The following is a 72,089-nucleotide window of genomic DNA, read 5'->3' as shown; positions in this document are numbered from 1 at the left end:
GGCTCCTCTCCCTCAACGTCCTGGATGGAGGGGAGGAGGGAGAGGAGGCGAGAGGGGGGGTATAGAGAGATGCGGCAGGCAAGAAGAAAGGAGCTGATAGTAGACTATGGGAAACGAAGAGGCGAGCACCCCCCCCCCCACACATCGATGAGGTTGTAGTGCAGTGGGTCGAGAGCTTCGAGAGTGTCCACATCATTAAGGAATCAACATGGTCCACCACACACCCCCACACAGTTCTGAAAAGGGCACAGCAATGCCTTTTCCCCCCTCAGGAAGTTGAAAAGACAGCATTGGCCCTCGGATCCTCAAAATGTTCTACAGCTGCACCGTTGAGAGCATCTTGACTGGCTGCATCACTGCCTGGTACGGCAACTCTACCCCCCGAGCCATGTGACTGCTAAACAAGACTGCTAAATAGCTAATCAAATGGCTACCTGGACGATCTGCATTGACCCTTTCTTGCACTAACTCTCTATGACTCTATGTACACACACTCAACTCTACCCACACACTCACACGACAAAAGTATGTGGACACCTGCTCGTCAAACAGCTCATTCCAAAATCATGGGCATTAATATGGAGTTGGTCCCCCCTTTGCAGCTATAATAGCCTCCACTCTTCTGGGAAGGCTTTCGACTAGATGTTGGAACATTGCTGCTGGGACTTGCTTCCATTCAGCCACAAACATTAGTGAGGTCGGCACTGATGTTGGGCGATAAGGCCTGGCTCGCAGTCGGCGTTCCAATTCATCCCAAAGGTGTTTGATGGGGTTGAGGTCAGGGCTCTGTGCAGGACAGTCAAGTTCTTCCACACAGATCTCGACAAAACATTTCAACCTCACTTTGTGCACGAGGGCATTGTCATGATGAAACAGGAAAGGGCCTGTCTAGAATGTCATTGTATGCTGTAGCATTAAGATTTCCCTTCACTGGAACTAAAGGGCCCGAACCATGAAAAACAGCCCCAGACCATTATTCCTCCTCCACCAAACATTACAGTTGGCACTATGTATTCGAACAGGTAGCGTTCTCCTGGCATCCACCAAACCCAGATTCATCCTTCGGACTGCCAGATGGTGAAGCGTGATTCAACACTCCAGAGAATGTATTTCTACTGCTCCGGAGTCCAAGCGTGACGAGCTTTACACCACTCCAGCCGACGCTTGGCATTGCACTTGGTGATCTTAGGATTGTATGCAGCTGCTCTGCCATGAAAACCCATTTCATCAAGGTCCCGACTAACAGTTATTTTGCTTCCAGAGGCAGTCTGGAACTCGGTAGTGAGTGTTGCAACCGAGGACAGACAATGTTTACGCACTACAGCACTTGGCCATCACGTTCTGTGAACTTATGTGGCCTACCAGTTTAAACTGAAAGTCACTGAGCTCTTCATTAAGGCCATTCTACTGTGAATGTTTGTCTATGGAGATTGCATGGGTGTGTGCTGGATTTTATACACTTGTCAGTAGTGGGTGTGGCTGAAATAGAATTCACTAATTTGAAGGGGTGTCCACATACTGCTGTATATATGGTGTACTTACACTGTCACCTATGTCTAGTCACTTTATCCCTACTTATATGTACATAGCTACCTCCATTACCTCCATTACCTCTTCCCCCTTCACATTGACTTGGTACTGGTACTTCCTGTATATAGCCATGTTATTTTCTACTTCCTGTATATAGCCATGTTATTTTCTACTCCCTGTATATAGCCATGTTATTTTCTACTCCCTGTATATAGCCATGTTATTTTCTTCTCCCTGTATATAGCCGTGTTATCATCTACTTCCGGTATATAGCCATGTTATTTTCTACTTCCTGTATATAGCCATGTTATTTTCTACTCCCTGTATATAGCCATGTTATTTTCTACTTCTTGTATATAGCCATGTTATTTTCTACTTCTTGTATATAGCCATGTTATTTTCTACTCCCTGTATATAGCCATGTTATTTTCTTCTCCCTGTATATAGCCGTGTTATCATCTACTTCCGGTATATAGCCATGTTATTTTCTACTTCCTGTATATAGCCATGTTATTTTCTACTCCCTGTATATAGCCATGTTATTTACTACTCCCTGTATATAGCCATGTTATTTACTGCTCCCTGTATATAGCCATGTTATTTTCTACTTCCTGTATATAACCATGTTATTTTCTACTTCCTGTATATTTATTCCTTGTGTTACTATTTTTGCATTTTTGCATAAATGTTTAAAGGACCCGTCAGTCAGCATTTCACCTGTTGTTTACAAAGTATGTGACAAATAAAATGTTATTTGATTTTATTCAACACTCCCTTCAGCAAATCAACAAATAATTGTGTTATGTGGAAACATGCACGTGATAAACTAGCTAAGCTTTACCAATAAAAACTAAACCAAGCTTTATAATTTCCACGGGCATCAATACATTGTGTAGGCAGCAAGCAGCAGCACCGTTTCTTTGGGGCCACAAGCTTAGCCAGAACACAGTGTTCCAATGTTCCACAGGCAGTACCCTCACTATATCACTTTCCAAGGTCTCAGCCAATCCCTGGCCACCTCACAGAACTCTGAATGCGGTTGCCTAGCAACCGTTGCCGTGATGGGAGGGAGGGAGGGAGGAGAGCTGAAATAAACAACAGATAAAATGCTCATCGGGAGGCTGATTCCCCAAAACACTGTTGTCATAGCGATGACGATAGTGATGATAGTGCATCTGTTAAACAACCCCTTAGCAACAGTTTATTTGCATGATAAATGGATAAAGTACCTAATATAGTGAGATACAGTGCCTTCAGAAAGTAGTCATACCCTTCACTCAATCCACATTTTGTTGTGTTACAGCGTGAATTCAAAATTAATTCAAAATATTTTTTTCAGAGAAAATGACCAAGTGAAATTATATTTATTTCGTTTTTTTTTCTCAAATGTATTAAAAATGAAATACAGAAATATCTCATTTACGTAAGTATCCACACCCCTGAGACAATACATGTTAGAATCCGCTTTGGCAGTGATTACAGAGTCTTTCTGGGTAAGTCTCTAAGAGCTTTGCAAACCTGAGCTGTGTTGAATACCCATACTAACATACTGTATACTACATACTAAATGAATATATACTACACACTATATACTGTTAGTTCATTTGAATATACTGTAAACTAACAGTATCCTTTCACTTTCAGTTGAGTGTACTAGCGCTTCACCTCTTTACCGGAAGTTGATGCTGTTGCTATGCAACCTCTTGGTAGCTTGTTAGCAAAACATATTACTAGCTAGACATTTTACGATTTGTGAATTCAATCTGGAGTGCCAGGGTGTACTTGACATGGAGGGGGAGGGGGGGGTACTTGACATGGAGGGGGAGGGGGTGTACTTGAGATGGAGGGGGGGGTACTTGACATGGAGTGGGAGGGGGTGTACTTGAGATGGAGGGGGAGGGGGTGTACTTGAGATGGAGGGGGAGGGGGTGTACTTGAGATGGAGGGGGAGGGGGTGTACTTGGCATGGAGGGGGAGGGGGTGTACTTGAGATGGAGGGGGAAGGGGTGTACTTGAGATGGAGGGGGAAGGGGTGTACTTGAGATGGAGGGGGAGGGGGTGTACTTGACATGGAGGGGGAGGGGGTGTACTTGGCATGGAGGGGGAGGGGGTGTACTTGACATGGAGGGGGAGGGGGTGTACTTGAGATGGAGGGGGAGGGGGTGTACTTGAGATGGAGGGGGAGGGGGTGTACTTGACATGGAGGGGGAGGGGTTGTACTTGAGATGGAGGTATCTAGAATTGACATGGTAAAGCTCATATTATTAAAATATGGAGTTTAAAGTATAACTCTGACTTGTGTGTGGTTTGTAAACTCTCCTTTCACTTAGTAATACAGGAAATTACCACGACAAGCGTGATCTGGGTTCCACATCTTTTTATTTCTAGGTGAAACTCACAGCCAAACAACAACAATAAATCTCAAAACAAAATGTGAAGCTAACAATAGTGCTAATAGGCAACTATCCATAGTCAAGATCCCACAAAACACAAAGGGGAAATGGCTGCCTAAATATGATCCCCAAATCAGAGACAACGATATACAGCTGCCTCTGATTGGGAACCATACCAGGCCAACATAGAAATATCTTCACCTAGATGACCCACCCTAGTCACACCCCGACCCAACCAACATAGAGAATAAAAAGCTCTCTATGGTCAGGGCGTGACACACGACAAAATTTTCTGATGTCGTGATCTTTGTGTCCACGCGTTCGTGTGTGTGTGTGTGTGTGTGTGTACGTGTGTGTGTGTGTGTGTGTGTGTGTGTGTACTGTACCCATGTTGGTTGTTTCCTTGGAGGATAAGCCTGGACAGCATCACATTAACTATGTAGTAGACACATACTTCTGTTATGACGATGTTACGACACATTATGTCAGCTGTCATATCATGGTTTATGCTTCAAATAGTGTTACCCAACATTCTCCTTCAACAAGACTGAAGATTAGCTAAGGGTTTAGTGAATCTTTTAAAATTCTTTCCACTGAAAATAGATTTTCACAGACTGCTGTATGAATTAGGATTTTCTGGCACAGGAGGACTGATATTCAAAAGAAATCCAGGCCAACTTCACAGATTATAATAATGATTATTTCAACACTTTATAAAGCACTTATAATGTAACATTTGTATTCACTGACTTGAGACACAGATAATAAACTTTACAGGTAGGATATAACTTTACAGGTAGGGTCATGGATATTATCTAAGCTGTTGAACTTTACAGGTAGGGTCATGGGTATTATCTAAGCTGTTGAACTTTACAGGTAGGGTCATAGATATTATCTAAGCTGTTGAACTTTACAGGTAGGGTCATAGATATTATCTAAGCTGTTGAACTTTACAGGTAGGGTCATGGGTATTATCTAAGCTGTTGAACTTTACAGGTAGGGTCATGGATATTATCAAAGCTGTTGAACTTTACAGGTAGGGTCATAGATATTATCTAAGCTGTTGAACTTTACAGGTAGGGTCATGGGTATTATCTAAGCTGATGAACTTTACAGGTAGGGTCATGGGTATCATCTAAGCTGTTGAACTTTACAGGTAGGGTCATGGATATTATCTAAGCTGTTGAACTTTACAGGTAGGGTCATGGATATTATCTAAGCTGATGAACTTTACAGGTAGGGTCATGGATATTATCTAAGCTGATGAACTTTACAGGTAGGGTCATAGATATTATCTAAGCTGTTGAACTTTACAGGTAGTGTCATGGGTATTATCTAAGCTGTTGAACTTTACAGGTAGGGTCATGGATATTATCTAAGCTGATGAACTTTACAGGTAGGGTCATGGATATTATCTAAGCTGATGAACTTTACAGGTAGGGTCATGGGTATTATCTAAGCTGTTGAACTTTACAGGTAGGGTCATGGATATTATCAAAGCTGTTGAACTTTACAGGTAGGGTCATGGGTATTATCTAAGCTGTTGAACTTTACAGGTAGGGTCATAGATATTATCTAAGCTGTTGAACTTTACAGGTAGGGTCATAGATATTATCTAAGCTGTTGAACTTTACAGGTAGGGTCATGGGTATTATCTAAGCTGTTGAACTTTACAGGTAGGGTCATGGATATTATCTAAGCTGATGAACTTTACAGGTAGGGTCATGGATATTATCTAAGCTGATGAACTTTACAGGTAGGGTCATGGGTATTATCTAAGCTGTTGAACTTTACAGGTAGGGTCATGGATATTATCAAAGCTGTTGAACTTTACAGGTAGGGTCATGGATATTATCTAAGCTGTTGAACTTTACAGGTAGGGTCATGGATATTATCTAAGCTGCTGAACTTTACAGGTAGGGTCATGGATATTATCTAAGCTGTTGAACTTTACAGGTAGGGTCATGGATATTATCTAAGCTGTTGAACTTTACAGGTAGGGTCATGGGTATTATCTAAGCTGTTGAACTTTACAAGTAGGGTCATGGATATTATCTAAGCTGTTGAACTTTACAGGTAGGGTCATGGATATTATCTAAGCTGTTGAACTTTACAGGTAGGGTCATGGGTATTATCTAAGCTGTTGAACTTTACAGGTAGGGTCATGGATATTATCTAAGCTGCTGAACTTTACAGGTAGGGTCATGGGTATTATCTAAGCTGTTGAACTTTACAGGTAGGGTCATGGATATTATCTAAGCTGCTGAACTTTACAGGTAGGGTCATGGATATTATCAAAGCTGTTGAACTTTACAGGTAGGGTCATAGATATTATCTAAGTTGTTGAACTTTACAGGTAGGGTCATGGATATTATCAAAGCTGTTGAACTTTACAGGTAGGGTCATGGATATTATCTAAGCTGTTGAACTTTACAGGTAGGGTCATGGATATTATCAAAGCTGTTGAACTTTACAGGTAGGGTCATGGAGTGAGTACTATTTCCAGAGTGCAGACCATGTGTTTTTGTTTTGAATGATCCTCCAGTTTGAAACATCAACTAAAAACATCAAGCAAATAATGAGATGGGTGTGCAATGGTAATTATCTAAATAGTAATTATCTAATGATCTAATTAGTAATTATATAATTGGTAATTATCTCAATGTAATTATATCATGGTAATTATATCATTGTTATTATCTCATTATCTAATTAGTAATTATCTAATTGGTAAATATCTAATTGGCAGTTATCTAATTAGTAATTATCTCAATGTAATTATATCATTGTAATTATATCATTGTAATTATCAAATTTTCTAATTAGTAATTATCTAAATGTTAATTATCTAATTAGTAATGAACTAATTGGTAATTATCTAATTGATAATTATATCATTGTAATTATTTAATGTTCTAATTAGTAATTATCTCATTTGTAGTTATCTCATTGTAATCAGTTAATGATCTAATTATTAATTATCTAATTGGTAATTACCTAATTGGTAATTATCCCATTGGTAATTATCTCAATGTAATTATTTAATGATCTAATTATTAATTATCTCATTGGTAATGATCTAATTATTAATGATCTAATTGGTAATTATCTCATTGCATGCACAGCAGAATTAGTTGACATCCCTTCTGTCCGGTCCTCTGGCAGTCTCTATGGGGGTGCCACGGGGTTAAATTCTCGGGCCGTCTCTTTTCTCTGTATATATCAATGATGTTGCTCTTGCTGCGGGCGATTCCCTGATTCACCTCTATGCAGACGACACCATTCTGTATACTTCCGGCCCGTCCTTGGACACTGTGCTATCTAACCTCCAAACGAGCTTCATTGCCATACAACACTCCTTCCGTGGCCTCCAACTGCTCTTAAACGCTAGTAAAACCAAATGCATGCTTTTCAACCGTTCGCTGCCTGCACCCGCACGCCCGACTAGCATCACCACCCTGGATGGTTCCGACCTAGAATATGTGGACATCTATAAGTACCTAGGTGTCTGGCTAGACTGTAAACTCTCCTTCCAGACTCATATCAAACATCTCCAATCTAAAATCAAATCTAGAGTCTGCTTTCTATTCCGCAACAAAGCCTCCTTCACTCACGCCGCCAAACTTACCCTAGTAAAACTGACTATCCTACCGATCCTCGACTTCGGCGATGTCATCTACAAAATAGCTTCCAATACTCTACTCAGCAAACTGGATGTAGTTTATCACAGTGCCATCCGTTTTGTCACTAAAGCACCTTATACCACCCACCACTGCGACCTGTATGCTCTAGTCGGCTGGCCCTCGCTACATATTCGTCGCCAGACCCACTGGCTCCAGGTCATCTACAAGTCCATGCTAGGTAAAGCTCCGGCTTATCTCAGTTCACTGGTCACGATGGCAACACCCATCCGTAGCACGCGCTCCAGCAGGTGTATCTCACTGATCATCCCTAAAGCCAACACCTCACTTTCCTTGCAGTTCTCTGCTGCCTGTGACTGGAACGAATTGCAAAAATCGCTGAAGTTGGAGACTTTTATCTCCCTCACCAACTTCAAACATGAGCTATCTGAGCAGCAAACCGATCGCTGCAGCTGTACATAGTCTTATCGGTAAATAGCCCACCCAATTTTACCTACCTCATCTCCATACTGTTTTTAATTTACTTTTCTGCTCTTTTGCACACCAATATCTCTACCTGTACATGACCATCTGATCATTTATCACTCCAGTGTTAATCTGCAAAATTGTAATTATTTGCCTACCTCCTCATGCCTTTTGCACACAATGTATATAGACTCTTTTTTTTATTTTTTCTACTGTGTTATTGACTTGTTTATTGTTTACTCCATGTGTAACTCTGTGTTGTCTGTTCACACTGCTATGCTTTATCTTGGCCAGGTCACAGTTGTAAATGAGAACTTGTTCTCAACTAGCCTATAAAGGTGAAATAAAACAATTAAAAAAATGGATACGACTAAAGTTTTAATGATCTAATTATTAATTATCTCATTGGTAATTATCTCATTGGTAATTATCTAATTGGTAATTATCTCATTGGTAATTATCTAATTATTAATTATCTCATTGGTAATTATCTCATTGGTAATTATCTCATTGGTAATTATCTAATTGGTAATTATCTCATTGGTAATTATCTAATTATTAATTATCTCATTGGTAATTATCTCGTTGTAATTATGTAATGATCTAATTATTAATGATCTAATTGGTAATTATCTCATTGCATGCACAGCAGAATTAGTTGACATCCCTTCTACATGGATACGACTAAAGTTGAGTTCTCTGACACTGTACTGTAGGTCTAATGTCGTTAACAGCTGTAGCGCCACACCATTACCTGCATGCTGTGTGACTCCTTGGCTGCTGATTGAGTGGAGCTATTCAGCCCTTCAAATGACTTCTAAAAAGAGGCCACAATGTTTTCTATCTCTGTCTCTCTGGTCCTCTGTCCTCATGTCACTGTGGTTTCTATCTCTGTCCTCATGTCACTGTGGTTTCTATCTCTCTGTCTCTCTGGTCCTCTGTCCTCATGTCACTGTGGTTTCTATATCTCTGTCTCTCTGGTCCTCTGTCCTCATGTCACTGTGGTTTCTATATCTCTGTCTCTCTAGTCCTCTGTCCTCATGTCACTGTGGTTTCTATATCTCTGTCTCTCTGGTCCTCTGTCCTCATGTCACTGTGGTTTCTATATCTCTGTCTCTCTGGTCCTCTGTCCTCATGTCACTGTGGTTTCTATATCTCTGTCTCTCTGGTCCTCTGTCCTCATGTCACTGTGGTTTCTATATCTGTCTCTCTAGTCCTCTGTCCTCATGTCACTGTGGTTTCTATATCTCTGTCTCTCTGGTCCTCTGTCCTCATGTCACTGTGGTTTCTATCTCTGTCCTCATGTCACTGTGGTTTCTATCTCTGTCTCTCTGGTCCTCTGTCCTCATGTCACTGTGGTTTCTATCTCTGTCTCTCTGGTCCTCTGTCCTCATGTCACTGTGGTTTCTATCTCTCTGTCCTCATGTCACTGTGGTTTCTATATCTCTGTCTCTCTGGTCCTCTGTCCTCATGTCACTGTGGTTTCTATATCTCTGTCTCTCTGGTCCTCTGTCCTCATGTCACTGTGGTTTCTACCTCTGTCCTCATGTCACTGTGGTTTCTATCTCTGTCTCTCTGGTCCTCTGTCCTCATGTCACTGTGGTTTCTATCTCTGTCTCTCTGGTCCTCTGTCCTCATGTCACTGTGGTTTCTATCTCTCTGTCCTCATGTCACTGTGGTTTCTATATCTCTGTCTCTCTGGTCCTCTGTCCTCATGTCACTGTGGTTTCTATATCTCTGTCTCTCTGGTCCTCTGTCCTCATGTCACTGTGGTTTCTACCTCTGTCCTCATGTCACTGTGGTTTCTATATCTCTGTCCTCATGTCACTGTGGTTTCTATATCTCTGTCTCTCTGGTCCTCTGTCCTCATGTCACTATGGTTTCTATATCTCTGTCTCTCTGGTCCTCTGTCCTCATGTCACTGTGGTTTCTACCTCTGTCCTCATGTCACTGTGGTATCTATCTCTGTCTCTCTGGTCCTCTGTCCTCATGTCACTGTGGTTTCTATCTCTGTCCTCATGTCACTGTGGTTTCTATATCTCTGTCTCTCTGGTCCTCTGTCCTCATGTCACTATGGTTTCTATATCTCTGTCTCTCTGGTCCTCTGTCCCCATGTCACTGTGGTTTCTATCTCTGTCTCTCTGGTCCTCTGTCCTCATGTCACTGTGGTTTCTATATCTCTGTCTCTCTGGTCCTCTGTCCTCATGTCACTGTGGTTTCTATATCTCTGTCTCTCTGGTCCTCTGTCCTCATGTCACTGTGGTTTCTATCTCTGTCCCCATGTCACTGTGGTGTCTATCTCTGTCTCTCTGGTCCTCTGTCCTCATGTCACTGTGGTTTCTATCTCTGTCCTCATGTCACTGTGGTTTCTATCTCTGTCTCTCTGGTCCTCTGTCCTCATGTCACTGTGGTTTCTATCTCTGTCCTCATGTCACTGTGGTTTCTATCTCTGTCTCTCTGGTCCTCTGTCCTCATGTCACTGTGGTTTCTATCTCTGTCTCTGGTCCTCTGTCCTCATGTCACTGTGGTTTCTATATCTCTGTCTCTCTGGTCCTCTGTCCTCATGTCACTATGGTTTCTATATATCTGTCTCTCTGGTCCTCTGTTCTCATGTCACTGTGGTTTCTATATCTCTGTCTCTCTGGTCCTCTGTCCTCATGTCACTGTGGTTTCTATATCTCTGTCTCTCTGGTCCTCTGTCCTCATGTCACTATGGTTTCTATATCTCTGTCTCTCTGGTCCTCTGTCCTCATGTCACTGTGGTTTCTATCTCTGTCTCTCTGGTCCTCTGTCCTCATGTCACTGTGGTTTCTATATCTCTGTCTCTCTGGTCCTCTGATCCTCTGTCTCCTTGGAGGCGCTGGTCCCCTGGTTCTGGTCCGGACAGCAGCAGTGGGACAGTAGAGCGGGTTCGAGAGGGGCAGTACAGAGAGTGCAGAGAGGGGGAGGTTTAATACCCTCTGTTAGTCGCCCGGGAATACTGGATGTTCCAGATGGATTAACCAGACTAAACCTCACTACACAGCCTAGATTACAGAGACATCTCATCTATAACAGGGCCCACCTCACTACACAGCCGAGATTACACAGACATCTCAGCTATAACAGGGCCCACCTCAGCGGATTCTAAACAGTCTGCATGTCTGGCAGACATATCAGTGTGGATGACGGATCACCACCTCAAGCTGAACCTCGGCAAGACGGAGCTGCTCTTCCTCCCGGGGAAGGACTGCCCGTTCCATGATCTCGCCATCACGGTTGACAACTCCATTGTGTCCTCCTCCCAGAGCGCTAAGAACCTTGGCGTGATCCTGGACAACACCCTGTCGTTCTCAACCAACATCATGGCGGTGGCCCGTTCCTGTAGGTTCATGCTCTACAACATCCGCAGAGTACGACCCTGCCTCACACAGGAAGCGGCGCAGGTCCTAATCCAGGCACTTGTCATCTCCCGTCTGGATTACTGCAACTCGCTGTTGGCTGGGCTCCCTGCCTGTGCCATTAAACCCCTACAACTCATCCAGAACGCCGCAGCCCGTCTGGTGTTCAACCTTCCCAAGTTCTCTCACGTCACCCCGCTCCTCCGCTCTCTCCACTGGCTTCCAGTTGAAGCTCGCATCCGCTACAAGACCATGGTGCTTGCCTACGGAGCTGTGAGGGGAACGGCACCGCAGTACCTCCAGGCTCTGATCAGGCCCTACACCCAAGCAAGGGCACTGCGTTCATCCACCTCTGGCCTGCTCGCCTCCCTACCATTGAGGAAGTACAGTTCCCGCTCAGCCCAGTCAAAACTGTTCGCTGCTCTGGCCCCCCAATGGTGGAACAAACTCCCTCACGACGCCAGGACAGCGGAGTCAATCACCACCTTCCGGAGACACCTGAAACCCCACCTCTTCAAGGAATACCTAGGATAGGATAAGTAATCCTTCTCACCACCCCCCCCTTAATGATTTAGATGCACTATTGTAAAGTGGCTGTTCCACTGGATGTCAGAAGGTGAATTCACCAATTTGTAAGTCGCTCTGGATAAGAGCGTCTGCTAAATGACTTAAATGTAAATGTAAATGTCTGTTATCACAGACAGACAGACAGACAGACAGACAGACAGACAGACAGACAGACAGACAGACAGACAGACAGATAGACAGATAGACAGATAGACAGATAGATAGAGTGTGTGTGAAGAGGTCTGTACTTCCTGGTTTGAACATTCTAATAAACAACCCACACTTGGTTTATTTTTTCTCACGTGTTTATTTACAGGTGTGTTAGTTTGTCTGCGTTGACACATAAACCTTTATATTGATAAGTCCTGCACTTTAAATCACATATTGATCTGACAACCATTGTGATTTCAAGACATAATATATTTACTTCAACTTGTTAAAATCTTCAGTACACACAAACACAAACACACACAAACAAACACACACACACATACAAACACACACAAACACACACACACACAAACAAACACACACACATACATACAAACACACACACACACACATACACACAAACACACACACACACACACATACATACAAACACACACACACACATACACACAAACACACACACACACACAAACACACACACACAAACACACACACACACAAACACACACATACAAACAAACACACACACACAAACTCATACAAACACACACACACACACACACACACACACACACACACACACACACACACACACACACACACACACACACACACACACACACACACACACACACACACACACACACACACACACGTAGTTTATCCATTTCTAACAGATAGTTCCACCAGAATGATTTCACAAGCAACTATAAAGATACAATGTATAAAACTCTTACTTAAAAATACATTAAATAAATAAAAACTTGCTCCAAAAGTAAATTCAAAAGAGAGAACCCACAAACAGGCATTGAACACACTTATAGAATAATATTGGTAGTAGTCATTTCTGTATCTGCAACCGGATTTATAATTTTCTTTCGCTCCCAACGTCGTTGTTGGAAGATGAGAAAAATACACCTATTATTATCTCACATTTATAAATACAGAAACACACAAAGAATCACACGCATAGAAATAGAGTCCAGTATTGAATGGGGAGGCCTGTTCTATGGATTGTATTTCTATGGTCACAAGCCATTGTCCTGGTCCGGGGGTCTCGTTCCATTGGGAGGGAATCAAGGAAACGAGACCCGAGACAGCGGGCGGCTCTTCTACACCTCAAGAAACAACCATTACAACAACCATTACAACAACCATTACCGACCCAACACATTACAGCAGTAGCAGGACATTTACAATATAGCATCGATTATCATAAAAGATTCGTCTTCAAGACGAAGGAAGAACATATTTTCTCAGGTGGAATTCTTGTTTGTGTTTTTTTGTGTTTTTTTTTGTGTTTTTTTGCAACAGGATTAGATTTGTATTATTGTGGTACTTTCAGCGTTTGTCCTTTTTGTTGTAATAAATTGTGCTGCTGGTTGGATGGAGATTTGCAGTGATGGTTTTTATGCTTCTTGTTCGTAGTCCTGGCCCTGCTCCTTGGAGAGAAGAGAGAGACACAGAGCTCAGAGAGAGGGACAGTATTAAAATAGAGAGAGAGAGAGAGACAGAGCTCAGAGAGAGGGAGACATTTAAATGGAGAGAGAGAGACAGAGCTCAGAGAGGGCGACAGTATTTAAATAGAGAGAGAGACAGAGCTCAGAGAGGGAGACAGTATTTAAATAGAGAGAGAGAGACAGAGCTCAGAGAGAGAGGGACAGTATTTAAATAGAGAAAGAGACAGCTCAGAGAGAGACAGAGCTCAGAGAGAGGGAGACAGTATTTAAATAGAGAGGAGAGAGAGACAGAGCTCAGAGAGAGGGAAACAGAGCTCAGAGAGAGGGAGACAGTATTTAAATAGAGAGAGAGAGACAGAGCTCAGAGAGGGAGACAGTATTTAAATAGAGAGGAGAGAGAGACAGAGCTCAGAGAGAGGGAAACAGAGCTCAGAGAGAGGGAGACAGTATTTAAATAGAGAGAGAGAGACAGAGCTCAGAGAGGGAGACAGTATTTAAATAGAGAGGAGAGAGAGACAGAGCTCAGAGAGGGAGACAGTATTTAAATAGAGAGGAGAGAGAGAAAGACACAGTTTCTGTGTCCCTATTCCCTTTACAGGGTTCTATTTGGGACAGATACAGAGTTCACATAAGCAGAATTATGGAAGAAACAGACATAAGTGGAGTTGTTGGATCTCATCAGAAAAGTTCTCGCCCAGAGGGATCTAACGAGACAAATCACATGAAGACAACCTGGCAATAAGGACACAATGTCCTCTCTTTAACCTGACAGGAAAAAAGGATCATCACACTACAGTATAACGAGTACAACGTTAGAGCGACCTCAAACACAACATCTAGCAACCTCCTCAAGATCTTCAGATCTCTTTGACCGGAGTCGGGTTTCCCTACCGACCGCGACTCCCGACCGACCGCAACTCCCGACCGACCGCGACTCCCGACCGACCGCGACTCCCGACCGACCGCGACTCCCGACCGACCGCGACTCCCGACCGACCGCTGACAATATTATCAGCTTCAGTCCAGTGTCAATACTTCAATTTATCCACCAGAGGGCAGCACTAGCTAACGTAAACTATAAGAGCTGCTCCAAGGAAACAGCAGAGAACAGACGTATTCGTAGCTTCCTCTCATTAGTATACCAGCTCTAACATCGTATTCGTAGCTTCCTCTCATTAGTATACCAGCTCTAACATCGTATTCGTAGCATCCTCTCATTAGTATACCAGCTCTAACATCTTCATGTTACTAACAGACACTGATACTCATATAATGATGCCTTGAAGTCATTTATCTATGGAAAAGAATGTGTGGTTATTGATGGGACGCATGTTACATCCACATCCTCACTGTGTCTGCTGTGTTTAGATCAGGGGTGGGCGACTCCAGTCCTCGACTGCCTGATTGGTGTTACCATTTTTCTCCATCTCTAGCAAACACAGCTGATTAATCAAGTCTTATTCTAAACTGAAGATCGCGATTAGGTGATTATTGGAGTCAGGTGTGTTAGCTGGGGACCTGGGGGTAAATCTGTGACACCAATCAGGCTCACGAGGACTGGAGTCGCCCACCCCCTCAGGCAGATCAGCTGTACAGAAAGGCTCCATGATGTTTACAGCAACGCAGGGAATCCTCTGACACTACCCATAATGCATTGCAACTCTGATGTCATCACCACCACACCCCGTTCAGCTAAAAAGAGTGAGAGAGACAGAGAGAGTGACAGAGAGAGAGAGAGAGAGAGAGAGAGAGACAGAGAGAGACAGAGAGAGAGAGAGAGAGAGACAGAGAGACAGAGAGACAGAGAGAGAGAGAGAGAGAGAGAGAGAGAGAGAGAGACGTGGAGACGGAGGAGAAGGGGGAGGAGGCGAGAGCAATAGGGGGATGGTGGAGGTTGAGAGAGAAAGAAAGAGGAGAGAGAGACAAGGATGGAGATAAAGAATGAGCTGGAAAAGGGAGAAATAGAGAGATGAGGAAGGATGAGGAAGAGGATAGGGAGGAATACGGAATACATACCTCCTTCATGATATTTTACAGTGTAATATTACAGGAGTCATTTGCGTTAAACAGAAAGGAGTTTAATGGAGTCAAATATTCATGTAGGGCAGGAGAACATCACAGTTAATAAACCACTGAATTGGTTCCCGAACCGTTCGTTTAAGATTACTCCATTGAGATTATTTGAATCGTCATTGGTTCCCTGCTGATTCTCAGGTTCCAGATGAATTGATTCGGTACTCTGTGTTTTGCCCTTGAGAAATGAATCTGTTCAGGACAGTTTGTTTTACCCTTGAGAGCTGCCTTCCCAAAATAACCATCTGTCTCAACCACTGAGACACACACACACACACACACACACACACACACACACACACACACACACACACACACACACACACACACACACACACACACACACACACACACACACCATATTGGAGGGACTGTGCCCGCCTGTCTATCTGGCATTTGACAGAGTGTGTAAAGCTGTCATCAAGGCAAGGGGTGGCTATTTTGAAGAATCTCAAATATAAAAATATATTTTGATATGTTTAACACATTTTTGTTTACTACATGATTCCATACGTGTAGTTTCATAGTTTGTTTTCACAACTATTCTACAATGTAGAAAATAGTAAAAAAAATAAAGATAAACCCTGGAATAAATACTATACCTTAGGTCCAAACTTTGACTGTTACTGAATACGAAATATAAAAATATGTCTCAACCTATTGAGAGAGAGACCAAGCGCCAACTCACAGAGTTTCGTTTCCCCGGTACAATAGCAACAAATGGAATAGTTCCAAAAGTCCCAAAACCCTAAGACAAACCAAGTGCAAGTATTTTACACGAATTTGACCTAGACCTAGTGTGTGTGTGTGGTTTGGATTCGTTGCTTGATAAAGTAGTTTATTCCATATTGCATTACATGGAAATAAAGTTGTTTTAAAAAACTCGAAACGGTTTTGTTTGACTGTTGGAGGGAGTGAAGGCTGTGTGCTCTCTGCCAAATGTGGGCACCATATGTCACTAAATTAATTTGAAAATAATCTTCAACCAAATCAGAAATATCTTGGTCACAACGTTTATTACCTAAATGGTGTAGTCTGATGTGCTGTATTTAATTCAGAATTTTGGAGTAGGCTGCATTTGCGGGAAAGATTAGCCTATACGAGAATCCGCACGTAGCCACTCCACGAAACAACACAACTTCATATGCGCTCATGAAATGTAGACTTACAAGCGCTGTTTTTTCATCCACGCTGTTTTTTCATTACGAGTAAATATCGGCCGGCCTACCTTTCTGTTATGTCAACCATCGAAATACAACAATTCCCTTTCTGTCTCTATACAATATGTTGTGAAAATGGATCACCTGGAGGAATAAGTCTTCGCTATAACAGAAGCAACCAACGGCAAAGATAAGAGTTGCGCCGTTTTTCCATTTGTATGGACATACTGTCATCACAGTTTTTTTCTCTCTGCTCTCGCTTGATAACTAAATGAGGAAACAAGTGGAGATTGGATCAGGGAAACACCGAGCCTGGAAAGGAAATGCTTTCTGAAAGTAGCGGGTACGTTACTAGAAGATGTCCTGTGTGGCTCAGTCGGTAGAGCATGGCGCTTGCAACGCCAAGCGTCGTGGGTTCGATTCCCGCTGGGGCCACCCATATGTAAAAGTAGTGGCCCCAGCCGACTTGTAAGTCGCTTTGGACAAAAGCGTCTGCCAAATGGGATATATTATTATATTATGTAGCGGTAATAATATGGTAATATTTAAAGGCAGTAACACGTTATAATACTACATTACGCATAAAAGTAATATCATTACGTAACGATTTTCTGTTGTAACACATTACCCCTGACACTGTGTGTGTGTGTGTGTGTGTGTGTGTGTGTGTGTGTGTGTGTGTGTGTATTAGAGCTCTGCTTACCCGACCCAAGCCCGACAGGACCCAGATATTATACATTGGGTTAGGGCTCTGCTTACCTGACCCAAGCCCGACAGGACCCAGATATTATACATTGGGTTAGGGCTCTGCTTACCTGACTCAAGCCCGACAGGACTCAGATATTATACATTGGGTTAGGGCTCTGCTTACCTGACCCAAGCCCGACAGGACCCAGATATTATACATTGGGTTAGGGCTCTGCTTACCCGACCCAAGCCCGACAGGACTCAGATATTATACATTGGGTTAGGGCTCTGCTTACCTGACCCAAGCCCGACAGGACCCAGATATTATACATTGGGTTAGGGCTCTGCTTACCTGACTCAAGCCCGACAGGACCCAGATATTATACATTGGGTTAGGGCTCTGCTTACCTGACCCAAGCCCGACAGGACCCAGATATTATACATTGGGTTAGGGCTCTGCTTACCTGACTCAAGCCCGACAGGACCCAGATATTATACATTGGGTTAGGGCTCTGCTTACCTGACCCAAGCCCGACAGGACCCAGATATTATACATTGGGTTAGGGCTCTGCTTACCTGACTCAAGCCCGACAGGACTCAGATATTATACATTGGGTTAGGGCTCTGCTTACCTGACCCAAGCCCGACAGGACCCAGATATTATACATTGGGTTAGGGCTCGGGTATCACTAACTTCGACACTAACATTTTGAAGCTCATTTGCTCGTGCTCTGCTGCTCAGCACAGTCAAATCGTTTCTGACTAAGATCAGATCATAGCATGGTGTCAGAAGTGCTTCGCAGAGAGAAGATTATTTCACAGAAAAGCATCATGTTCCTTGATTTTTAGAGTGATGAAATGTAGCTTCCAGCTCACTGCTTGCTCCTGCCTCTTCATTGAGGAGCCGTTGCTATGGATACTCACAGACTGAGAGCGCCATGAGCAGAGAGCACACAGAGCGAGGTGAGCGCAGGGAGCGAATGGATTTACTCAAATATTTCGGGTTTTGGGCAGGGCCGGGCCTTAAAATTGGCAGAAGCAATCACGCCTGGGTAGGGCTCGGGCTTAATATTCACGGCTCTAGTGTGCGTGTGTGTGTGTGTGTGAATGTGTGTGTGTGTGTGTGTCCCACTTACCTGCTGGTTCTCGTCATATGTCTCTCCCTCCTGCTGATCTCCCTGTGGCTCTCCTTCCATGGCCTCCTGCCCATACTCCTCAGGCTGTGGACACACACACACACACACACACACACACACACACACACACACACACACACACACACACACACACACACACACACACACACACACACACACACACACACACACACACACACACACACACACACACACACACACACACAGACAATTGAAAAAACAGAACGAACACACGTCCTATTTCACCACAACACATTTTACAGACAAGGAAATCAATGAATAGTAAGCTGTTAGGGAGAGATAGTGATTATAATGGGATAATACGGACTACAAAGGGAAGCACATCCGAGAGCTGCCAGACGAGCTAAACTACTTCTATGCTTGTTTCGAGGCAAGCAACGCTGAAGCATGCATGAGAGCATCAGCTGTTCCGGACGACTGTGTGATCACACTCTCCGTAGGTCGATGTGAGTAAGACCTTTACTTAGGTCAACATTCACAAGGCCTCAGGGTCAGACGGATTACCAGGGCGTGTACTCTGATCATGCGCTGACCAATTGGCACGTGTCTTCACTGACATGTTCAAACTCACCCTGACCGAGTCTGTAATACCTGCATGTTTTAAGCAGCAGACCATCATAGTCCCTGTGCCCAAGAACACCTACAGTGAGGGGAAAAAAGTATTTGATCCCCTGCTGATTTTGTACGTTTGCCCACTGACAAAGAAATGATCCGTCTATAATTGTAATGGTAGGTTTACTTGAACAGTGAAAGACAGAATAACAACAATATAATCCAGAAAAAAACGCATGTCAAAAATGTTATAAATTGATTTGCATTTTAATGAGGGAAATAAGTATTTGACTCCTCCACAAAACATGACTTAGTACTTGGTGGCAAAACCCTTGTTGGCAATCACAGAGGTCAGACGTTTCTTGTTGTTGGCCACCAGGTTTGCACACGTCTCAGGAGGGATTTTGTCCCACTCCTCTTTGCAGATCTTCTCCAAGTCATTAAGGTTTCGAGGGTGACGTTTGGCAACTCGAACCTTCAGCTCCCTACACAGATTTTCTATGTGATTAAGGTCTGGAGACTGGCTAGGCCACTCCAGGACCTTAATGTGCTTCTTTATTGAGCCTCTCCTTTATTGCCTTGGCTGTGTGTTCTGGGTCATTGTCATGCTGGAATACCCATCCACGACCCATTGTCTGAGGGAAGGGGGTTTTCACCCAAGATTTGACGGTAAATGGCCTCTTTCATGTAATAATAATTATATAATTATAATAATAATGTCATAAATGTACATTTTTCATAAGAATATCAACCCCTTTGGTTTGATACTCGAAATTGAACTCAGGTGCAACCAATTTCCTTTGATCATCCTTGAGATGTCACTACAACTTGATTGGAGTCCACCTGTGGCTAATTACATTTTTTTGGACATGATTTAGTAAGAAACACACCTGTATATATAAAGGTCCCACAGTTGACAGAGCAGGAACTATACCATGAAGTCCAAGGAAGTGGCCGTAAATCTCTGAGATATAATTGTGACGAACCATATATCTGGGGAAGGGTATTAAACCATTTCTAGAGTGTTGAAAGTTTCCAAGAACACAGTGGTCTTCATCATTAGGAAATGGAAGAAATATGGAACTACACATACTCTGCCAAGACCTGGCTGTCCAACCAAACCGAGCAGCCTGGCAACAAAGACCTTGGTCAGGGAGATGACCAAGAACCCAATGACCACACTGACGGAACAACAGAGTTCCTCGGCTGAGCTGGGAGAACCTGCCAGAAGGAGAACAGTATCTGCAGCACTTCACCAACCTGGGCTTTATGGGAGAGTGGCCAGATGGACACTACTCCTGAGACAAAGATACACGACAACATGTCTGGAGTTTGCAAAAAGGCACCTGAAAGACTCTGAGAGCATAAGGCAAAATATTATGTGGTTTGATAAGACACAAATTGAACTCTTTGGCCCGAATGCAAATCGCTATATCTGGAAGAAAAAAAAACTTTCACAGCTCATCACCTGTCTAACACCATCCCTACCATGAAGCATGGTGATGGCAGCATCATGATATGGGGATGCTTTTCAGCAGTAGGGACTGGGAGACTGGTAAGGATGGAGGGAACAATGAATAGAGCCAAATACAGGCAAAGCCTTAATGAGAACCTGCTTCAGAGAGCAAACGTCCTTAGACTGGGGTGAAGATTTACTTTCCAACAGGACAATGACCCCAACCATACAGCTAAAGCAATGCTGGAATGGCTTCAGAACAAGAGTGAGTGGCCCTGCCAAATCCTAGACATCAATCCCATTGAAAATCTGTGGAAGGACTTGAAGATTGCTGTTCATTGCCACTCCCCATCTAATTTAACGGAGAATGAGAAAATCTGCAAGGAAGAATGGGAGAAAATTCCCAAATCCAGATGTGCCAAGACAACTCAAAGCTGATACAGTCATACCCAAGATGACTCAAAGCTGATTCAGACATACCCAAGAAGACTCAAAGCTGAACAGACATACCCAAGATGACTCAAAGCTGATTCAGACATACCCAAGACGACTCAAAGCTGATCCAGACATACCCAAGACGACTCAAAGCTGATCCAGACATACCCAAGACGACTCAAAGCTGATCCAGACATACCCAAGATGACTCAAAGCTAATACAGATGTACCCAAGACGACTCAAAGCTGATACAGACATACCCCAGACGACTCAAAGGTGTAATCACCACCAAAGGTGCTTCTACAAAGTATTGACTCAGTTGTGTGAAAATCTATGTAAATAAGATAATTTTGCAAAAAATCGAAAAAAAAAACATGTTTTCACTTCATCATTATGGGTTGCCGCCCTCTACACTCTAACCACTAGACTACCTTGCCCCCCTCTACACTCTAACCACTAGGCTACCCTTCCCCCTCTACACTCTAACCACTAGGCTACCCTGCCGCCTCTACACTCTAACCACTAGGCTACCCTGCCGCCTCTACATTCTAACCACTAGGCTACCCTGCCGCCTCTACACTCTAACCACTAGGCTACATTGCCGCCTCTACACTCTAACCACTAGGCTACCCTGCCGCCTCTACACTCTAACCACTAGGCTACCCTGCCGCCTCTACACTCTAACCACTAGGCTACCCTGCCCCCCTCTACACTCTAACCACTAGGCTACCCTGCCTCCTCTACACTCTAACCACTAGGCTACCCTGCCCCCTATACACTCTAACCACTAGGCTACCCTCCCCCCTCTACACTCTAACCACTAGGCTACCCTGCCTCCTCTACACTCTAACCACTAGGCTACCCTGCCGCCTCTACACTCTAACCACTAGGCTACCCTGCCGCCCTCTACACTCTAACCACTAGGCTACCCTGCCGCCTCTACACTCTAACCACTAGGCTACCCTGCCCCCCTCTACACTCTAACCACTAGGCTACCTACCTCCTCTACACTCTAACCACTAGGCTACCCTGCCGCCCTCTACACTCTAACCACTAGGCTACCCTGCCGCCTCTACACTCTAACCACTAGGATACCCTGCCGCCTCTACACTCTAACCACTAGGCTACCCTGCCGCCTCTACACTCTAACCACTAGGCTACCCTGCCACCTCTACATTACATTTACATTTAAGTCATTTAGCAGACGCTCTTCTCCAGAGCGACTTACAAATTGGTGAATTCACCTTCTGACATCCAGTGGAACAGCCACTTTACAATAGTGCATCTAAATCATTAAGGGGGGGGGGGGTGAGAAGGATTACTTATCCTATCCTAGGTATTCCTTGAAGAGGTGGTTACACCTCTTCAAGGAATAGGCTACCCTGCCACCTCTACACTCTAACCACTAGGCTACCCTGCCACCTCTACACTCTAACCACTAGGCTACCCTGCCACCTCTACACTCTAACCACTAGGCTACCCTGCCGCCTCTACACTCTAACCACTAGGCTACCCTGCCGCCTCTACACTCTAACCACTAGGCTACCCTGCCACCTCTACACTCTAACCACTAGGCTACCCTGCCACCTCTACACTCTAACCACTAGGCTACCCTGCCGCCTCTACACTCTAACCACTAGGCTACCCTGCCGCCTCTACACTCTAACCACTAGGCTACCCTGCCGCCTCTACACTCTAACCACTAGGCTACCCTGCCCCCCCAGCTACGTCGTATTCAGACCATGACTTATTCCCGCATAATTCCACCACCTTTACACACCATGAAACCATGAATAAGGTCTAACGACCCTGCTGAAACCTTGAATAAGGTCTAACGACCCTGCTGAAACCTTGAATAAGGTCTAACGACCCTGCTGAAACCATGAATAAGGTCTGACGACCCTGCTGAAACCATGAATAAGGTCTGACGACCCTGCTGAAACCATGAATAAGGTCTGACGACCCTGCTGAAACCATGAATAAGGTCTGACGACCCTGCTGAAACCATGAATAAGGTCTAACGACCCTGCTGAAACCTTGAATAAGGTCTGACGACCCTGCTGAAACCATGAATAAGGTCTGACGACCCTGCTGAAACCATGAATAAGGTCTAACGACCCTGCTGAAACCTTGAATAAGGTCTAACGACCCTGCTGAAACCATGAATAAGGTCTGACGACCCTGCTGAAACCATGAATAAGGTCTAACGACCCTGCTGAAACCATGAATAAGGTCTGACGACCCTGCTGAAACCTTGAATAAGGTCTAACGACCCTGCTGAAACCATGAATAAGGTCTGACGACCCTGCTGAAACTATGAATAAGGTCTAACAACCCTGCTGAAACCATGAATGAGGTCTAACGACCCTGCTGAAACCATGAATAAGGTCTAACGACCCTGCTGAAACCATGAATGAGGTCTAACGACCCTGCTGAAACCTTGAATAAGGTCTGACGACCCTGCTGAAACCTTGAATAAGGTCTGACGACCCTGCTGAAACCTAGAATAAGGTCTGACGACCCTGCTGAAACCATGACTAAGGTCTTACGACCCTCCAGAAACCTTGAATTAGGTCTGACGACCCTGCCGACACCATGACTAAGGTCTGACGACCCTGCTGAAACCATGAATAAGGTCTGACGACCCTGCTGAAACCATGAATGAGGTCTGACGACCCTCCAGAAACCTTGAATAAGGTCTAACGACCCTGCTGAAACCATGAATAAGGTCTGACGACCCTCCAGAAACCTTGAATAAGGTCTAACGACCCTGCTGAAACCATGAATAAGGTCTGACGACCCTCCAGAAACCTTGAATAAGGTCTAACGACCCTGCTGAAACCATGAATAAGGTCTGACGACCCTGCTGAAACCTTGAATAAGGTCTGACGACCCTGCCGACACCATGACTAAGGTCTTACGACCCTGCCGAAACCTTGAATTAGGTCTGACGACCCTGCCGACACCATGACTAAGGTCTTACGACCCTGCTGAAACCATGAATAAGGTCTGACGACCCTGCTGAAACCATGAATAGGGTCTAACTACCCTGCTGAAACCATTCCCAAGTGGAACTTCTCCATTCATTTAGAACTATTGATTAGAGCTATTGATTAGAGCTATTGATTAGAGATATTGATTAGAGCTATTGATTAGAGCTATTGATTAGAGATATTGATTAGAGCTACTGATTACAGCTATTGATTAGAGCTATTGATTAGAGCTATTGATTAAAGCTATTGATTAAAGCTATTGATTAGAGCTATTGATTAGAGCTATTGATTAGAGATATTGATTAGAGCTATTGATTAGAGATATTGATTAGAGCTGGGTGAATGAGGAAGCTGTTTGGATAAGGGCATTGTAAATATAAAGGAACATCAATATAGAATCTCACCTTATCCATGCTCCATGCTATTCACCAGCTATTCGTACTGTAATACCACAGGGGCTGGTGATAGTCTATAGTGATATAGGGGCTGGTGATATTCTATAGTGATATAGGGGCTGGTTATATTCTATAGTGATATAGGGGCTGGTGATATTCTATAGTGATATAGGGGCTGGTGATATTCTATAGTGATATAGGGGCTGGTGATATTCTATAGTGATATAGGGGCTGGTGATATTCTATAGTGATATAGGGGCTGGTGATATTCTATAGTGATATAGGGGCTGGTGATGTGTGTCGTGTGTGTGTGTGTGTGTGTGTGTGCGTGTGTGTGTTTGTGGTATGTGTGTGTGTGTGTGTGTGTGTGTGTCTGAGTGTGTGTGTGTGTGTTTGTGGTATTTGTGTGTAGTTGTGTGTGTGTGTGTGTGTTTGTGTGTGTGTGTGTGTGTGTGTGTGTGTGTGTGTGTGTGTGTGTGTGTGTGTGTGTGTGTGTGTGTGTGTGTGTGTGTCTGAGTGTGTCTGAGTGTGTGTGTGTGTTTGTGGTATGTGTGTGTGTGTGTGTGTGTGTGTGTGTGTGTGTGTGTGTGTGTGTGTGTGTGTGTGTGTGTGTGTGTGTGTGTGTGTCTGAGTGTGTCTGAGTGTGTGTGTGTGTGTGTGTGTGTGTGTGTGTGTGTGTGTGTGTGTGTGTGTGTGTGTGTGTGTGTGTGTTTGTGGTATGTGTGTGTGTGTGTGTTGTGGTATGTGTGTTTGTGGTATGTGTGTGTGTGTATATGTATGTATGTGTGTGTGTGTGTGTGTGTGTGTGTGTGTGTGTGTGTGTGTGTGTGTGTGTGTGTGTGTGTGTGTGTGTGTGTGTGTGTGTGTGTGTGTGTGTGTGTGTGTGTGTGTTAGTCGTACGTTCATGTCAGATGGGAACTCGTCCTTCTTCCCCAGGCCGGTGGCTGCAGCGATGTTCCCCATGGCTCCACCAGCAAGGTCCTTCGCTGCATCATCACACACACACACACACACACACACACACGTTAACACACACACGTTAACACACACACATTTACACACACATTAACACACACACGTTAACACACACACATTATTAACACACACACATTAACACACACACATTAACACACACACATTAACACACACACACATTAACACACACACATTAACACACACACGTTATTAACACACACACGTTAACACACACACGTTAACACACTCATGTTAACACACACACATTATTATTAACACACACACATTAACACACACACACATCATCACACACACACGTTAACACACATACATTAACACACACACACACATCATCACACACACACATTATTAACACACACACATTAACACACACACATCATCACACACACACACATCATCACACACACACATTAACACACACACACACTCATCATCACACACACACATCATCACACACACACATTATTAACACACACACATTAACACACACACATCATCACACACACACATTAACACACACACACATTAACACACACACACACATCATCACACACACACATCATCACACACGTTAACACACACACATTATTAACACACACACATCATCACACACACACATTAACACACACACACACACATCATCACACACACACCAAACACACACACATTAAAGCACATACACTGATGTTGTTGTTCTCTAGTACACTAGTCTCTAAGGCGTTATATCTTTACCAGTCTAATCCTGTTTGGTTTGTTGTCCTAGTTTGACTCTAAGGTTTTATATCTTTACCAGTCTAATCCTGTTTGGTTTGTGTACTAGAAGCAGGTCAAACTTGTTTTCTGATCCAGGCTAACTTGATTGAAACTTGGAAGAGACGAAGTATCTAGCTGTTGTGATGCTGTACCACTGATGTCAATGTCTGAACTAGAGACTTCACAGTACACTCACCTGAACCAACACCATCTTTGGCCTTGGTGCCTGAAAAGAGAGAAAAAAATGAAAATGACTTATGTTACTACATTAAAATATCCCTCCATTATCATACAGTGTGTCTTTACTACACAAAGATGTTACATTACCCCACCATTATTAAACATGAAGTTTTCCTACCTTTCAATCCTACATTGCCAAACATAATGATGATTATCACGCTCAATAGAGTTACCAGCATATTCCTCATTACTACACAGACAGTAAATGAGGCATTACCATATAAACAAACCTCTAATGCCTTACTAGACAGACAGTAAATGAGGCATTACCATATAAACAAACCTCTAATGCCTTACTAGACAGACAGTAAATGAGGCATTACCATATAAACAAACCTCTAATGCCTTACTAGACAGACAGTAAATGAGGCATTACCATATAAACAAACCTCTAATGCCTTAGTAGACAGACAGTAAATGAGGCATTACCATATAAACAAACCTCTAATGCCTTACTAGACAGACAGTAAATGAGGCATTACCATATAAACAAAAATCTAATGCCTTACTAGACAGACAGTAAATGAGGCATTACCATATAAACAAACCTCTAATGCCTTAGTAGACAGACAGTAAATGATGCATTACCATATAAACAAACCTCTAATGCCTTACTAGACAGACAGTAAATGATGCATTACCATATAAACAAACCTCTAATGCCTTACTAGACAGACAGTAAATGATGCATTACCATATAAACAAACCTCTAATGCCTTACTAGACAGACAGTAAATGAGGCATTACCATATAAACAAACCTCTAATGCCTTACTAGAGAGACAGACAGACAGACCAGTCAGTCAGAGACCAGACAGACAGGTGAGTGATGGTGCTCTAGTGACGAGGATGAGCTGAGCAAAGAGCCATCAGAGCTAGGAGCCATCAGAGCTTGGAGCCATCAGAGCTAGGAGCCATCAGAGCTAGGAGCCATCAGAGCAAAGAGCCATCAGAGCAAAGAGCCATCAGAGCTAGGAGCCATCAGAGCTAGGAGCCATCAGAGCAAAGAGCCATTAGAGCTAGGAGCCATCAGAGCAAAGAGCCATCAGAGCAAAGAGACATCAGGGCAAGGAGCCATCAGAGCAAAGAGCCATCAGAGCTTGGAGCCATCAGAGCTTGGAGCCATCAGAGCTAGGAGCCATCAGAGCTAGGAGCCATCAGAGCTTGGAGCCATCAGAGCTAGGAGCCATCAGAGCTTGGAGCCATCAGAGCAAGGAGCCATCAGAGCTAGGAGCCATCAGAGCTAGGAGCCATCAGAGCTAGGAGCCATCAGAGCAAAGAGCCATCAGAGCTAGGAGCCATCAGAGCAAGGAGCCATCAGAGCTAGGAGCCATCAGAGCTAGGAGCCATCAGAGCTAGGAGCCATCAGAGCTTGGAGCCATCAGAGCTAGGAGCCATCAGAGCTAGGAGCCATCAGAGCTAGGAGCCATCAGAGCTTGGAGCCATCAGAGCTAGGAGCCATCAGAGCTAGGAGCCATCTGGAGTAAGGTACAGTACATTCATTCTCATTCTCGAGGTATAAAATTGAAGCCTCTGAGCAGTCTGTTTTATCCATTCCTTCCACAATACATTATTCAGATGAATAATTCACTAATGTATGTGGAACAGTTCAAGAACGGTCCATATTGCTCTGGAGGGTGTTTACTAACATGGCTGCCATGGGACGACTGCATGTGATGTCATTTAGAATGCTCTTTGATTGGTTGAAAAACACAATGACCAAACAAACTCGTTGGCTAATGCCAAATGCCACATTATTCCCTAAAAGATCCTATGGGTCCTATGGGCCCTGGTCAAAAGTAGTGCACTAAATAGGGAATAGGGAGCCAACCCTGGTCAAACGTAGTGCACTAAATAGGGAATAGGGTGCCATTTGGGATGCATAGTATCCAGGGTTTTGACAGGCCTCATTCACTACAGCTCAACCCCACCAGCTATCTGAAGGGTTGTAAAGACCTCTAGCTCTGATCAGTCTCCCCCATCAGCCTGTCTACTGCCCTGTCATATCTTCCCTTACTGTCCCCTGTCTATCTGCTGATCTGTCATATCATCCCTTAAATGTCCCCTGTCTATCTGCTGATCTGTCATATCATCTCTTACTGTCCCCTGTCTATCTGCTGATCTGTCATATCATCCCTTACTGTCCCCTGTCTATCTGCTGATCTGTCATATCATCCCTTACTGTCCACTCTCTATCTGCTGATCTGTCATATCATCCCTTACTGTCCCCTGTCTATCTGCTGATCTGTCATATCATCTCTTACTGTCCCCTGTCTATCTGCTGATCTGTCATATCATCCCTTACTGTCCCCTGTCTATCTGCTGATCTGTCATATCATCTCTTACTGTCCCCTGTCTATCTGCTGATCTGTCATATCATCTCTTACTGTCCCCTGTCTATCTGCTGATCTGTCATATCATCCCTTACTGTCCACTGTCTATCTGCTGATCTGTCATATCATCCATTACTGTCCCCTGTCTATCTGTTGCCCCGTGAGAACATCCCTTACTGCCCCCTCTCTATCTGTTGCCCCGTGAGAACATCCCCTACTGCCCCCTGTCTATCTGTTGCCCCGTGAGAACATCCCTTACTGTCCCCTGTCTATCTGCTGCCCGTGAGAACATCCCCTACTGCCCCCTGTCTATCTGTTGCCCCGTGAGAACATCCCCTACTGCCCCCTGTCTATCTGCTGCCCGTGAGAACATCCCCTACTGCCCCCTGTCTATCTGTTGCCCCGTGAGAACATCCCCTACTGCCCCCTGTCTATCTGTTGCCCAATGAGAACATCCCCTACTGCCCCCTGTCTATCAGTTGCCCCGTGAGAACATCCCTTACTGCCCCCTGTCTATCTGCTGCCCCGTGAGAACATCCCCTACTGCCCCCTGTCTATCTGTTGCCCCATGAGAACATCCCCTTATGCCCCCTGTCTATCTGTTGCCCTGTGAGAACATCCCTTACTACCCCCTGTCTATCTGTTGCCCCATGAGAACATCCCCTACTGCCCCCTGTCTATCTGTTGCCCTGTGAGAACATCCCTTACTGCCCCCTAATGCCCCCTGTCTATCTGTTGCCCCGTGAGAACATCCCTTACTGCCCCCTGTCTATCTGTTGCCCCGTGAGAACATCCCTTACTGCCCCCTGTCTATCTGCTGCCCCGTGAGAACATCCCTTACTGCTCCCTAATGCCCCCTGTCTATCTGTTGCCCCGTGAGAACATCCCCTACTGCCCCCTGTCTATATGCTGCCCGTGAGAACATCCCCTACTGCCCCCTGTCTATCTGTTGCCCCATGAGAACATCCCCTAATGCCCCCTGTCTATCTGTTGCCCTGTGAGAACATCCCCTACTGTCCCCTGTCTATCTGTTGCCCCGTGAGAACATCCCCTACTTCCCCCTGTCTATCTGTTGCCCCGTTAGAATATCCCCTACTGCCCCCTGTCTATCTGTTGCCCCATGAGAACATCCCCTACTGCCCCCTGTCTATCTGCTGTACCATGAGAACATCCCCTACTGCCCCCTGTCTATCTGCTGCCCTTTGAGAACATCCCCTACTGCCCCCTGTCTATCTGCTGCCCTTTGAGAACATCCCCTACTGCCCTCTACTGCCCCCTGTCTATCTGTTGCCCCGTGAGAATATCCCCTACTGCCCCCTGTCTATCTGCTGCCCTTTGAGAACATCCCCTACTGCCCTCTACTGCCCCCTGTCTATCTGTTGCCCCGTGAGAACATCCCCTACTGCCCTCTACTGCCCCCTGTCTATCTGCTGCCCCGTGAGAACATCCCTTACTGCCCCCTGTCTATCTGTTGCCCCGTTAGAATATCCCCTACTGCCCCCTGTCTATCTGCTGCCCCGTGAGAACATCCCTTACTGCCCCCTGTCTATCTGTTGCCCCGTGAGAACATCCCTTACTGCCCCCTGTCTATCTGTTGCCCCGTTAGAATATCCCCTACTGCCCCCTGTCTATCTGTTGCCACGTTAGAACATCCCCTACTGCCCCCTGTCTATCTGTTGCCCCGTTAGAATATCCCCTACTGTCCCCTGTCTATCTGTTGCCCCGTTAGAATATCCCCTACTGCCCCCTGTCTATCTGTTGCCCCGTTAGAACATCCCCTACTGCCCCCTGTCTATCTGTTGCCCCGTTAGAATATCCCCTACTGTCCCCTGTCTATCTGTTGCCCCGTGAGAACATCCCCTACTGCCCCCTGTCTATCTGTTGCCCCGTGAGAACATCCCCTACTGTCCCCTGTCTATCTGTTGCCCCGTGAGAACATCCCCTACTGCCCCCTGTCTATCTGTTGCCCCGTGAGAACATCCCCTACTGTCCCCTGTCTATCTGTTGCCCCGTGAGAACATCCCCTACTGCCCCCTGTCTATCTGTTGCCCCGTGAGAACATCCCCTACTGCCCCCTGTCTATCTGTTGCCCCGTGAGAACATCCCCTACTGCCCCCTGGGGGCCACTAACAGAGTTGGGATAGCCTCTTTCAAAAGAAGAGCACCTAGTTGAACAGAGAGAGAGAGAGAGAGAGAGAGAGAGAGAGAGGCCCTATGTTGTGTGGACGTTCACAAAGACGAAGTGTCCTGTACTCCAAAGAGAAGTACTGGAAGACGATATAATGAGGTGTGGTTTTCTCATTCCACTTTGCTGTACGCTCTTGTCTTTCTGCTGGGAAGAAAAAAAAACGATAACGGCCACTGATCATGAAAGGTATGAAACTGAGGAGCGTTTGAATAATAGCTGAAGTAAGTGGCATTGAATAACATCATTTTCTCCATTTCTACAACCAGGAACAGCATGTTCAAATGTCTGTGCTTTTAGAGGTGGGTAGCTCTATTAGGATCTCCTTCTACTTTCTCCCCTCCCCTCCCCCTCCCCTCCTCTCCCCTCCTCCCCTCCTCTCCCCTCCTCCCCTCCTCTCCCCTCGCCTCCCCTCCTCTCCCCTTTTCCTCCCCTTTTCCTCTCCTCTCCTCTCCTCGCTAGGCAGTCTGCTAAGCTGGCTAGTCCGTCTACAGCAGCAGCTGTCAAAAGTGGTTTGTCGACCTATCGACTTCTCTCTCACCCGTCCTCCACCAATCACATTCTCGCCCACCCATCCTTCATTTGGGTGATTATTAGCGAGCTGGACAACAGTCAAGAAACTGTATGAATGTATATATATATGTACATTAGAATTTCTACAAAGTTTCAATTTGGTTTTAGTAATTTCTTAGTATATTGTTTTGGATACCTCCCCCGGGCTGGATTCGACTCCCCCGTGGGCCGGATGTTCGACATCACTGCTAGAGATCCATCTGTATCTGGGCTCCGGATTCTGGTGTCCATTATATACACACTGTACTGTACATGTCATACTGTACACCAGACACAGGTACTCTATACATCTGTAACCTTCTCTATACATGTATACCTGCATACTCTATACATACTGCAAATAACACCTGTTCTATGCACATCTATGCACATCTCCGTTCGTCAGCGTTATAGAAGGCAACATAAAGCCCTGTAATTGTCCCTCTCGTCCCCTGGAGACAGCTTCTCACTGTGTCCCTGACTCACAAGCTGTCACCATACAATACACCTAATACATTGACATAAGGCATGATGGCCTGCTGTCTTCACCCATCACCCCCCCTGCCTTCTAGCTCCCCCCTGCCATCTAGCTCTCCCCCTGCCATCGAGCTCCCCCTGCCATCGAGCTCCTCCCTGCCATCTAGCTCCCCCCTGCCATCTAGCTCCCCCCTCTCCTCACCTCTTGGTCCAATTCCTCACCCCTCCTCCTCTCACCCTTAGTTCAGTACCCCCTCCCCCTCCTCCTCCTCAACATTCTCTTCCCTCCTCCGTAACCCCTATCCCCAATACCTTCCCTCTACCTCTACCCCTCTCCTCTATCCTCTCACCCCTCCTCCCTAACCCCTATCTCCAATACCTCCCCTCTACCTCTACCCCTCTCCTCTATCCTCTCACCCCTCCTCCCTAACCCCTATCTCCAATACCTCCCCTCTACCCCTCTCCTCTATCCTCTTCACCCCTCCCCTCTACCCCTCTCCTCTATCCTCTCACCCCTCCTCCCTAACCCCTATCTCCAATACCTCCCCTCTACCTCTACCCCTCTCCTCTATCCTCTCACCCCTCCTCCCTAACCCCTATCTCCAATACCTCCCCTCTACCCCTCTCCTCTATCCTCTTCACCCCTCCCCTCTACCCCTCTCCTCTATCCTCTCACCCCTCCTCCCTAACCCCTATCTCCAATACCTCCCCTCTACCCCTCTCCTCTATCCTCTTCACCCCTCCCCTCTACCCCTCTCCTCTATCCTCTCACCCCTCCTCCCTAACCCCTATCTCCAATACCTCCCCTCTACCCCTCTCCTCTATCCTCTTCACCCCTCCCCTCTACCCCTCTCCTCTATCCTCTCGCCTCTCCTCCCTAACCCCTATCTCCAATACCTCCCCTCTACCCCTCTCCTCTATCCTCTCACCCCTCCTCCCTAACCCCTATCTCCAATACCTCCCCTCTACCCCTCTCCTCTATCCTCTTCACCCCTCCCCTCTACCCCTCTCCTCTATCCTCTCGCCTCTCCTCCCTAACCCCTATCTCCAATACCACCCCTCCCCTCTACCCCTCTCCTCTATCCTCTTCACCCCTCCCCTCTACCCCTCTCCTCTATCCTCTTCACCCCTCCCCTCTACCCCTCTCCTCTATCCTCTCACCCCTCCTCCCTTACCCCTATCTCCAATACCTCCCCTCTACCCCTCTCCTTTATCCTCTTCACCCCTCCCCTCTACCCCTCTCCTCTATCCTCTTCACCCCTCCCTCTCCTCCCTAACCCCTATCTCCAATACCACCCCCCCCCTCTACCCCTCTCCTCTATCCTCTCACCCCCCCCCCTCTCCCCCTCTCCTCTATCCTCTTCACCCCTCCCCTCTACCCCTCTCCTCTATCCTCTTCACCCCTCCCCTCTACCCCTCTCCTCTATCCTCTCGCCTCACCTCTCCTCCCTAACCCCTATCTCCAATACCACCCCTCCCCTCTACCCCTCTCCTCTATCCTCTCACCCCCCCCCCCCCTGTCCCCGTGCAGGTCAGGTTAGATGACCTCTGTACCGCTACAGCCCAGGGTCCTGTTCAGTAGGTGGAAAACGTTTTGGAAATAGAGTAAAAAACAAACACAGATTATTACTTGAAATTGCAAAACGTTTTGCTACAATTTTGCCTGCTGAACGCGACCTTGATTTTCTAAAGAAAGCCAGAGAGATACAGGGCCTAATGTACATGTACAGGGTCAAATGTATATGTACAGGGTCAAATGTATATGTACAGGGTCTAATGTATATGTACAGGGTCTAATGTATATGTACAGGGTCTAATGTATATGTACAGGGTTTAATGTATATGTACAGGGTCTAATGTATATGTACAGGGTCTAATGTATATGTACAGGGTCTAATGTATATGTACAGGGTCTAATGTACATGTACAGGGTCTAATGTACATGTACAGGGTCTAATGTACATGTACAGGGTCTAATGTACATGTACAGGGCCTAATGTATATGTACAGGGCATAATGTATATGTACAGGGCCTAATGTATATGTACAGGGCCTAATGTATATGTACAGGGCATAATGTATATGTACAGGGCATAATGTATATGTACAGGGCATAATGTATATGTACAGGGCATAATGTATATGTACAGGGTCTAATGTATATGTACAGGGCATAATGTATATGTACAGGGCATAATGTATATGTACAGGGTCTAATGTATATGTACAGGGCATAATGTATATGTACAGGGCATAATGTATATGTACAGGGCCTAATGTAATACAGGGTCTAATGTATATGTATATAATGACTATACCCCCTTGAACTTCTTTCACATGATGTTGCATTGCGAAGTGGTATTGAAGTAGATTTAATTGTAATTCATGAAAAAGACTAAATAGTCTGTCAAAGTGAAAAGAAAATTATACAAATTACAAATTAAATTCCTGATATATATGTCCTAAAATTAGTTCAGAAGTCAAATGTGGCTTTAACAAATCACACAATAAGTTACATGGACTCACTTTGTGTGAAATATTAGGGGTCGACATGATTTCTTTGAATGATCATTTCCTCTGTCCCCCATATATAACATCTGTACTGTCGCACGGTTGGTTAAGGGCTCGTAAGGAAGCATCTGCTGTTGTAAGGTCTGCACCTGTTGTATTCAGCATTTCACTGTAAGGTCTACTACACCTGTTGTATTCAGCATTTCACTGTGAGGTCTACTACACCTGTTGTATTCATCATTTCACTATAAGGTCTACACCTGTTGTATTCAGCATTTCACTGTAAGGTCTACACCTGTTGTATTCAGCATCTCACTGTAAGGTCTACACCTGTTGTATTCAGCATCTCACTGTAAGGTCTACACCTGTTGTATTCAGCATCTCACTGTAAGGTCTACTACACCTGTTGTATTCAGCATTTCACTGTGAGGTCTACTACACCTGTTGTGTTCAGCATTTCACTGTGAGGTCTACTACACCTGTTGTATTCGGCATTTCACTGTAAGGTCTACTACACCTGTTGTATTCAGCATGTCACTGTGAGGTCTACTACACCTGTTGTATTCAGCATTTCACTGTAAGGTCTACTACACCTGTTGTATTCAGCATTTCACTGTAAGGTCTACTACACCTGTTGTATTCAGCATTTCACTGTGAGGTCTACTACACCTGTTGTATTCAGCATTTCACTGTGAGGTCTACTACACCTGTTGTATTCAGCATTTCACTGTGAGGTCTACTACACCTTACAGTTTGATTTGATTCGATAAGATCCCTCAGTCAAGTATTGAATTTCAACCACAGATTCAACAACAAAGACCAGGGAGATTTTCAAAAAGCCTCATAAAGAAGAAGGGCAGTGATTGGTAACAATAGCAAATCAGACTTTGAATGTCTCTTTATTTTTACCTTTATTTTACTAGGCAAGTCAGTTAAGAACAAATTCTTATTTTCAATGACGGCCTAGGAACAGTGGGTAAACTGCCTGTTCAGGGGCAGAACGACAGATTTGTACCTTGTCAGCTCAGGGATTTGAACTTGCAACCTTTTGATTACTAGTCCAACACGCTAACAACTAGGCTACCTACCTCCTCTACACTCTAACCACTAGGCTACCTACCCCCTCTACATTCTAACCACTAGGCTAAGTTAATGATTATGCTGTGTATTATGTATTACAGAGCATTCGGAAAGTATTCAGACCACTTGACTTTTTCCACATTTAGTTATTTCTCCACCTTATTCTAAAATGTATTAAATAAAAATAAAAAATCTCAGCAATCTACACACATTACAACATAATGACAAAGCAAAAACAGGTTTAGAATTTTTTGCAAATGTATTACAAATAAAAAACAGAAATACCTTTATTTACATAAGTATTTAGACCCTTTTCTATGAGACAGGAAATTGAGCTCAGGTGCATCCTGTTTCCATTGATCATCCTTGAGATGTTTCTACAACTTCAATGGAGTCCACCTGTGGGAAATTCAATTGATTGGACATTTGGGAAGCCACACACCTGTCTATATACGGTCCCACAGATGACAGTGCATGTCATTGAAAAAAAACAAGCCATGAGGGCGAAAGAATTGTCCGTAGAGCTCCGAGACAGGATTGTGTCGAGTCACAGATCTGGGGAAGGGTACCAAAACATTTCTGCAGCATTGAAGGTCCCCAAGAACACAGTGGTCTCCTTCATTCTTAAATGGAACAAGTTTGGAACCACCAAGACTCTTCCTAGAGCTGACCGCCCGAACAAACTGAGCAATCGGGGAGAAGTGCCTTGGTCAGGAGGTGACCAAGAACCCTATGGTCACTCTGACAGAGTTTTAGAGTTTCTCTGTGGAGATGAGAGAACCTTCCAGAAGGTACCTAAAGACTGACAGACCATGAGAAACAAGATTCTCTGGGCTGATGAAATCAAGATTGAACTGTTTGGCCTGAATGCCAAGCGTCACATCTGGAGGAAACCTGGCACCATCCCTACGGTGAAGCATGGTGGTGGCAGCATCATGCTGTGGGGAAACCTGGCACCATCCCTACGGTGAAGCATGGTGGTGGCAGCATCATGCTGTGGGGAAACCTGGCACCATCCCTACGGTGAAACATGGTGGTGGCAGCATCATGCTGTGGGGAAACCTGGCACCATCCCTATGGTGAAGCATGGTGGTGGCAGCATCATGCTGTGGGGATGTTTTTTTTTTACACTTGTCAGGATCGAGGCAAAGATGAACGGAGCAAAGTACAGAGCAATCCTTGATGAAAACCTGCTAAGCACACAGCCAAGACAATGCAGGAGTGGCTTTGGGACAAGTCTCTGAATGTCCTTGAGTGGCCCAGCCAGAGCCAGAGCCCGAACTTGAACCCGATCTAACATCTTTAGAGTAGAGAGACCTGAAAATAGCTGTGCAGCAATGCTTCCCATCCAACCTGACAGAGCTTGAGAGGATCTGCAGAGAAGAATGGGAGAAACTCCCCAAATACAGGTGTGCCAAGCTTGTAGCGTCATACCCAAGAAGACTCTAGGCTGTAATCACTTCCAAAGGTGTTTCAACAAATTACTAGGTATAGGGTATGAATACTTATGTAAATGTGATATTTCAGTAAAAAAAAAAAGAAAAAAACATTTGCAAACATTGTGAAAAACCTGTTTTTGATTTGTCATTATCGGGTATTGTGTGTCGATTGATGAGTTTTTTAAAAACTTGATTTTAGAATAAGGCTGCATTTTAACAAAATTTGGAAAAAGTCAAAGGGTCTGAAGACTTTCCGAATGCACTGTAAATCACAAAGGCACATCAAAGATGTAGTTGTCCTTCTGAACTGAATTGTGTGACAGGGCGGAAACTGCTTAGAGATGTCATCATGAGGCCATCGGTGATTTTAAACTGAGGATGGTGGAACACTGAAGCAGTGTTTTAGTGACTCCACAACTCCACGGGTATTGTGTGTAGATTGATGAGGTCAACAACGACCTAAATGACAGAGTGAAAATAATAATGAAAGTGACAGGGCACTAAAGTAATTCTGAAAAAAAAACACGGCCTTAAGCCTTATGTTTGGGCCAAACACAACACATCACTGAGTAACTGTCTCCTCATTTTCAAGCATGGTGGTGGCTGCATCATGGTATGGGTATGCTTGACATTGGCAAAGACTGGGGAGTTTTTCAGGATGAAAAGAAACAGGATGGCGCTAAGCACAGGCAAAATCCTAGAAGAAAACCTGCTTCAGTCTGCTTTCGTGGCGACAGGGTAGCCTAGTGGTTAGAGCATTGGATCCCTGAGCTGACAAGGTACAAATCTGTCGTTCTGCCCCTGAACAGGCAGTTAATCCACTGTTCCTAGGCCGTCATTGAAAATAAGAATTTGTTCTTAATTGCCTGGTTAAATAAAGGTAAACACCAGACACTGGGAGAGGAAAGAGTTTGAAGAATTTCTTAAAGAAGAGTGGGCAAATATCGCACAATACAGGGGTGTAAAGCTCTTATGAGACTTACCCAGAAATACTCACAGCTGTAATCAAAGTTATTTCTACCATGTATTGACTCAGGGAGGTGAGAACTTATCTAATCAAGATATATCTATTAGTGTTTCATTTTTCATTCATTGTCACGTTTTGACCTTTATTTCCTTTGTTTTGTATTTATTTAGTATGGTCAGGACGTGAGTTGGGTGGGCAGTCTATGTTTGTTTTTCTATGGCAGCTCTGGCTGCTCCATGCAGACTGGCAACTAGTTAAAATAAAATAATATAATGTAACCTTTATTTAACTAGACAAGTCAGTTATTTACAATGACGACCTACACCAACCAAACCCGGACGACGCTGAGCCAATTGTGAGTCGCCTTCTGGGACTCCTAATCACGGCCAGTTATGATACAGCCTGGATTCGAACCAGGGTGTCTGTAGTGTAGTCTCTAGCACTGAGATGCAGTGCCTTAGACTGCTGCGCCACTCGGGAGCCCAAAATCATAATCTGATGTGGCCTGTAAACCAGGAGTTTCCTAACACCACCGTGCTAGTGTATAACTAGTCCCTCAAAGAAAGGCCTGATGATATAGGTAATGTCTTGTCATAAATAATTAAATGTTCAATGCTAATAAGCCTGGTGGAACCGTTCATAGAACGTTCTAGGAAGAACCCTCCAAAGATAAAATGGTTGTTGATAGAACCCTTCATAGTGGGACTGAGGCAGAACCATATATATAGGGGGGTTCTTTGAAGAACCCTACAAAGAGGGTTTTTAGATAGAACCCTGTGCAAAGTGTTCTACCCAGCACCAAAAAGGGTTGGCCTAAGGGGACAAACCCGAAGAACCCTGTATGGTTCTACTTGGCACCTTTTATTCTAAGAGTGTAAATTGGCCACAGTCACAATTGACTTCCTCAGCTGGGTCAATATTATTCATGTTCAGTCAGACACACACCTCAGGAAACCTTGTCATTTACAACATCTGAATCCCGTGGTGAAATATAATGTCAGTGCCTTCATTATTGAATATACGAGTGAGCACATCTTGTTCATTGGTCAATGTGTACCTTTTCCCTGTACATGATGTTAATATCATAATGCCCTGCATGTAACGTAGACAGCCACAGCCAACATCCTCCTTCCATAAATTTGTAGTACACAATCCACAGTAGCCTACAGAATGAACCCCAATTAACCTACACAATGAATCCATAGTAACCTACATAATAAACCCATAGTAACCTACATAATAAACCCATAGTAACCTACATAATGAATCCATAGTAACCTACAGAATGAATCCATAGTAACCTATAGAATGAATCCATAGTAACCTACATAATGAACACATAGTAACCTACATAATAAACCCATAGTAACCTACATAATAAACCCATAGTAACCTATAGAATGAATCCATAGTAACCTACACAATGAACCCATAGTAACCTACATAATAAACCCATAGTAACCTACATAATGAATCCATAGTAACCTACAGAATGAACCCCAATTAACCTACATAATGAATCCATAGTAACCTACAGAATGAACCCATAGTAACCTACAGAATAAACCTATAGTAACCTACATAATGAACACATAGTAACCTACACAATGAATCCATAGTAACCTACATAATAAACCCATAGTAACCTACATAATAAACCCATAGTAACCTACATAATAAACCCATAGTAACCTACATAATGAACCCATAGTAACCTACAGAATGAACCCATAGTAACCTACAGAATGAACCCATAGTAACCTACATAATAAACCCATAGTAACCTACATAATGAACCCATAGTAACCTACAGAATGAACCCATAGTAACCTACAGAATGAATCCATAGTAACCTACATAATGAACACATAGTAACCTACACAATGAATCCATAGTAACCTACATAATGAACCCATAGTAACCTACAGAATGAACCCATAGTAACCTACAGAATGAACCCATAGTAACCTACATAATAAACCCATAGTAACCTACACAATGAATCCATAGTAACCTACAGAATGAACCCATAGTAACCTACATAATAAACCCATAGTAACCTATAGAATGAATCCATAGTAACCTATAGAAAGAATCCATAGTAACCTACATAATGAACCCATAGTAACCTACATAATAAATCCATAGTAACCTACATAATGAACCCATAGTAAACTACAGAATGAACCCATAGTAACCTACATAATAAACCCATAGTAACCTACACAATGAATCCATAGTAACCTACAGAATGAACCCATAGTAACCTACATAATAAACCCATAGTAACCTACATAATAAACCCATAGTAACCTACATAATAAACCCATAGTAACCTACATAATAAACCCATAGTAACCTACATAATAAACCCATAGTAACCTACAGAATGAACCCATAGTAACCTACATAATAAACCCATAGTAACCTACATAATAAACCCATAGTAACCTACATAATGAACCCATAGTAACCTACAGAATGAACCCATAGTAACCTACAGAATGAACCCATAGTAACCTACATAATAAACCCATAGTAACCTACATAATGAACCCATAGTAACCTACAGAATGAACCCATAGTAACCTACAGAATGAATCCATAGTAACCTACATAATGAACACATAGTAACCTACACAATGAATCCATAGTAACCTACATAATGAACCCATAGTAACCTACAGAATGAACCCATAGTAACCTACAGAATGAACCCATAGTAACCTACATAATAAACCCATAGTAACCTACACAATGAATCCATAGTAACCTACAGAATGAACCCATAGTAACCTACATAATAAACCCATAGTAACCTATAGAATGAATCCATAGTAACCTATAGAAAGAATCCATAGTAACCTACATAATGAACCCATAGTAACCTACATAATAAATCCATAGTAACCTACATAATGAACCCATAGTAAACTACAGAATGAACCCATAGTAACCTACATAATAAACCCATAGTAACCTACACAATGAATCCATAGTAACCTACAGAATGAACCCATAGTAACCTACATAATAAACCCATAGTAACCTATAGAATAAACCCATAGTAACCTACAGAATGAACCCATAGTAACCTACAGAATGAACCCATAGTAACCTACATAATAAACCCATAGTAACCTATAGAATGAATCCATAGTAACCTATAGAATGAATCCATAGTAACCTATAGAATGAATCCATAGTAACCTACAGAATGAACCCATAGTAACCTACATAATAAACCCATAGTAACCTATAGAATGAATCCATAGTAACCTATAGAATGAATCCATAGTAACCTATAGAATGAATCCATAGTAACCTATAGAATGAATCCATAGTAACCTACATAATAAACCCATAGTAACCTACATAATAAACCCATAGTAACCTACATAATAAACCCATAGTAACCTATAGAATGAATCCATAGTAACCTATAGAATGAATCCATAGTAACCTATAGAATGAATCCATAGTAACCTATAGAATGAATCCATAGTAACCTATAGAATGAACCCATAGTAACCTATAGAATGAATCCATAGTAACCTATAGAATGAATCCATAGTAACCTATAGAATGAATCCATAGTAACCTATAGAATGAATCCATAGTAACCTACATAATAAACCCATAGTAACCTACATAATAAACCCATAGTAACCTACATAATAAACCCATAGTAACCTATAGAATGAATCCATAGTAACCTATAGAATGAATCCATAGTAACCTATAGAATGAATCCATAGTAACCTATAGAATGAATCCATAGTAATCTACATAATGAATCCATAGTAACCTATAGAATGAATCCATAGTCATCTACATAATAAACCCATAGTAACCTATAGAATGAATCCATAGTAACCTATAGAATGAATCCACAGTAACCTATAGAATGAATCCATAGTAACCTATAGAATGAATCCATAGTAACCTATAGAATGAACCCATAGTAACCTACAGAATGAACCCATAGTAATCTACATAATGAATCCATAGTAACCTATAGAATGAATCCATAGTAACCTATAGAATGAATCCATGGTAACCTATAGAATGAACCCATAGTAACCTATAGAATGAATCCATAGTAACCTATAGAATGAATCCATAGTAACCTATAGAATGAACCCATAGTAACCTACATAATAAACCCATAGTAACCTACATAATGAGTCCAGAGTAACCTATAGAATGAACCCACAGTAACCTATAGAATGAATCCATAGTAACCTATAGAATGAATCCATAGTAACATACATAATGAACCCATAGTAACCTATAGAATGAACCCATAGTAACCTACATAATGAATCTATAGTAACCCATAGAATGAACCCATAGTAACCTACATAATGAATCCATGGTAACCTATAGAATGAACCCATAGTAACCTATAGAATGAATCCATAGTAACCTACAGAATGAATCCAAAGTAACCTATAGAATGAATCCATAGTAACCTATAGAATAAACCCATAGTAACATGCATAATGAATCCATAGTAACCTATAGAATGAATCCATAGTAACCTTCATAATGAATCCATAGTAACCTATAGAATGAATCCATAGTAACCTACATAATAAACCCATAGTAACCCACATTATAAACCCATAGTAACCTACATAATAAACCCATAGTAACCTACATAATAAACCCATAGTAACCTACACAATGAACCCATAGTAACCTACATAATAAACCCATAGTAACCTACATAATAAACCCATAGTAACCCACATTATAAACCCATAGTAACCTACATAATAAACCCATAGTAACCTACATAATAAACCCATAGTAACCTACACAATGAACCCATAGTAACCTATAGAATGAACCCATAGTAACCTACATAATGAACCCATAGTAACCTACATAATAAACCCATAGTAACCTACATAATAAACCCATAGTAACCTACATAATAAACCCATAGTAACCTACACAATGAACCCATAGTAACCTATAGAATAAACCCATAGTAACCTATAGAATGAATCCATAGTAACCTACATAATAAACCCATAGTAACCTACATAATAAACCCATAGTAACCTACATAATAAACCCATAGTAACCTACATAATAAACCCATAGTAACCTACACAATGAACCCATAGTAACCTACATAATAAACCCATAGTAACCTATAGAATGAATCCATAGTAACCTATAGAATGAATCCATAGTAACCTATAGAATGAATCCATAGTAACCTATAGAATGAATCCATAGTAATCTACATAATGAATCCATAGTAACCTATAGAATGAATCCATAGTAATCTACATAATGAATCCATAGTAACCTATAGAATGAATCCATAGTAACCTATAGAATGAATCCATGGTAACCTATAGAATGAACCCATAGTAACCTATAGAATGAATCCATAGTAACCTATAGAATGAATCCATAGTAACCTATAGAATGAACCCATAGTAACCTACATAATAAACCCATAGTAACCTACATAATGAGTCCAGAGTAACCTATAGAATGAACCCACAGTAACCTATAGAATGAATCCATAGTAACCTATAGAATGAATCCATAGTAACATACATAATGAACCCATAGTAACCTATAGAATGAACCCATAGTAACCTACATAATGAATCTATAGTAACCCATAGAATGAACCCATAGTAACCTACATAATGAATCCATGGTAACCTATAGAATGAACCCATAGTAACCTATAGAATGAATCCATAGTAACCTACAGAATGAATCCAAAGTAACCTATAGAATAAACCCATAGTAACATGCATAATGAATCCATAGTAACCTATAGAATGAATCCATAGTAACCTTCATAATGAATCCATAGTAACCTATAGAATGAATCCATAGTAACCTACATAATAAACCCATAGTAACCCACATTATAAACCCATAGTAACCTACATAATAAACCCATAGTAACCTACATAATAAACCCATAGTAACCTACACAATGAACCCATAGTAACCTACATAATAAACCCATAGTAACCTACATAATAAACCCATAGTAACCCACATTATAAACCCATAGTAACCTACATAATAAACCCATAGTAACCTACATAATAAACCCATAGTAACCTACACAATGAACCCATAGTAACCTATAGAATGAACCCATAGTAACCTACATAATGAACCCATAGTAACCTACATAATAAACCCATAGTAACCTACATAATAAACCCATAGTAACCTACATAATAAACCCATAGTAACCTACACAATGAACCCATAGTAACCTATAGAATAAACCCATAGTAACCTATAGAATGAATCCATAGTAACCTACATAATAAACCCATAGTAACCTACATAATAAACCCATAGTAACCTACATAATAAACCCATAGTAACCTACATAATAAACCCATAGTAACCTACACAATGAACCCATAGTAACCTACATAATAAACCCATAGTAACCTATAGAATGAATCCATAGTAACCTATAGAATGAATCCATAGTAACCTATAGAATGAATCCATAGTAACCTATAGAATGAATCCATAGTAATCTACATAATGAATCCATAGTAACCTATAGAATGAATCCATAGTAATCTACATAATAAACCCATAGTAACCTATAGAATGAATCCATAGTAACCTATAGAATGAATCCATAGTAACCTATAGAATGAATCCATAGTAACCTATAGAATGAATCCATAGTAACCTATAGAATGAACCCATAGTAACCTACAGAATGAACCCATTGTAATCTACATAATGAATCCATAGTAACCTATAGAATGAATCCATAGTAACCTATAGAATGAATCCATGGTAACCTATAGAATGAACCCATAGTAACCTATAGAATGAATCCATAGTAACCTATAGAATGAATCCATAGTAACCTATAGAATGAACCCATAGTAACCTACATAATAAACCCATAGTAACCTACATAATGAGTCCAGAGTAACCTATAGAATGAACCCACAGTAACCTATAGAATGAATCCATAGTAACCTATAGAATGAATCCATAGTAACATACATAATGAACCCATAGTAACCTATAGAATGAACCCATAGTAACCTACATAATGAATCTATAGTAACCCATAGAATGAACCCATAGTAACCTACATAATGAATCCATGGTAACCTATAGAATGAACCCATAGTAACCTATAGAATGAATCCATAGTAACCTACAGAATGAATCCAAAGTAACCTATAGAATGAATCCATAGTAACCTATAGAATAAACCCATAGTAACATGCATAATGAATCCATAGTAACCTATAGAATGAATCCATAGTAACCTACATAATGAATCCATAGTAACCTATAGAATGAATCCATAGTAACCTACATAATAAACCCATAGTAACCTACATAATAAACCCATAGTAACCTACATAATAAACCCATAGTAACCTACATAATAAACCCATAGTAACCTACATAATAAACCCATAGTAACCCACATTATAAACCCATAGTAACCTACATAATAAACCCATAGTAACCTACATAATAAACCCATAGTAACCTACATAATGAACCCATAGTAACCTACACAATGAACCCATAGTAACCTATAGAATGAACCCATAGTAACCTACATAATGAACCCATAGTAACCTACATAATAAACCCATAGTAACCTACATAATAAACCCATAGTAACCTACACAATGAACCCATAGTAACCTATAGAATGAACCCATAGTAACCTACATAATGAACCCATAGTAACCTACATAATAAACCCATAGTAACCTACATAATAAACCCATAGTAACCTACATAATAAACCCATAGTAACCTACACAATGAACCCATAGTAACCTATAGAATAAACCCATAGTAACCTATAGAATGAATCCATAGTAACCTACATAATGAACCCATAGTAACCTACATAATAAACCCATAGTAACCTACATAATAAACCCATAGTAACCTACATAATAAACCCATAGTAACCTACACAATGAACCCATAGTAAGCTATAGAATGAACCCATAGTTACCTACATAATGAATCCATAGTAACCTATAGAATGAACCCATAGTAACCTACATAATAAACCCATAGTAACCTACATAATAAATCCATAGTAACCTATAGAATGAATCCATAGTAACCTACATAATGAACCCATAGTAACCTATAGAATAAACCCATAGTAACCTATAGAATGAGTCCATAGTAACCTACACAATGAACCCATAGTAACCTATAGAATGAATCCATAGCACAGACAAAATGCAATGTAGGCAGTGAGGGATCAATTATGCTTTCACCACTACACGCTTCAAAGAGAAGCCATGACATCCTATTGAAAAGGATGACAAAAAGACCCACCCCTATTCCAACCAATCAAGGAAAAGTACATTGTGTCTGGACCTATAGCGTCGCTTTACGAAGCGTTCTAAATGTCAGCGCTCTCAACTCTTATTGGTCGATTTCTGCTGTACATAATAACTTGCTCGCTCGGCAGGCGCTCGTGATGTGCACGCATCAAATTGAAGCCGTGGACGTCACAGGTACCGGATTATCCAACTCAGAGTGATTTCGGTCTAAGGTTCTAAAGCTCGGGTCTTACCGATAAACATGGCGCCTTCCTTAGTCTTCTCCGCGGCCAGCGCAGCTCCCTCCTTGGTCTTCTCCGCGGCCATAGCCATGCCGTCTTTAGCTTTGGACAACCCTTTCATGAACACATCCATCTCGACCCTGGTCCTGGAGCTCTGGAGAGATGCAAAGAACCATGAATCACGTCCCATGTAGTCTATTGTATCGGCCTATAGTCCTATACCGTAGTAATGTGGTAGGCCCAGAACTAGTTACATGCTAACGGGTATCTAAATCTAAAGAAGAAGAAACAAAAGTCCTGAAGCAGCGCGTTGTAATTATGTATGATGAATTATTTTGTATTCGGTGGGTCCTGGAGATCTGGAGAGGAGGGAATGGGATCTCATTACAACACTGATTGTCAGTAGTTTACCATGCGTTATTATATACAGTTATATGGCACTAGTTACACGGTAATGAATGACTGTTTTTGACGGATTGATTGCGCTGGAGAGAGATGGGTAGACATACCCAATGAAATGATAACTGTCCATGGTGCTGAAAGAGCGCCTTTTAATGACGTATTCTGAATGAGTTTTTTCGGTATTTCTCGGTTATGGACTGTAGATGAGGAGGATGTTAGTAGCTTAACGCAAGTAACTAGCTTTCACTGTTTCCCCCTTTCTCTTTCGTGTTTTCTACCTTCTAGTACCATAGATGTCACTTTGTGTCTAGATTTTCATTGGTTGCGATGACGGAAGAATGGGGATTGGAGGAAGCCTCCGGTCTCCGTTCACAGTTGGCCTCGATAGCCGAACCTCTCTGCCACAGACCAGTCATTATAGTAAAGGCCGTTTTTTATTTTTTTCTCGCACCTCCTCCCTTCTCTTTCTCCAAATGTCATGAAATATCCAGAGAGAGCGAGAGAAGGGGGAAAAATGTTTATATGAAATGGTTAAATGTGCTCGCGGTCATTAATTATTACTTGTAATATTACTCTTAATGTCCGCGCGAGCCGAGGACAAGTCAGGAAGTTAAATTTGAAATAGCGTCTATGTCATCTACCTATTTAACCAAGCGCATTACATGTGATATTGCCTAGCCCTGCTATTCTATGTGGGGGAAGGGGAGGGAGAAAACTACGTGATGCTCATCACGGGCAACAAGAACAATATGTATTTTGTCAATAAATACGTATATATCTACAGGGTAGAATATGACATAAAACAAATATTTCTATTCATTTTTTAAAATCAAATAGACGATTTAATCAATCATTTCGACGTGTTAATATTATAATAATTATTAGGCTACTGTACCTTATAGAGAACGCCCATTCAGGAAATATGTCTCGTCAATTTTCTCATCAAATGCAACAATTGCTCTTTCGGCCTTTCATCTGGTTTCCATTTGACACTGATTTAATTCAACGTGTTGGTTATCTATAATTGACACGGATCAGTTACATAATAAACTAAAATATTTGTAGCCTTCAATGACCCCCCCCTCCCTCCTATAAAACGTACCGTTATAATGTCGATATTATTTCCATACACCCTCCTAAATGTTTTTCCTTTCTCTCGACGCCAAACACAATTATCACAACAAACATCATGAAATCCTCTTACCTTTTCTTTACAAAGATGACTTGTTTCCTCAAGGTTCTATTGGCCAGCTGATTGAAATATCGCCTAGAACGGGAGCTGCTGTCAGTAACGGATCTCTAGGTAGGTGGGCCTTCCTCGGGATTGTCTGTCTGTCGACCAATAGGAAGCGACTGATCACGTAGCCCCCTTGTTCATTGATCATTCCAACAGCACGACACAAACATCACTATCATCATCATCATCATCATCGTGACCATCAACAATATAGTCTTTACCCCTTTAAAATAGAAAACACATAACATCATTTGTTATTATGAGTATGTGTCCGACAGACAATTAATCAAAGTAGTATTAGCAACAGCAGTGGTAGTATCAGCAATGCTGCCAATTGTAAGATGATTATCAATGTTCTGAAAATGTTCTCTAACTGAAAAATGTTCTCTAACTGAAAATGGGGAACTAACGGATTATACTGTTATGTCGTTTGTTTCATTTGTTTTGCACGTGTACGGAGTGAGGATGGGCAATTATGTGCTGTGACGACGTGAAACGGAGAGAGCCGATAGAGAGAAGGAGGGTGAGAAAGAGTGGAACCCCCCCCTTTTGCCCACATCAATTCCCCCTTGGTCAAGAAGAGCGGTGACTTGATGACTTCAGGCCATCCAGTAGAAGTGCCTTATTGATTACTTTGAAATTAGGAGAAATAGAAAAGCTTTCAGGCAGTTCCCGAGGTGTGACTTTCAAACTATTGGACTCGTGAATACTGTAATGTGGTCTTCCATCAGCTGTTTCTGCCTGCTAGTTTAACTACCGCCGCCAGAACTGCGCTGTCCATGGTTCCGCACGATATATGCTACTTACTCCAGGCTCTCAGGTTGGTTCTTAAAAGGTGTATGATTGATTCGTAGGTGGTGCAGAACCGATGATTCTTTTCACGCTGCCCATGTTTCTGAAAGTTAGTACGGGATCCCAGGCGGGGCCGTTCACGGTGCTGAAATGTACAGTAGACTGTAGGCCCTATGGTTTCACGTGGTGTTGAACAGAAAACAAATCCAGGTGGGGCTGTCAAGTGTCCTGAACGTTATATGAAAGACTCGCAGGTGGTACAGAACGGACAATGACAACGGGCGCTGTCCATGGTGCTGATTTTTTATAGTCAGCGTAGAAACAGGAAACAGGAAACTGCTCAAATAAAGGACAACAAACATGAAGCTCATAATAGGGCGGCCACCACGTGCCACCACGAGCCACCACGTGCCACCACGAGCCACCGCAGCATAGATTCTACAAGTGTCTGGTATGATGGGATGTTAATTGCTTAATTAGGAACTGTGTGGAAACACCTGTTTTTTTTTGTATTCCTCATTTCCATTATTTAGTCAGTTACCTGTATAAGGATTACTATGGCTGCTATGGGAGTCAGTGTGTAACAGAAGCCAATTAAACTACCCTCCTTACAAGGGTTTTATGTGCAGCAGTTAGCAATGTTCCTCTCTAAACTGTTCGCAGTAGCTCCGGGACCTCAGTTCCGGGACCTCAGCCCCGGGACTTCAGCTCCGGGACTGCCCATGCACAGTACACAGAGAGAAGCATGAGATTGAACTTCATCCACCGTTCTAGAGTGTCCCCTGTTTAACACTAATGACAGTTTCCCTTTACTGAGGCAGTTGTGATCGAATTGATGCAATATTAGCAGATTCCAACGCAACATACCGAAACAAAACAAACTATGCAAGAAATGTGGTCGTAGGCAGAATGCGTCAGAGTAAGATTATATTTATTGCTCACGACTCAGAGCTGCAGTAGGCCTATATGCAAATAGACCATTGCCATATATGGATCTGTGCCATTTTCTTAGAACTGGACTGGGTTTACAGGATGAGCGGTCGTGGGTAGATGAGCTTGTTTCGAGGTTAAAGCAAGAGCTGCATGTAGCCACGTGGGCACATTTTGTTCATATCCTTTGCTAGTTAGTGACTTATTAGTCCAGTTATAGGTCATTTGTAGTCAGCATTGGAGGAGTTGGTTGCTTCCTACAAGAGCACAAAATGTGTACATTTCTAGACATCTTTGAAAAGCAAGTCAGGGAAAGAGCTTTTTTTTCTGTCTTAAAGGGGCAGTGTTATATTTTTAGAGCAAGCTTGAATAAGCTAAGTAGCCAATAGGCAGATGGGTAGCATCATTTGTCTGATTCTCTCTACTAATGGTATGGGACTAATAATGCATTTTATTTTGTGAAGTGGTTTCTTGCATCAAACAACACAACATTTTCATTCACCTCCTTGTCTGAAGGACACGTGGATAATCAGGTTAATGTCAAGCCCTGCATGATTCTTTTCAAACGTCTCATGGAATGTAGACCTACATTGAACACCACACATTGTCTGCTCCTGTAGACTGACTGATAGAACAGCTATTTCCATGTTAGAGTGTTATGGGATGCATTTTCTCCACTGTTTTTTGAGGGTATGCCACTCAGGTAGGCCTACATTATGATCACATAGCCACAGTAGTCTACTTGACCACTGTTAAAAACTGTAACTTAAAGCAGGTACAGCCTCAGTGTTCACAGTAAAACTGTAACTTAAAGCGGGTGCAGCCTCAGTGTTCACAGTAAAACTGTAACTTAAAGCGAGTACAGCCTCAGTGTTCACAGTAAAACTGTAACTTAAAGCAGCTACAGCCTCAGTGTTCACAGTAAAACTGTAACTTAAAGCAGGTACAGCCTCAGTGTTCACAGTAAAACTGTAACTTAAAGTGGGTACAGCCTCAGTGTTCACAGTAAAACTGTAACTTAAAGCGGGTGCAGCCTCAGTGTTCACAGTAAAACTGTAACTTAAAGCGGGTACAGCCTCAGTGTTCACAGTAAAACTGTAACTTAAAGCGGGTGCAGCCTCAGTGTTCACAGTAAAACTGTAACTTAAAGCGGGTGCAGCCTCAGTGTTCACAGTAAAACTGTAACTTAAAGCAGGTACAGCCTCAGTGTTCACAGTAAAACTGTAACTTAAAGCGGGTCCAGCCTCAGTGTTCACAGTAAAACTGTAACTTAAAGCGGGTACAGCCTCAGTGTTCACAGTAAAACTGTAACTTAAAGCAGCTACAGCCTCAGTGTTCACAGTAAAACTGTAACTTAAAGCGGGTGCAGCCTCAGTGTTCACAGTAAAACTGTAACTTAAAGCGGGTACAGCCTCAGTGTTCACAGTAAAACTGTAACTTAAAGCGGGTCCAGCCTCAGTGTTCACAGTAAAACTGTAACTTAAAGCGGGTGCAGCCTCAGTGTTCACAGTAAAACTGTAACTTAAAGCAGGTCCAGCCTCAGTGTTCACAGTAAAACTGTAACTTAAAGCGGGTGCAGCCTCAGTGTTCACAGTAAAACTGTAACTTAAAGCGGGTCCAGCCTCAGTGTTCACAGTAAAACTGTAACTTAAAGCGGGTGCAGCCTCAGTGTTCACAGTAAAACTGTAACTTAAAGCGGGTCCAGCCTCAGTGTTCACAGTAAAACTGTAACTTAAAGCGGGTGCAGCCTCAGTGTTCACAGTAAAACTGTAACTTAATGCGGGTCCAGCCTCAGTGTTCACAGTACAACTGTAACTTAAAGCGGGTGCAGCCTCAGTGTTCACAGTAAAACTGTAACTTAAAGCGGGTGCAGCCTCAGTGTTCACAGTAAAACTGTAACTTAAAGCAGGTCCAGCCTCAGTGTTCACAGTAAAACTGTAACTTAAAGCGGGTGCAGCCTCAGTGTTCACAGTAAAACTGTAACTTAAAGCAGGTACAGCCTCAGTGTTCACAGTAAAACTGTAACTTAAAGCAGGTACAGCCTCAGTGTTCACAGTAAAACTGTAACTTAAAGCAGGTCCAGCATCAGTGTTCACAGTAAAACTGTAACTTAAAGCAGGTACAGCATCAGTGTTCACAGTAAAACTGTAACTTAAAGCGGGTCCAGCCTCAGTGTTCACAGTAAAACTGTAACTTAAAGCAGGTACAGCCTCAGTGCTCACAGTAAAACTGTAACTTAAAGCAGGTCCAGCATCAGTGTTCACAGTAAAACTGTAACTTAAAGCAGGTACAGCCTCAGTGTTCACAGTAAAACTGTAACTTAAAGCGGGTGCAGCCTCAGTGTTCACAGTAAAACTGTAACTTAAAGCAGGTCCAGCCTCAGTGTTCACAGTAAAACTGTAACTTAAAGCGGGTGCAGCCTCAGTGTTCACAGTAAAACTGTAACTTAAAGCGGGTCCAGCCTCAGTGTTCACAGTAAAACTGTAACTTAAAGCAGGTACTGCCTCAGTGTTCACAGTAAAACTGTAACTTAAAGCAGGTACAGCCTCAGTGTTCACAGTAAAACTGTAACTTAAAGCAGGTACAGCCTCAGTGTTCACAGTAAAACTGTAACTTAGTGGGTACAGCCTCAGTGTTCACAGTAAAACTGTAACTTAAAGCAGGTAGAGCCTCAGTGTTCACAGTAAAACTGTAACTTAAAGCAGCTACAGCCTCAGTGTTCACAGTAAAACTGTAACTTAAAGTGGGTACTGCCTCAGTGTTCACAGTAAAACTGTAACTTAAAGCGGGTACAGCCTCAGTGTTCACAGTAAAACTGTAACTTAAAGCAGCTACAGCCTCAGTGTTCACAGTAAAACTGTAACTTAAAGCGGGTCCAGCCTCAGTGTTCACAGTAAAACTGTAACCTAAAGCGGGTCCAGCCTCAGTGCTCACAGTAAAACTGTAACTTAAAGCGGGTGCAGCCTCAGTGTTCACAGTAAAACTGTAACTTAAAGCAGGTACAGCCTCAGTGTTCACAGTAAAACTGTAACTTAAAGCAGGTACAGCCTCAGTGTTCACAGTAAAACTGTAACTTAAAGCAGGTACAGCCTCAGTGTTCACAGTAAAACTGTAACTTAAAGCGGGTGCAGCCTCAGTGTTCACAGTAAAACTGTAACTTAAAGCGGGTACAGCCTCAGTGTTCACAGTAAAACTGTAACTTAAAGCGGGTGCAGCCTCAGTGTTCACAGTAAAACTGTAACTTAAAGCGGGTACAGCCTCAGTGTTCACAGTAAAACTGTAACTTAAAGCAGGTACAGCCTCAGTGTTCACAGTAAAACTGTAACTTAAAGCGGGTGCAGCCTCAGTGTTCACAGTAAAACTGTAACTTAAAGCAGGTCCAGCCTCAGTGTTCACAGTAAAACTGTAACTTAAAGCGGGTGCAGCCTCAGTGTTCACAGTAAAACTGTAACTTAAAGCGGGTCCAGCCTCAGTGTTCACAGTAAAACTGTAACTTAAAGCAGGTACTGCCTCAGTGTTCACAGTAAAACTGTAACTTAAAGCAGGTACAGCCTCAGTGTTCACAGTAAAACTGTAACTTAAAGCAGGTACAGCCTCAGTGTTCACAGTAAAACTGTAACTTAGTGGGTACAGCCTCAGTGTTCACAGTAAAACTGTAACTTAAAGCAGGTAGAGCCTCAGTGTTCACAGTAAAACTGTAACTTAAAGCAGCTACAGCCTCAGTGTTCACAGTAAAACTGTAACTTAAAGTGGGTACTGCCTCAGTGTTCACAGTAAAACTGTAACTTAAAGCGGGTGCAGCCTCAGTGTTCACAGTAAAACTGTAACTTAAAGAGGGGACAGCCTCAGTGTTCACAGTAAAACTATAACTTAAAGCAGGTCCAGCCTCAGTGTTCACAGTAAAACTGTAACTTAAAGTGGGTACAGCCTCAGTGTTCACAGTAAAACTATAACTTAAAGCAGGTCCAGCCTCAGTGTTCACAGTAAAACTGTAACTTAAAGCGGGTACAGCCTCAGTGTTCACAGTAAAACTGTAACTTAAAGCGGGTGCAGCCTCAGTGTTCACAGTAAAACTGTAACTTAAAGCGGGTACAGCCTCAGTGTTCACAGTAAAACTGTAACTTAAAGCAGGTACAGCCTCAGTGCTCACAGTAAACGCTCGCTGAAAGTTGTACAGAATTTTCACAACGCTCAAGTTTGTGGTCAGCAGATCTGAAATTTGCTCAGGGACCCAAAAAGAATTAGAGGGAACATTGGTTGTTAGTGAATGTAGCGATGAAGGGGAAATTACTTCCTTAGTCACAGCTGCCCTCTGGTGGTGAAACTGAAACATTACATGGAAAGCTGCTACACCATTCAAAGCAAACAAACCTCTGGAATAAACATTACAATGTTATGTTTCTGTGTATTACACATGTTCTTCATGAGAAACATGTCGCAATTTATCCATCTTTTCTTTATTATTTTCTGAATTGACTGGCATTGAAATAGAATTGATCCCAACCCTGGTGTTCATCAAAACATCCAAAAATCATAACTGTGAGAAATACTAAGTTGGATAGTTGTGTCATTCTCTGGTGAACAACACCATTATTCTGACTGTATAAATCCTCCAGCAACCCTGGTGAACAACACCATTATTCTGATTATAAATCCTCCAGCACATCTCACACTTCATCACTACGTCAGGTATTACTGTACTCCTGGTTCAAATGTCACTCTATTCCCTATATAGTTTACTACTTCTGGTCATTTGGAAGACCCCCCTGCTCTGCTGACTCTTCTGGGTCCCCAGGTGACCCCCCTGCTCTGCTGATTCTTCTGGGTCCCCAGGAGACCCCCCTGCTCTGCTGACTATTCTGGGTCCCAAGGAGACCCCCCTGCTCTGCTGACTCTTCTGGGTCCCCAGGAGACCCCCCTGCTCTGCTGACTATTCTGGGTCCCCAGGTGACCCCCCTGCTCTGCTGACTCTTCTGGGTCCCCAGGAGACCCCCCTGCTCTGCTGACTCTTCTGGGTCCCAAGGAGACCCCCCTGCTCTGCTGACTCTTCTGGGTCCCCAGGAGACCCCCCTGCTCTGCTGACTATTCTGGGTCCCCAGGTGACCCCCCTGCTCTGCTGACTCTTCTGGGTCCCCAGGAGACCCCCCTGCTCTGCTGACTCTTCTGGGTCCCCAGGAGACCCACCTGCTCTGCTGACTCTTCTGGGTCCCCAGGAGACCCACCTGCTCTGCTGACTCTTCTGGGTCCCCAGGTGACCCCCCTGCTCTGCTGATTCTTCTGGGTCCCCAGGAGACCCACCTGCTCTGCTGACTCTTCTGGGTCCCAGGCTATGTGTCCTGTGTCTACCTTCAGACAGGCCCTGGTATACTAGGAGGATATGTCCATATCTCCAAGGTACTGGACTACAGAGCTCAGGAGAGAGATAACAATATTTCACACACACACACACACACACACACACACACACACACACACACACACACACAGACACAGACACAGACACAGACACACACACACACACACACACACACACACACACACACACACACACACACACACACACACACACACACAGACACAGACACAGACACACACACACACACACACACACACACACAGACACACACACACACACACACACACACACACACACACACACACACACACACACACACACACACACACACACACACACACACACACACACACACACACACACACACACACACACACACACACACACACACACAGACAGACACACACACACACACACACACACACACACACACACACACACACACACACACACACACACACACACACACACACACACACACACACACACACACACACACACACACACACACACACACACACACAGCAGCTCTGTGGTGTCTAGCTTAATGTTTTTCCCCAGAAACCTTCTGGTAACTTAGAGAAGTTCCTGGAATCAAACCTTCTCTTTAATCCTCTCTAGTACAGTTAAATTACAAACGAAGAGGATGTATTCAATGAATTGACAGTTACAGGACGAATATAGTTATTTTCTGTCGGTCATCGTAAACTTCTGTACTGAGCCAACAAACCCAACTAGGTCGACACCTAGATTCTTTACAGCCACCCAATAACTCTGTGTGGTGCTGTAACTTCAAATCCGTCAACCTGTCACGTTATATGTGCTGAGTTTGTCTTGACACGGGCTGAGACTGTCTGGACACGGGCTGAGGCTGTCTTGACACGGGCTGAGACTGTCTGGACACGGGCTGAGACTGTCTGGACACGGGCTGAGACTGTCTTGACACGGGCTGAGGCTGTCTGGACACGGGCTGAGGCTGTCTTGACACGGGCTGAGGCTGTCTGGACACGGGCTGAGGCTGTCTTGACACGGGCTGAGGCTGTCTTGACACGGGCTGAGGCTGTCTTGACACGGGCTGAGGCTGTCTTGACACGGGCTGAGGCTGTCTTGACACGGGCTGAGGCTGTCTTGACACGGGCTGAGGCTGTCTTGACACGGGCTGAGACTGTCTGGACACGGGCTGAGGCTGTCTTGACACGGGCTGAGACTGTCTGGACACGGGCTGAGGCTGTCTTGACACGGGCTGAGACTGTCTGGACACGGGCTGAGACTGTCTGGACACGGGCTGAGACTGTCTGGACACGGGCTGAGGCTGTCTTGACACGGGCTGAGACTGTCTGGACACGGGCTGAGACTGTCTGGACACGGGCTGAGACTGTCTTGACACGGGCTGAGACTGTCTGGACACGGGCTGAGACTGTCTGGACACGGGCTGAGACTGTCTGGACACGGGCTGAGACTGTCTGGACACGGGCTGAGGCTGTCTGGACACGGGCTGAGACTGTCTGGACACGGGCTGAGACTGTCTGGACACGGGCTGAGGCTGTCTGGACACGGGCTGAGACTGTCTGGACACGGGCTGAGACTGTCTGGACACGGGCTGAGACTGTCTGGACACGGGCTGAGACTGTCTTGACACGGGCTGAGGCTGTCTGGACACGGGCTGAGGCTGTCTGGACACGGGCTGAGGCTGTCTTGACACGGGCTGAGGCTGTCTTGACACGGGCTGAGGCTGTCTTGACACGGGCTGAGACTGTCTGGACACGGGCTGAGGCTGTCTTGACACGGGCTGAGACTGTCTGGACACGGGCTGAGACTGTCTGGACACGGGCTGAGACTGTCTGGACACGGGCTGAGGCTGAGACTGTCTGGACACGGGCTGAGACTGTCTGGACACGGGCTGAGACTGTCTGGACACGGGCTGAGACTGTCTGGACACGGGCTGAGACTGTCTGGACACGGGCTGAGACTGTCTGGACACGGGCTGAGACTGTCTGGACACGGGCTGAGACTGTCTTGACACGGGCTGAGGCTGTCTTGACACGGGCTGAGACTGTCTGGACACGGGCTGAGGCTGTCTTGACACGGGCTGAGACTGTCTGGACACGGGCTGAGGCTGTCTTGACACGGGCTGAGGCTGTCTTGACACGGGCTGAGGCTGTCTTGACACGGGCTGAGGCTGTCTTGACACGGGCTGAGGCTGTCTTGACACGGGCTGAGACTGTCTGGACACGGGCTGAGACTGTCTTGACACAGGCTGAGACTGTCTGGACACGGGCTGAGACTGTCTGGACACGGGCTGAGGCTGTCTTGACACGGGCTGAGACTGTCTGGACACGGGCTGAGGCTGTCTTGACACGGGCTGAGACTGTCTGGACACGGGCTGAGACTGTCTGGACACGGGCTGAGACTGTCTGGACACGGGCTGAGACTGTCTGGACACGGGCTGAGACTGTCTGGACACGGGCTGAGGCTGAGACTGTCTGGACACGGGCTGAGACTGTCTGGACACGGGCTGAGACTGTCTGGACACGGGCTGAGACTGTCTGGACACGGGCTGAGACTGTCTGGACACGGGCTGAGACTGTCTGGACACGGGCTGAGACTGTCTGGACACGGGCTGAGACTGTCTGGACACGGGCTGAGACTGTCTGGACACGGGCTGAGACTGTCTGGACACGGGCTGAGACTGTCTTGACACGGGCTGAGGCTGTCTTGACACGGGCTGAGACTGTCTGGACACGGGCTGAGGCTGTCTTGACACGGGCTGAGACTGTCTGGACACGGGCTGAGGCTGTCTTGACACGGGCTGAGGCTGTCTTGACACGGGCTGAGGCTGTCTTGACACGGGCTGAGGCTGTCTTGACACGGGCTGAGGCTGTCTTGACACGGGCTGAGACTGTCTGGACACGGGCTGAGACTGTCTTGACACAGGCTGAGACTGTCTGGACACGGGCTGAGACTGTCTGGACACGGGCTGAGGCTGTCTTGACACGGGCTGAGACTGTCTGGACACGGGCTGAGGCTGTCTTGACACGGGCTGAGACTGTTTGGACACGGGCTGAGACTGTCTGGACACGGGCTGAGACTGTCTGGACACGGGCTGAGACTGTCTGGACACGGGCTGAGACTGTCTGGACACGGGCTGAGGCTGAGACTGTCTGGACACGGGCTGAGACTGTCTGGACACGGGCTGAGACTGTCTGGACACGGGCTGAGACTGTCTGGACACGGGCTGAGACTGTCTGGACACGGGCTGAGACTGTCTGGACACGGGCTGAGACTGTCTGGACACGGGCTGAGACTGTCTGGACACGGGCTGAGACTGTCTGGACACGGGCTGAGACTGTCTGGACACGGGCTGAGACTGTCTGGACACGGGCTGAGACTGAGACTGTCTGGACATGGGCTGAGACTGTCTGGACACGGGCTGAGACTGTCTGGACACGGGCTGAGACTGTCTGGACACGGGCTGAGACTGTCTTGACACGGGCTGAGGCTGTCTGGACACGGGCTGAGGCTGTCTTGACACGGGCTGAGGCTGTCTTGACACGGGCTGAGGCTGTCTTGACACGGGCTGAGGCTGTCTTGACACGGGCTGAGGCTGTCTTGACACGGGCTGAGGCTGTCTTGACACGGGCTGAGGCTGTCTTGACACGGGCTGAGACTGTCTGGACACGGGCTGAGGCTGTCTTGACACGGGCTGAGACTGTCTGGACACGGGCTGAGGCTGTCTTGACACGGGCTGAGGCTGTCTTGACACGGGCTGAGACTGTCTGGACACGGGCTGAGGCTGTCTTGACACGGGCTGAGACTGTCTGGACACGGGCTGAGACTGTCTGGACACGGGCTGAGACTGTCTGGACACGGGCTGAGACTGTCTTGACACGGGCTGAGACTGTCTGGACACGGGCTGAGGCTGTCTGGACACGGGCTGAGGCTGTCTTGACACGGGCTGAGGCTGTCTTGACACGGGCTGAGGCTGTCTTGACACGGGCTGAGGCTGTCTTGACACGGGCTGAGGCTGTCTTGACACGGGCTGAGGCTGTCTTGACACGGGCTGAGGCTGTCTTGACACGGGCTGAGGCTGTCTTGACACGGGCTGAGACTGTCTGGACACGGGCTGAGACTGTCTGGACACGGGCTGAGGCTGTCTTGACACGGGCTGAGACTGTCTGGACACGGGCTGAGGCTGTCTTGACACGGGCTGAGACTGTCTGGACACGGGCTGAGACTGTCTGGACACGGGCTGAGACTGTCTGGACACGGGCTGAGACTGTCTGGACACGGGCTGAGACTGTCTGGACACGGGCTGAGGCTGAGACTGTCTGGACACGGGCTGAGACTGTCTTGACACGGGCTGAGACTGTCTGGACACGGGCTGAGACTGTCTGGACACGGGCTGAGACTGTCTGGACACGGGCTGAGACTGAGACTGTCTGGACACGGGCTGAGACTGTCTGGACACGGGCTGAGACTGTCTTGACACGGGCTGAGACTGTCTGGACACGGGCTGAGACTGTCTGGACACGGGCTGAGACTGTCTGGACACGGGCTGAGACTGTCTGGACACGGGCTGAGACTGTCTGGACACGGGCTGAGACTGTCTGGACACGGGCTGAGACTGTCTGGACACGGGCTGAGACTGTCTGGACACGGGCTGAGACTGTCTGGACACGGGCTGAGGCTGTCTTGACACGGGCTGAGGCTGTCTTGACACGGGCTGAGGCTGTCTTGACACGGGCTGAGGCTGTCTTGACACGGGCTGAGGCTGTCTTGACACGGGCTGAGACTGTCTGGACACGGGCTGAGACTGTCTTGACACAGGCTGAGACTGTCTGGACACGGGCTGAGACTGTCTGGACACGGGCTGAGGCTGTCTTGACACGGGCTGAGACTGTCTGGACACGGGCTGAGGCTGTCTGGACACGGGCTGAGGCTGTCTTGACACGGGCTGAGACTGTCTGGACACGGGCTGAGACTGTCTGGACACGGGCTGAGGCTGTCTTGACACGGGCTGAGACTGTCTGGACACGGGCTGAGACTGTCTGGACACGGGCTGAGACTGTCTGGACACGGGCTGAGACTGTCTGGACACGGGCTGAGACTGTCTGGACACGGGCTGAGGCTGAGACTGTCTGGACACGGGCTGAGACTGTCTGGACACGGGCTGAGGCTGTCTTGACACGGGCTGAGACTGTCTGGACACGGGCTGAGACTGTCTGGACACGGGCTGAGACTGTCTGGACACGGGCTGAGACTGTCTGGACACGGGCTGAGACTGTCTGGACACGGGCTGAGGCTGAGACTGTCTGGACACGGGCTGAGACTGTCTGGACACGGGCTGAGACTGTCTGGACACGGGCTGAGACTGTCTGGACACGGGCTGAGACTGTCTGGACACGGGCTGAGACTGTCTGGACACGGGCTGAGTCTGTCTTGACACGGGCTGAGACTGTCTGGACACGGGCTGAGACTGTCTGGACACGGGCTGAGACTGTCTGGACACGGGCTGAGGCTGTCTTGACACGGGCTGAGACTGTCTGGACACGGGCTGAGACTGTCTGGACACGGGCTGAGGCTGAGACTGTCTGGACACGGGCTGAGACTGTCTGGACACGGGCTGAGACTGTCTGGACACGGGCTGAGACTGTCTGGACACGGGCTGAGACTGTCTGGACACGGGCTGAGACTGTCTGGACACGGGCTGAGACTGTCTGGACACGGGCTGAGACTGTCTGGACACGGGCTGAGACTGTCTGGACACGGGCTGAGACTGTCTGGACACGGGCTGAGACTGTCTGGACACGGGCTGAGACTGTCTGGACACGGGCTGAGACTGTCTGGACACGGGCTGAGACTGTCTTGACACGGGCTGAGACTGTCTGGACACGGGCTGAGACTGTCTGGACACGGGCTGAGACTGTCTGGACACGGGCTGAGGCTGTCTTGACACGGGCTGAGGCTGTCTTGACACGGGCTGAGGCTGTCTTGACACGGGCTGAGGCTGTCTTGACACGGGCTGAGGCTGTCTTGACACGGGCTGAGGCTGTCTTGACACGGGCTGAGACTGTCTGGACACGGGCTGAGACTGTCTTGACACGGGCTGAGACTGTCTGGACACGGGCTGAGGCTGTCTTGACACGGGCTGAGACTGTCTGGACACGGGCTGAGACTGTCTGGACACGGGCTGAGGCTGTCTTGACACGGGCTGAGACTGTCTGGACACGGGCTGAGGCTGTCTTGACACGGGCTGAGACTGTCTGGACACGGGCTGAGACTGTCTGGACACGGGCTGAGACTGTCTTGACACGGGCTGAGACTGTCTGGACACGGGCTGAGACTGTCTGGACACGGGCTGAGACTGTCTGGACACGGGCTGAGACTGTCTTGACACGGGCTGAGGCTGTCTTGACACGGGCTGAGACTGTCTGGACACGGGCTGAGACTGTCTGGACACGGGCTGAGACTGTCTGGACACGGGCTGAGACTGTCTGGACACGGGCTGAGACTGTCTGGACACGGGCTGAGACTGTCTGGACACGGGCTGAGACTGTCTGGACACGGGCTGAGACTGCTCTCTGCAGGAGGATTTACAGCATTTTGGCCCACAAGTCATTTCCCTGTGACACAGTAGATCAGTGCTGACTCCCAGGCAGGGAGGAAGAGAGACAGGAAGGAAGGAAGAGAGACAGGAAGGGAGGAAGAGAGACGGGAAGGGGGGAAGAGAGACAGGAAGGGAGGAAGAGAGATGAGATGGGAAGGGGGGAAGAGAGACAGGAAGGGAGGAAGAGAGACAGAAAGGGAGGATGTGTGTTGAAGCTATAGAACCAGAACCAGACATGCTGCAGGATGGGGAGGAGAGAGGTGGTATTACAGCAGAACCAGAACCAGACATGATGCAGGATGGGGAGGAGAGAGCAGGGTATTACAGCAGAACCAGAACCAGACATGCTGCAGGATGGGGAGGAGAGAGGTGGGTATTAGAGGCACAGCAGAACCAGAACCAGAACCAGACATGCTGCAGGATGGGGAGGGGAGAGGTGGGTATTACAGCAGAACCAGAACCAGACATGATGCAGGATGGGGAGGAGAGAGCAGGGTATTACAGCAGAACCAGAACCAGACATGATGCAGGATGGGGAGGGGAGAGGTGGTATTACAGCAGAACCAGAACCAGACATGATGCAGGATGGGGAGGGGAGAGGTGGTACTACAGCAGAACCAGAACCAGACATGCTGCAGGATGGGGAGGGGAGAGGTGGTACTACAGCAGAACCAGAACCAGACATGCTGCAGGATGGGGAGGAGAGAGGTGGGTATTAGAGGCACAGCAGAACCAGAACCAGAACCAGACATGCTGCAGGATGGGGAGGGGAGAGGTGGTACTACAGCAGAACCAGAACCAGACATGCTGCAGGATGGGGATGGGAGAGGTGGTACTACAGCAGAACCAGAACCAGACATGATGCAGGATGGGGAGGGGAGAGGTGGTACTACAGCAGAACCAGAACCAGACATGCTGCAGGATGGGGAGGGGAGAGGTGGTATTACAGCAGAACCAGAACCAGACATGCTGCAGGATGGGGAGGAGAGAGGTGGGTATTAGAGGCACAGCAGAACCAGAACCAGAACCAGACATGCTGCAGGATGGGGAGGGGAGAGGTGGTATTACAGCAGAACCAGAACCAGACATGCTGCAGGATGGGGAGGGGAGAGGTGGTACTACAGCAGAACCAGAACCAGACATGCTGCAGGATGGGGAGGAGAGAGGTGGTATTACAGCAGAACCAGAACCAGACATGCTGCAGGATGGGGAGGAGGTGGGTATTACAGCAGAACCAGAACCAGACATGCTGCAGGATGGGGAGGAGGTGGGTATTACAGCAGAACCAGAACCAGACATGCTGCAGGATGGGGAGGAGGTGGGTATTACATGCATACTGAATGGCCTTCGCTGGTGTGTACTATCAGAACCCACCACTAGGGGGAGACAAAGACTGATCCTTTTCCCGAAGGCTTGTAATTTGTCATTGACAGAGACCAGTGGTGACCAGACCAGTACAGTCTAAACCAACCGGTAACAGATGATTGATTGCAGCGGTGTGAAATGTTTCTACGCGGTGGTGTTGTACTACCCTCGACACTCAGACATGCTAACTGGCTTCGATTGAATACAGTCCATAGCCCTATTTCATTTAGATGTAAAGTCAAATCCTTTTTCCATCGAGTCCATATACAAGGTGCTACTCTGTCAAGTGACTGTATTGATCTGAGCTGTAGAGTAGCAGAGCGTTGACTCAATCTGCACCACAAATGGCACCCTATTCCCTTTCTAGTGCACTACATTTGACCCATAAGTTGTGAACTATATTTACTTTATTTTTTAAACTTTTATTTAACTAGGCAAGTCAGTTTTAAGAACACATTCTTATTTACAAGGACGGCCTAGGAACAGTGGGTTAACTGCCTTGTTCGGGGGCAGAACGACAAATTTTGACCTTGTCAGCTCGGGGATTCGATCTAGCAACCTTTCGGTTACTAGTCCAACCCTCTAAACACTAGGCTACCCTGCCGCCTCTACACTCTAACCACTAGGCTACCCTGCCACCTCTACACTCTAACCACTAGGCTACCCTGCCGCCTTTAAACTCTAACCACTAGGCTACCCTGCCGCCTCTACACTCTAACCACTAGGCTACCCTGCCGCCTCTACACTCTAACCACTAGGCTACTCTGCCGCCTCTACACTCTAACCACTAGCCTACCCTGCCGCCTCTACACTCTAACCACTAGGCTACCCTGCCGCCTCTACACTCTAACCACTAGGCTACTCTGCCGCCTCTACACTCTAACCACTAGCCTACCCTGCCGCCTCTACACTCTAACCACTAGGATACCCTGCCGCCTCTACACTCTAACCACTAGGATACCCTGCTGCCTCAACACTCTAACCACTAGGCTACCCTGCCCCCTCTACACTCTAACCACTAGGCTACCTGCCACCTCTACACTCTAACCACTAGGCTACCTGCCGCCTCTACACTCTAACCACTAGGCTACCCTGCCCCCTCTACACTCTAACCACTAGGATACCCTGCCGCCTCTACGCTCTAACCACTAGGCTACCCTGCCGTCTCTTCACTCTAACCACTAGGCTACTCTGCCGCCTCTACACTCTAACCACTAGCCTACCCTGCCGGCTCTACACTCTAACCACTAGGCTACCTGCCGCCTCTACACTCTAACCACTAGGCTACACTGCCGCCTCTACACTCTAACCACTAGCCTACCCTGCCGCCTCTACACTCTAACCACTAGGAGACCCTGCCGCCTCTACACTCTAACCACTAGGCTACCCTGCCGCCTCTACACTCTAACCACTAGGAGACCCTGCCGCCTCTACACACTAACCACTAGGCTGCCCTGCCGCCTCTACACTCTAACCACTAGGCTACCCTGCCGCCTCTACACTCTAACCACTAGGCTACCCTGCCGCCTCTACACTCTAACCACTAGGCTACCCTGCCGCCTCTACACTCTAACCACTAGGAGACCCTGCCGCCTCTACACACTAACCACTAGGCTTCCCTGCCGCCTCTACACTCTAACCACTAGGCTACCCTGCCGCCTCTACACTCTAACCACTAGGCTACCCTGCCGCCTCTACACTCTAACCACTAGGCTACCCTCCTGCCTCTACACTCTAACCACTAGGCTACCCTCCTGCCTCAACACTCTAACCACTAGGCTACCTGCCTCCTCTACACTCTAACCACTAGGCTACCCTGCTGCCTCAACACTCTAGAACAAACCCTAACAACCTAGAACCAACCCTAACAACCTAGAACTAACCCTAACAACCTAGAACCAACCCTAATAACCTAGAACCAACCCTAACAACCTATAACCAACCCTAACAACCTATAACCAACCCTAATAGCCTATAACCAACCCTAACAACCTAGATCCAACCCTAACAACCTAGAACCAACCCTAATAACCTAGAATCAACCATAACAACCTAGAACCAACCCTAATAACCTAGAACCATCCCTAACAACCTAGAACCAACCTTAACAACCTAGAACCAACCCTAATATCCTAGAACCAACCCTAACAACCTAGAACCAACCCGAATAACCCTAGATGTCACGCCCTGGTCTTAGTATTTTGGGTTTTCTTTATTATTTTGGTCAGGCCAGGGTGTGACATGGGTTATTTATGTGGTGTTTTTGTCTTGTTTTTTTGTAGATCATGGGATTGTGGTTAGTGGGGTTGTCTAGAATAGTCTATGGCTGCCTGGAGTGGTTCTCAATCAGAGGCAGGTGTTTATCGTTGTCTCTGATTGGGAACCATATTTAGGCAGCCATATTCTTTGAGTGTTTCATGGGTGATTGTTCCTGTCTCTGTGTTACTTTGCATCAGATAAGCTCAGTCACTTTGGATTTTCTTTTTTCTTGGTTTTGGAAGAGAAGAGAACGAGTGCCATTCTCCTTGCGGAGATGGTGCAAAATACATCAACACGGTCGGTCCCTGGGATTGGGCTGGCCAACACGATTCGGTTTGTTTGGAAGGAGAAGGAGTTGGAGCCTTTAGGACGGGAAACTTTTGGAAGGACAATCTTGATGGGGATTCTAAAGCTGACAGTGAAGGACGTGTTTTGTTTCCAAGGCAACTCGTTGGAGGGAGCATACGACGTGGCACTAAATACAGAGGAGAAACATGATGATATCCTGAGAAGGGCGAGAGCAGTGGGAGGTGAGAGGCCGATGAGCCACTATGAAATAACAAGCCTGGCGAGGAACAACTTTAGGGTTGTAACTGTCAACACTTACAACCCATACGTTAAGGACGAAGAGGTGAGGGCCTTTCTGGGGAGATACATGGATAACGTCTCCTCAGCAAGGCACCTCAAAGACTCCCTTGGGTTTTGGAATGGGAGGAGAGGCTTCCAGGCCCTCCTCAGAGAGGACCCAAAGGGACATGGTGGCTACCTCCATCCTCCTGCTATGTTCTCCCTAGGGGCTGACAGGGGGACGTTGTTTTATGCACGTCAGCCCCAATTTTGCAGGCGCTGTATGGCCTACGGCCACATCTTCGCCTCGTGCAGCACAAGAAAATGCAGATTTTGTGGATCTGGGGAGCACGAGGCGAAGGATTGTGACGAGCCTAAGACGTGCCACGGGTGTTGCTCTTCAGCACACCTGTGGCGGGGGTGCCCGGCTCATCAGAGGTCATACGCGTCTGCGGCTGGGGGGGGTGCAGGAGCGGGGGATGGGGGAAGAAGAGGAGGGGAAGGAAGCATGCCTCATGACCAGAGTACAGGTCCAGAGGGGAAGGCGGCAAGGAAGGAGGAGGAGCAAGAAGCGGAGGATGGAAGAGAGAAGGAAATGGAAGGCACGGGAGTAGGAGAACCAGGAAAAGTGGCGGAAGAAGGCAAGTGAGTGGAGGCGCATGAGAGAGAAGAAAGCGAGGGAGGGGTGGTGGAGAAGGAGACGGTGGAAGAGCAAGTGGAGTGGGGGGAAAGTGCCCTGGTGGAAGAGATGAGGGGTATGGTGGAGGAGCTGGCGGGGGGGAGGGTGGTATCTCTCCACTGCCGCCATCACCAAAGAAGAGAGTGAAGAGGACGGTGCGATTGGCCGACAGTGAGAGAGAGGGGATGGCCAAGAGAGCGATGGGGGTGGGAGAAACCTCTCGGTTGCTGCTGGTTTCCCCAGGCCCTCAACTTCTGTTGGGTGGGGACACACCTAACAAGACTCAGGACTGGGTACAGGAGGAGGTGGGGAGTTTTTTTGTTCGGGGACTCAGCCTCCCCTATTTTTTTCCAAACTAGCTGCAGCGCTGTGGAGGAGGAGGGGTGTGGGAGTAGACCCAGGGTGCAGGACACCCCGGAGCCAAACACTATTCCTGCATCCTGGGATGGCGAGATGCAGGAAGAGACGTCGGGAGTACGGATGGTGTTCTCACCGGTAGATATGGAGCAGGGGAGCATCGGGTGAGTCTCCTGGTTTTGTTTTTTTCTGTCTGGGTTTAGTATTTGAGTGTATTACATGTTTTTATTTTATTCTTTCATGGGGTCTAATTTTACTTTTGTTAGTTCAAATGTAAGGCGTTTAAGGGATTTTGTTAAGAGGAGGGCGGTTTTTAGTTATCTGGAGGGTGTGGGGTTTGATTTTTGTTTGTTACAGGAGGTTCACCTGAGGGATGGAGGGGATGTTAGTAGGTTTAAGAGGGAGTGGGACAAGGGGGAGTCAGTTTGGGGTATTGGGGGGGTGCACTCATCGGGGGTAGGGATTTTGTGTGGGCACAGGGAGGTAAAAGTGGAGGGTTCTTTTGTGGTAATGCAGGGGAGGATTATAGGGGTGGATGTCACGATAAGGGATTGTAAATTTAGATTAGTGGTGGTGTATGGGCCACAGGTGGTGGCAGACAGGAGGGAGATGGTGGACTGTCTGTCGCCCCTGTGTGTCACAAATAGGAACTTAGTGACAGGGGGACTTTAATACAGATTTAGGAATAGGGGGGATAGCAGTGCAGGCGCCATCACCGGGCTAATGGGTTTCCATGGTCTGGTTGATGGTGGCCTGCACACTACTCCGAAAATGGACGGTCCTACATGGCGCAACTCCAGGGGGGTTACGCAGAGGCTCGACTATATTTTTGTACCCAGGTCTTTGGGTAAGTTGTCTGGGCGGCTGTTGCCTGTTTTCTTTTCGGATCACGACGGGGTGCTCCTGCAGGTGGGGTCACCTGTCTGCCTCTTTGGTAGGGGGTACTGGAAGTTAGATCGGGATGTGCTGGAGGAGCAGGCTTTTGTTGATTGTTTTTTTGGTGTCTTTTGGAGGCTTGAAGGCCTCCGGTCCATGTGTGAGGGGGTGTTAGAGTGGTGGGAATTAGTTAAGGTGAGGATTAGGGCTTTTATAATAGGGTATTGCAAGAGGAGAGGAGGGAGGTGGATCGTATCCAAAGGTTAATTGAACTCGAATACGAGGCAGGCAACCTCGGCGGGTCGTTTGACTGGGAGGGATCCGCAACCCTAAAGGCGCAGCTCAGGGAGTTGCAGGAGCGGAAGGCTCGAGCTTTCCTGGAGCGTGCGCATAGTGGCTTTCTAGAACATAATGAGACTTGTTCTGCTATGTTCTTTAAGTCGGTTAGGGCCAGACAGAGGAGGAAGGTAATGCATGGCGTCAGGGAAGAAAATAGTAGTATAGTTAGAGAACTAGAGGATATGGTCAGGGTGACAACTGATCATTTCCAAGGTTTATTTAAGGAAAGGGAAATAGATGTAGAGCAGGGAAATGTGTTTTTAGAACACTTGTCCAGGCGGTTGCCGGAGGACATTAGAGAAGTGATGGAGGCCCAGATCTCACTAGAAGAGGTTGAGAGCGCTCTTAGGAGGATGGGAAAAGGGAAGGTGCCTGGGATGGATGGGCTGCCGGCTGAGTTTTATCTCAAGTTTTGGGGTATACTTGGACCAGTGGTCCTCGAAGTCTTGAAGGCCATCCTTGAGACGGGGGTCCCGGGGGGATCAATGGCTGTTGGTGTGCTGTCACTTTTATATAAGAAGGATGAAGTAACAGACCTTGGCAACTGGCGGCCGTTGACCATGCTGTGTGTAGATTACAAGCTACTTGCAAAGGTTTTAGCAGACCGGTTGCGCACAGCCCTTCCCTACGTCGTTCATGAGGATCAGACGTGCGGGGTAGAGGGCCGCTCTATTAGATGGAACCTACAGTTAATCAGGGACTCCATCGCTTGGGTTGAAGATAGAGGACTGCTTTTAATGGTAGCAGCGCTAGATCAGGCGAAAGCCTTTGATCGCGTGAATAGATCCTTTTTATTCAGAGTGTTAGGTCGATTAGGATTTGGGGAGAAGTTCATAGGATGGATTCGTACATTATATGTCGGAGCGGGGTGCCGAGTTAGTATAAATAGTCACTTGGGTGATGTTTTTGATCTCTCGTCTGGGGTGAGGCAGGGGTGCCCACTCTCGGCTCTCCTCTTCGTTCTGTACATGGAGCCTCTGGGGGCTGCCATTAGGGCAGACACAGGGGTGGAAGGCTTGTTGATCCCTGGAAGTGGTGGGCTGCGTGTTAAGATGACGCAGTACGCCGACGACACTTCCTTGCTGCTGTACAAGGACTCGTGCCTGACAAGGTCCCTTGCCATCTTTGGGGATTTCACCCGAGCGTCGGGAGCGGTTCTGAACCATGCAAAGTCTTCCGTCAAGTTTTTACGGAAGATGGCGCGGTAGAACGGATGTGCCCGGGGGGTTATCTTTCTGTGAGGGGGCCCTGAGGATTCTCGGGGTCCATTTTGAGACCTCCGGCTCAGCGACGCTAAACTGGAACATGCGTATCGCAGTGGTACAGAGGAAGCTAGCAATGTGGAAGGCTAGGTATTTGTCTTTTATGGGCAAAGTCCTGGTCCTAAAGGTGGATGTGTTGCCATCTCTTTTGTATTTGGCGTACATCTACCCATTGCCGTCTGAGGAGGCCTCTAGTGAGGCTTGTGTTTCAGTTCATGTGGAGTGGCAGGTGCGAATGGGTCGCCAGGGCACGCATGCTCTGTCCCATCGGGGAGGGACAGAGTACCACATTTCCCCCTCAAGCTGGATGCAATTTTTGTTTCTTTCTTGTTAACGGAGCTTGCTCATCCAGTGATACACCCGTCCAGTTACCTCCTGCGGGTGTTCTTCTCGTATCAGGCGAGAAGCGTAATGGTGTGGTCTAACACGGGTCCTCGGGCGGAACAGCTGCCGTGGCACTTTGGTCATGCGGCCAAGTGGCTGCGTGCGCACCCTGAGGTTGAAGTTGCCCGAGTAGGTTTAGATCATAGGCACCTGTACGAGGAGGTCAGAAAGGCAGGGAGTCCGGCGCCTGTAGTGGGCATCTCGGAAGTGGTCTGGGAGGAAGTGCAGGCGCGGGGTCTGGACAACAGGCTCAAGGACCTGAATTGGTTGAGCCTCCATAAGTGCTTGCCGGTACGTTCCATCATGTACCGGTATAGTTTGGTGCAATCCCCCACCTGTCCAAGATCCTCTTGTGGCAGGGAGGAGACTGTGCGCCATGTCTTTTGGGACTGTGCCTTTGCCGGAGTAGTATGGGCTAGGGCACGGGTGTTGTTAGGTTTGGTAAGGGGGGATTTTGTATTGACGTGGGCCAGGTTAGAGAGAGGTGTAGGGAGAGCGAGAGGGACGGCTAGGGACAGGTTTCTGCTCTGGCTTCTCATGAGTCTCTTTAAACGGGGGCTGTGGGAAGCCAGGCAGAACATGGTGAAGACAGGGAGAGATTGGGGAGTGGAAGGGATAGTGAGGAGGGTGGAAGGAGATTTGAGGGGCAGGATGAAGAGGGAGGAGAGGAAGTGGGGGCAGCATGCTGCTCGGGAGAGGTGGAAGGGGGGTTTAGGGCTCGGTGTCATTTAGATTTGTAAGAGGATAGATTAGGGACGGGGAGATAGGGAAATGTATTTTGTAGGGTGACGGGGAGGGAAGATGCTCCCCTGAGGTTTTGTTTGGGGTTTTTGTTTTGTTCAAATTAAAATACCATTATTGGAGTATGTATGAAAATGATGAGTTGTAAAGAATGAATGGTATTGAAGGTAATAAATTATTTTTTTTATAAAAAAATAAATAATGAGGCTGTTTAGGTTCTCACGTTACGTTTATTGTTTTTGTATTATTTGTGTTTATCTTTTATTAAACATGTATCGAAATAACCACGCTGCATTTTGGTCCGCCTCTCCTTCGCCGGAAGAAAACCTTAACACTAGAATCAGCCCTAACAACCTACAACCAACCACAACAACCTAGAACCAACCACAACAACCTAGAACCAACCCCAACAACCTAGAACCAACCCCAACAACCTAGAACCAACCCCAACAACCTAGAACCAACCACAACAACCTAGAACCAACCCCAACAACCTAGAACCAACCACAACAACCTAGAACCAACCACAACAACCTAGAACCAACCCTAACAACCTGGAACCAACCCTAACAACCTGGAACCAACCCAAATAACCTAGAACCAATCCTAACAACCTAGTACCAACCCAAATAACCTAGAACCAACCGTACCAGTGCTTAGATTTAAAATCAGGTAAAACTAATGTAAGATGTAATGTAATTTCAACTTTCAGAGTACAGATAGAGATATATAGATAGAGAGAGAGGACTCTCTCCTCAGACTAAACGAATCCAAGCTTTCCTTTATTACAGCTGTATTACCTTGTCTTCCAACTAAAGCTCTGACAAAGGCCGATACGTAAAGCTTATTAAAGATCAGTGATACGATCAAGAGCAGTGTGCGGGTTCCTTCTTCTTCCTCATCTTATCCAACTGTTACCATGCACCTGCACAAAAACAAATCAAATAAAATTTTATTTGTCACATACACATGGTTAGCAGATGATAATGCGAGTGTAGCAAAATGCTTGTGCTTGTAGTTCCGACAATGCAGTAATAACCAACGAGTAATCTAACCTAACAATTCCAAAACTACTACCTTATACACACAAGTGTAAAGGGATAAAGAATATGTACATAAAGATATATGAATGAGTGATGGTACAGAGCGGTGATGGTACAAGATGCAGTAGATGGTATTGAGTACAGTATACACATATGAGATGAGTAATGTAGGGTATGTAAACAAAGTGGCATAGTTTAAAGTGGCTAGTGATACATGTATTACATAAAGATTCAGTAGATGGT

General features: G+C 45.5%; 1 protein-coding gene across 2 annotated transcripts; it reads right to left on the bottom strand.

Moving 5' to 3' along the window:
• Positions 1-12,263: 12,263 nt before the first annotated feature.
• LOC135526788 (beta-synuclein-like) lies at positions 12,264-48,386 on the bottom strand. 2 transcript variants are annotated; one of them, XM_064955445.1, is made up of 6 exons: positions 48,257-48,386; positions 46,663-46,804; positions 26,483-26,512; positions 25,438-25,523; positions 18,664-18,747; positions 12,264-13,589 (listed from the first exon to the last, which is right to left on the bottom strand). In XM_064955445.1, exons 2-6 carry the CDS (start codon positions 46,781-46,783, stop codon positions 13,557-13,559), a joined length of 354 nt encoding a protein of 117 aa, XP_064811517.1. In that variant the 5' UTR covers positions 46,784-46,804; positions 48,257-48,386; the 3' UTR covers positions 12,264-13,556. The 2 variants fall into 2 exon arrangements, with proteins under 2 accessions (XP_064811517.1, XP_064811518.1); XM_064955446.1 differs by having other exon boundaries at positions 12,264-13,583; positions 48,257-48,382.
• Positions 48,387-72,089: the final 23,703 nt, after the last annotated feature.

This window comes from Oncorhynchus masou, chromosome 32 (genome assembly GCF_036934945.1).
Source record: "Oncorhynchus masou masou isolate Uvic2021 chromosome 32, UVic_Omas_1.1, whole genome shotgun sequence".
Classification (NCBI taxonomy): domain Eukaryota; kingdom Metazoa; phylum Chordata; class Actinopteri; order Salmoniformes; family Salmonidae; genus Oncorhynchus; species Oncorhynchus masou.
This window is presented reverse-complemented; position numbering and strand designations above follow the sequence as displayed.

Bases quoted from the DNA above. Each gene is read 5' to 3' on its own strand.
- LOC135526788 (XM_064955445.1), bottom strand. From the start codon at position 46,783: ATGGATGTGTTCATGAAAGGGTTGTCCAAAGCTAAAGACGGCATGGCT. The intron at 26,513-46,662 runs GTAAGACCCGAG...CTCTCTTTTCAG, and splicing joins GGAAGGCGCCATGTTTATCG to GCACCAAGGCCAAAGATGGT. The intron at 18,748-25,437 runs GTACGACTAACA...GTGTGTCCACAG, and splicing joins AGTTCCCATCTGACATGAAC to CCTGAGGAGTATGGGCAGGA.